Here is a 72,089-nt window from a genome sequence, read left to right as displayed (position 1 = left end):
GAAGCAGATGTTTTTCTGGAATTCCCTTGTAAATTAATTACTATTGGCAAGATGATTGATCTACCTGAGGCTAGATTTCTTCACCTGTGAAACAAATATACCACATGGGATTGATCTGAAGATTAAGTTTTTACATATGTTTTAAAAATACATACATCAAGTTTTTACATATAGCACAGAACTGAATAGTTGATATTAGCTGATAACATGTTTAGAAGATACTTTGTTCTTTTCATTAGCTAAATTTTGTTTAATTTAATCTTTACAACAGCCTTTATGTAACTCTTTTCTTAAAAAAATTTTTATTGAAGTATAATTGATTTACAATATAATTGTTGTGTTAGTTTCAGGTATATATAGTAAAGTGAATCATTTATACATATATCCACTCTTTTTTAGATTCTGTTCCCATATAGATCATTAGAGTATTGAGTAGAGCTCCCTGTGATATACATTAGGTCCTTATTTTGTTATCTATTTTATACACTGTTATCTATTTTATATATATTTTATGTACTGGGTATTTTATACATAGTAGTTTGTATACGTCAGTTTCAATTTCCAATTTATCCCTTCCCCCTTACCCCCTGGTAACCATAAGTTGGTTTTCTACATCTGTAACTCTTATTTCTATTTTCATAAATGAGCATGTAACTGCTTTCTGTTTTGACAAAATAGGAAACTGAGACTTAAAGAATTCAAGTGAAATGCACAAGTCACACTGCAGTAGTAGGTGGTGGTGGTAGTTTAGTCTCTAAGTTGTGTCTGACTCTTGAAACCACATGGACTGTAGCCTTCTAGGCCCTCTGTCCATGGGATTCTCCAAGCAACTCCAGTATTCTTGCCTGCAGAATCCCAGGAGTAGACATCTTGCCTAAAACCAACATTGTGTTTCTCGCAGCACCTCCCTCAGGGCGCAGGGAAACAACCCTAAAATGTGCTATGGAATCTCACACAATCACATATTCTGGTATTTCTTTGCATCTCAGAACCCTGGGGGCAGACTGCATAATGAGTTGCTTGGACTGCTGCGCTGTCCAAACTTCAGTATCCTCAGTGGCCTTGAAGTTTAGACAAGTAAGTTTATGACACGTGGAGCCCTGGATGACACTTCTAAATAAAATGATTTTGTTCTTTAAGCCTAGGTTCCAGCTCCTTTGCAAGTAGCAGTCTTTGTCTTGCTCAGAATGAGCAACACTTCACTACTTCACTAATATCACCACATCCAGAAGGCCTCACCATGAGAGTGAAAGGTCTGAACCAAGCTTCAGAAAAGGTAGGTGAGTGGGGCCCTGAGAGTGGTGGCAGGAAAGTATTAATTCTTTGGAGGGTTCACATGGGTGTTGTCTTCAGAGAGAGATCATTAGGCACGGCTTTTGAGAAGTAAACCATGCCTTCAGCCTCCTTGCACTTTCTCCAGATTCTGAGCTGCTCTCCTGTAATGTCCCTGTAGAGAGAAGCTATTGTTTCATCCGCCCTGACTTTATGTACGTGAAAGTCGATCAGTTGTGTCCAACTCCTTGTGACCCTCATGGACTACACCGTCCATGGAATTCTCTAGGCCAGAATACTGGAGTGGGTAGCCTTTCCCTTCTCCAGGGGATCTTCCCAACCCAGGGATTGAACTCAGGTCTACTGCATTGCAGGTGGATTCTTTACCAGCTGAGCCACAAGGGAAGTCATAGAACAGAGTCATCTGTGTCTGCTTCATTTGAAAGCTGATAAACCTTGACTGTGAGTGCACAAGTAACCTGGCCAGAGACACCCAGTTTGTTAGTGGTAGAACCAGAAATAGAAAAAGTCTGTTCCTATTATAACTGTTACCCACCAGGTTCTATTACAACTTAGTTAAAAACAAGATTTTTTTTAAAAATATATTTATGTATTTGACTGTGCTAGGTCTTAGTTGTGGCATGTGGGATCTAGTTCCCAGGGATTGAACCCATGTCCCCTGAAGAGTCTTAGCCAATGGACAACCAGGGTAGTCCCACAAGTTTTTTTTTTCTTTAATTAATTTATTTTAATTGGAGGCTAGTTACTTTATAATACTCAAGTTTTTAAGTAGACCTTTTCCTCAAGGAATCTCCAGTCCCTTTCTGCAGGGTGATTTCTCTGACTGTAAGGATAGGCAACTCAGGAATATAAGTAAACAAATATCTTGAGTATTTTTCCTACAATATTGATATGAAAAATAATGGTTTGTCTTCTGTATAATATTATTTATTGAATTAGTTCTAAACTGGTTTGAAAAGAAAAGTCAAATTAATAAATCATTAGGGAGTAAACCCAGGGTTAAATTGCTCAGCCAAACTCTATAAATTATCTGTCAGAGTTGCACATGTTAATTCTTCCTCCACATGGTTCTTGCTGACTCCTCAGGGCCCAGAGAAACGTTTTCCCAGAGGGGCTATCAACAAGCTGGTAGGCAGAAATTTTTAGGAAGCTAAGTCTCAAAAATTCATAAAAGCCATATCTCACATGACCCACTCCTGTTTTCTTCTCTCATAGATGTGCATTCAGCCTTTTCTGTATTTTCCCGAAAGGGACAGAAAAAGAATGAGTTTGTTCTAGGGTGAGTTGTTTGTTTATTCATTTCTCACATTGTCTTCCATTGCAAAAATAATTAAAGATTAAAATGATAAAAAATTTTTAAGGAATATATAGAGAGAGTTAACAGATCTAAAACAAGGAAAAGTCAACCTTTAGTTATATGGAGATAATCATAATTGCTTTGTTTGTATGTATATCATACATATAAGTATCATTTTTATAATAATAATTATATGTGGCTTTATCTCTGATACTTTATACAAAAGGAAAACCCTTTTCTTTGACTATAAGAATAAACAAAAATAATTCTTCATGGAACATGAAGACTCCCTAGCTTGAAGTCTGAAAAAAATTTCTTTGCTTAATGAAAGTGAGGTGGTTGACAACCTCACTTAACAAGCCTGAAATGAATGCTGCCTCTCTTTTTCTTTTCTGATTGTTCTTTAGCAGGCACAAAGGGAAGAGAGCCAAAGCATGACTCAGTGGATTTAAGCTGACAATCTCTTCTGTCTGCTTCTTGGTATTCTTCCTGTTGCCTATTAGCAAAGCTTATCCCCAAGCATTCATCCTTGGTCGATTATAATTCTTACCTTAACTATTCCCGACTAATTTCATATCATATGGATTGTTAACTATATCAGAGATTGAGACAACCACTCCACATTTGAAATTCAGAAACTGAATTTTATAAGTGAGACCTATCACTGGCCAGATATATTCTCAATGCAAACTGTTGGTTTTCTATAGAGTTTTTTGCAAAAAGTTACTGTATTAATTCCCTGTGGCTGCTGTAACAAGTTACTGCAAATTAGCCTAGAAAAACAGAAATTTATTGTCTTGCAGTTCTGGATGCTAGAAGTCTAAAGTCAAGGTGTTGTCAGGGCTGCACTCTTGCTAAGGTTCTAGAAGAGACTCTATTCACCATCCCTTTTGGCTTTTGGTGGCTGTTGGGAGAGAGAGAGGAGATAGAATGGAAAGAAAAACCAAGATAAAAAATATATATATCCTTAAACCTGTATCAGTCAGGATTTCCAAAGAAACAGGAACTTACTATCTGTGTGTGTGTGCACCTGTGTGCTCAGTCGCATCCAACTCTTTGCAACCCCATGGGCTGTAGACTGCCAGACTCCTCTGTCCATGGAATTTTCTAGGCAAGAATACTGGAATGGGTTGCCTTTTCTTTCTCCAGGGGAACTTGGAGAAACCAAGGACTGAACCCATGTTTCTTGTGTCCCCTGCATTGGCAGGTGGATTCTTTACCACTCTGCCACCTGGGGAGCTGTTTGTATATATGTATACATATAATACACTAAAAAGCCTCTTGATGAAAGTGAAAGAGGAGAGTGAAAAAGTCAGCTTAAAGCTCAACATTCAGAAAACTAAGATCATGGCATCTGGTCCCATCACTTCATGGGAAGTAGATGGGGAAACAGTGGAAACAGTGTCAGACTTTATTTTGGGGGGCTCCAAAATCACTGCAGATGGTGATTGCAGCTATGAAATTAAAAGACGCTTACTCCTTGGAAGGAAAGTTATGACCAACCTAGATAGCACATTGAAAAGCAGAGATATTACTTTGCCAACAAAGGTCCATCTAGTCAAGAGGCTATGGTTTTTCCAGTGGTCATGTATGGATGTGAGAGTTGGACTGTGAAGAAAGCTGAGCGCTGAGGAATTGATGCTTTTGAACTGTGGTGTTGGAGAAGACTCTTGAGAATCCCTTGGACTGCAAGGAGATCCAACTAGTCCATTCTGAAGATCAGCCCTGGGATTTCTTTGGAAGGAATGATGCTGAAGCTGAAACTCCAGTACTTTGGCCACCTCATGTGAAGAGTTGACTCATTGGAAAAGACCCTGATGCTGGAGGGATTGAGGGTAGGAGGAGAAGGGGATGACAAAGGATGAGATGGCTGAATGGCATCACTGACTCGATGGACATGAGTTTGAGTGAACTTTGGGAGTTGGTGATGGACAGTGAAGCCTGGCGTGCTGTAATTCATGGGGTCGCAAAGAGTTGGACACGACTGAGCAACTGGACTGAACTGAACTGATAATACACATGCACACAACCATATGTATTTGTACATGCATATACTTATTCATTTTAAGGAATTGGTTCATGTGATTGTGGAGGCTGGCAAGTCTAAAATTTGTAGGGCAGAGAATTTGCTGGTGATCCAGTGGTTAAGACTCCAGATTCCCAGTTCCGGGGGCCCAGGTTCCACCTGGTCAGGGGACTAGATCCCTCATGCTGCAACTAAAGAGTCTGCATGTCAGAACTAAAGATCCTGCATGCTGCAGCTAAAGATCCTGCACAGCCAAATAAATAAATACTAAAAAAAAAAATTTGTAGGGCAGATTGTCAAGCTGGAAACTAGAAATGTATGTGTGTGTGCTCAGTCAATTCAGTTGTGTCCGACTCTTTTTGGCCTCATGGCCCGTCAGACCCTTGTCCATGGAATTTTTCAGGCAAGAATACTAGAGTGGATTGCCATTTTCTCCCTCGAGGGGATCTTTCCAACCCAGGGATCAAACCCAAATCTCTTGAATCCGCTACACTGGCAAACAAATTCTTTACTGCTAGTGCCACCTGGGAAACCCCAAAATATAAGTGTATGTGTGCTTAGTTGCTCAGTCATGTCTGACTCTTGTGGATATGGAAGTTTAAAAATAGTAGAGCTCACCAAGTTCCCCTTCACTAAGTTCCTCTGGCTACAGATCTCAAATGTCTCCAGTGGCAGCAAGTATCAACATTCCCACAGTCAGCTATTTCTTCTCAAACTCCATTTATATTCAATTTGAATTTCACATCTAATATAATCACTTTACATTTCTTTACTGCTCTTTCATCTTTGTTGGCCTTGTTGCAGTTAACTGTTCTTGCAAATGTCTTATTGCTGAGAGATAAGGAGGCAATACAACTACGTGCTTTGCTGTCTGTATGATGAATGCATGGCAACAAGTGACTGGCAGACAGTCTTGAAGATGACATGACTGATCATTGTTCATGATGTATGTCTGTTATTTTGTAGTGATTTGTGAACTGAAAAACAAGCAGTGAAGTTTGTACTTTATATAATTACAGTTATCACAATAACTAAAAATCTGACCTGTGTTGTTTGGCTGGTGTTACTCAACTAAACAGTGGTGACTGAAATTCATGCATATCAAAGCCATGCAAAGTTGGACGATCTGTGTAGACATAGATTTTCATACATACCTATTAACACAAATTCATAGATGCTTAAAAGTTTTTCCTGGCAGAGTGGGTCTTCAGATGCTTAGGAGAACTCTTGTGTAAAGGAGTGTTCCCAAGATTACACATTATCTATGCCCTTTCAGTCAGTCTCTCCTGACTTTATGCTATTTGTTAATCCAGTTTCCATCCATACCAGATTCTAAATTTCCTGAGAGTAGAAACAGTGTTTTATGTATTTTATATATCCATAGAAACTAGGATGCTTTTATGCCTACAATGTATTTTATGTTTGTGTGTACTTATATATATGGATATAGTGTAAGGGAGCAAAATTTGCAACCACAAAATGTGTGTACATCCTCTTTTGTCATTTTCTGAAGATGATGTTTAAAGTGAGAGTTTTGAGCCATTTTGGCAAGTTACTTAGTTTTCCTGGGTCTCACCTCTGTATACATTTTATTAAATTTTTGTTTGATTTTCTATTGTTAATCTGTCCCATGTTAATTTATTTTATTTTTATTTAAGTATAATTGATTCACAATATTGTGCTAGTTTCAGGTGTACAGAATAGTGATTCAGTATTTTTGCAGATTATACTCCATTATCAGTTATTACAAGATAATGGCTATAAGTCTTTGTGCTATACAGTATATCCTTGTTACTTATCTGTTTTATGCATAGTACCTTGTATATGATAATCCCATACCCTAATTTGTCTCTCTCCTTTTCCCTCTCCCCTTAGAGGGGAGAATTGTAAACTGGTGCACCCATCATGTAAAACGGTATGGAGTTTCTTCAAAAACCTAAAAATAGAACTACCATACTATCCAGCGATTCTGCACCTGGCTGTATACCCAGAAAAAAATGAAAACACTAGTTCAAAAAAGGTATATGCACCCAGTGTTTATAGCAGCATTATTTTTAATAGCCAAGACATTGAAGCAACCCATGAGCCCAACAGAAGACTGAATTAGGATGTGTGTTATGCAGTCATAGAAAAGAATGAAACTTTGCCATTTGCTACAGTGCAGATGGACCTAGAAAATATTTGGTTAGTGAAATAAGTCAGACAGAGAAAGACAAACATATATGATATCATTTATATGTGGAATCTAAAAAATAATAAAATGATGCATATGCAAAACTGAAATGGACTAACAGATACAGAAAACAAGCTTGACGTAGAGAATATTATCTTTTGTTAATGTGGTGTATCACATTGATTGATTTGCAAATGTTGAACCATTCTTGTGACCCTAGAATAAATCCAACTTGGTCACACTGTATGATCCTTTTTATATATTGTTGGATTTGGTTTGCTAATATTTTGTAGAGGATTTTTACATTTGTATTCATCAAACATACTGGCCTATAATTTTATTTTTTTGTAGTGTCTTTGTCTGGTTTTGCTATCAAAGTAATGGTAGCCTCATAGGATGAATTTAGAAGTGTCTGTCCTCTTCAGTTTATTTATTTTTGATCCTCAAGTTTCTTTTTTTAAAATTTTTTTAGAATTTATTTTCAATTGGAAGAGAATTGTTTACCAATGTTGTGTTGGTTTCTGTCATACAGCAGCATATCATCAACATGAATGATAGATATCATGCAAGTATACATATGTTGTCTCCCTCTGAACCTTCCTCCCATTCCCCTCCCCACCCATCCCTCTAGGCTGTCACAGAGTACCAGGTTGAATTCCCTGTGTTATACAGCAACTTCCCACTAGCTGTCAGTTTTGCATACGTAATCTCTTCAGTTTTTTGAAATAGTTTGAGATAGGTGTATGGTAGAATACCCCTGTGAAGCCTCTTGGTCCTGAACTTTTTGTCCAGGGTGTTTTAAAATTACTTATTCAACTTCACTGCTAGTGATTGTTCTGTTCAAATTGTCTGTTTCTTCTTGACTCAGTCTTGGCAGGCTATATGTTTCTCGAAATGTGTCCATTTCTTCTAGATTTTCCAATTTGTTGGCATATAACTGTTTCATAGTATTCTCTTATAATTTTTTTTATATCTTTGTGATTTCCAAATTGGAGAGGAAGAGGTAAAACTCTCATGTCAATTTAATTCTTAGACCAGTCAGAAGAATCTAGAATGAAAGAGGAAAATTTCTTCCTTCCTGACAACATTAATACATGAATTATTAAATTAATTGGGAATTTTCACTATGTTTTTCTTTCTCTTACCACAAATAACACAAAACGGGTAGTGTAGTAAACATCTTATGTAAACTTTTTCTAATTAGCTCAACAGTGAACTTTGTGAAGAATCAGTTCCTAAATGTCTTTTCTCTATCTTACAATTGTGATTATTTCAGATTAATCAGATAGTTCCTGTTATACGGATCAATTTCATTTGAGGATGCAACTGTGAACTTCACCTGCTCAGAGAGTCTTGTACAGGGACATGATGCTAGAGAACTACAGCATCCTCATCTCACTGGGTAAGCAGAGTAACAGCATCAGGCCTATCCTCTCTTTGTTACCAGAACATATGGATCCTTTGTAGAGTTTAATGATATTTGATTTTGGATACCAGGTATATAAGGTGGCCCAGTGGTAAAGAATTTGCCTGCCAATGCAGGAGATGCAATTTTGATCCCTGAGTCAGGAAGATCCCCTGGAGGAGGAAATGGCAACCAACTCTAGTAGTCTTGCCTGGAAAATCCCATGGACAAAGGAGCCCCCTGGGCTGCTGTCAAAAGTGTCATGAAGAGTCAGACACATCTTAGTGACTGCATGGACCAGGAATATTGTTTGTGTTTTCACCTCCCCATTGAAAGATTTCATTGTGCAGCTCCTGAAGCTGGACCGCAGTTTTTCTTCTAAATTCCTGAAGCCAGACAGCTTTCTCTATGTCCTATATCACTTTCTACTGTCAGGGTATTGCATTACCAAACCAGAGGAGATCATCAAGTTAGAGCAAGAAGCACCATGGATATCAGAGGAAGAATTTACAAGTCAGTGTTACCCAGGTGAGTAATCCAGGGGAAACTAGATTCTTGGTGGTTGTTTTAGGTACAGGCATCTTTGGAGCTTCAACAACAAAAATCTTTGGAGCATTTTCAACAAATCCCTTTAGAAGCTCAATCTATTTGGAAATGACTAAGGATATTTAGCTTACTTGCCTCAGATACCTGAATTCGCCACAAGATATAGTCTCACACATAAATGTTTTCTTTTTGGCTTGGCTTTTTTAGGAGTTTAATCCTTATTACTTATACCTTGAGTTTCATTTCTGTCTCATAAAAAGTATTTTATCTTCATTAGTTCTCTTTCCCCTAGCATTCTCAGTTGCCCACATTCTCTCCTTTCAAGGACTTCTTTTGTTTTCAGGAGTTAATTAATTAACCAATACTAAATTGAGTATTTGATCCATTCCAATCATGTTCTAAGTGAAAGAAATACCACAGTGGAGGAACTAAGTCTTTTGCTATTAGGGAATTTACATATTTGCAGGAAACAGACACAGGAAGGTGACTGCAAAAAATGGTTTAGAAGAGTGGCAAGAGTAGAAGCAAGGAGATCAGTCAGGAAAAGTGATAGTGCCGTGGATCAGGCTGAGGAGGACAGAGTATATATAGTGATGGAGTTCTAGGTATATGGTGACAGTGAGGTTAACAAAATTAGCATGCAGACTCTAATATACCTCCTCTGATAATTTCTTGGAACACTTTCATTCCTCTGATAAATTCTTGGAACAACATCCTTGTCTGCTTGTGCTCCACGTCACATTTACTGCATAATTCTCTGATTGAGCATGTTTTATGGTGAATTCCATTCTTTGTAATTCATCCATTCTTATTCAACCTTTTATTCTCTATTCCTGATGTTTCTTTCACCTCTTCTATCCCTTTTTGAAAGGTATGTATGTGAAAGGCCACATAAATATATGTACATTCATTGCCAACTTCCCTCTCCCCTTTTCCACCCCAAAGTAGCTTTGATTAGTTGGTTCACCCCTTCCCCTCAACTCCTCAGAAGAGTGGAGGAAATGGGAAAGTTTATTTGGGAATTTTATCTCAAAAAGATGGTTCTGAAACCAAAAAGATAAATAAAGTGTATTTGTGTATTAGCCCAATTTAAGAATTATTTTCATTCATAACATATGTTTAATTTTTCTTGTCTTTAGAAGAGTTGAAAGTTGATGGCATGATAAAGAGCAAAGAAAACCAAGATAAACATATATGGCAAGGTACATTTATTATTAACAAAAAAGTAATTACAGAGAAAAAGAATATATTAAGAAAGTCATTTAATTTTTACATAGACTATTCCTTCCAGGAAAATGTGGAATAAATATAGCCTAGAAGAAATCAGTTTAGAAAATAAGTCAGAGTTAACCACTAATAATAGAAACTATTCAAGAAAGAAATCTGGTGATAACAATGGATGTGAGAAATTACTTCCTGAAATTAATCATGAGAAAACTCATATGGGGGAGAAACATAATGAATTTAATAAAAATGGGAGCACTTTCATCTTAATGAGGATTTTATTCAACAAGAGAGAGGCACAGTGTGGAGCAACTATTTGAATATAATTAGTGCATTAAAGCCTTCCAAAGTAATGCTCTTTTCATTACTCAAGAGGGAACTCTTGAGAGAGAAACTCTGTGATTATGATAATTGTGAGAAAACCATCAGGGATGAGTCAAATCGTATGTTACCTCAGATAATTTACTCAAGGAAGACTCACTATAAACAATGCATCTAAGGAAACCTGTGATAAGTCAGTCTTCTAGAGGAAATGTCATACACTTTAGATGGATGAGAAATACCACGAGTGTAACATATGTGGAAAAAGTCTTCTTCCAGAAGCCAGACCTCACAGTACACCAGAGGGCACACACAGGAGAAAAACCCTGTCAATGTAATGAAGTGGGAAATCTTTTTACCATAAGCCAGCCCTCACTGTACATCAAAGAATTCATACAGGAGAAAGACCCTAAGAATGTACTAAGTGTGGGAAAACCTTCTATCAGAACTCAGCCGTCCATCAACATCAAAGAACACACATGGGGAGAGGCCTTATAAATTAGTGAGTGTGGAAAATCTTTCTCCCAAAAGTCAAATTTGACTGTGCATCAGAGGTCTCACAGGAGAGAAAAATCTTATAAATGTGATGAGTGTGAGAAATCCTTAAGTATACGGTCAAAACTCTCAGTACACGAGAGAATACACTCAGGGGAGAAGCCTACAAATGTAGTTAATGTGGGAAAATTTATTATATGAAGTCAACCCTTGGTAAACATCAAAGGCTTCACACAGGGGAGAAAATATATGAATGCGCTGAATGTAGGAAGACCTTCTGTGGGAAGTCAGTTCTTCTTAAACATCAGAGACCTCATACAGGAGAGAAACTTTGTGAATGTGTTGCATGTAGAAAAATCTTTTCTGAGAAGTCAGCCCTTACGAAACATCGGAGGATTCGTTTTGGGGAGAAACCCTATGAATTTAACAAGTGTGGCAAAGCTTTCTGCCAAAAGTCACAACTCTTTCAACATCAGAGGATTCATACAGGGGAGAAACCCTATGAATGTCAAGAATGTGGGAGAACATTTTGCCAGAAGGCATCTCTCTATGTACATCAGAGGACACACACAGGAGAGAAGCCCTTTGATCGTGAAGAGTGTGGAAAATCATTCTATGACAGTTCAACCCACCTTAAACATAAGAAAATTCACTCAGTGGAGAAACCTTATAATGATAATGAGTGTGGGAAGACCTTCAGGTACAAACCAACTCTTGTCACACATCAGAGAATACATGCAGAAGAGATACAATGTAAAGATGGGTATACAAAACATTCCTCCCATAATTCAGAGCCTTTGGTATCATAGAAACTATATCTGGGAAAGAAACTCTATGCATGTAATGAATGTGGGAAGTCCTTGTACCAGAAGTCAGCGTTCAGTTTATATCAGAGAACCACATGGAAGGAATCCTGGCAGTGTTTCTATATGCAAAAATGCATTTCCCTTTGCTGCTGGACACATTGCTCATCTATATTTCTCAGCCTCTCTCACATCCATGTGGGACAATGTGAATGAGATCTGGCAAATGGGATGTGAACATAATGATGTCATTCACTTCCAGGTCTGAGACATAATGGGCTCCATGGCACTCCTTCATGTTCTCTGTTCTCTGTGGGGTAGGAATGTAGTTGACTTCCATTGAGAGGTCTGTACACATTGTATACTGGTAAACTGACACAAGAGTAGGGACTTCTGTCAAAATCCTGAATGTTTAGAAGGCTCATCCATAAATCAAACTAATTTTAACTGGAAAGATCAGAGTCAAAAAATCTATTGGTTACAAACAAATATAGAAAGACTTTACCAAAAGGTGGTATTTTACTGAACCTCAGGTAAATCAGTAGAATAAAATTTTATAAACATTTGGCTTTCTGAAAGTTTTCAGTAAAACATACTTTATCATATTTCAGAGAATTCTTATTGAGGGAAGCAATTTAGAAAAAATAGAGAAAATTTTTAAATGTTTTGGTAACAAAATTCTATAATAAAATATTTCCTATGAATGTGGCCACTGTAGTACATGTGGTTCTGTAAAACATCAAAAACATTTTGAATTAATCAGATATATAGTGTTATGAAAAGCTCTTGAACTGTGGGGGACTTTTATATTAAAGTATATATTATTTTCTGTGTTTAAAATTTTCACTGGCACTCAAGAAAAACTAAAACATCAAGATCCTGAACTTCATGCCCACTATAATGCTGGGCTGGAAGAAGCACAAGCTGGAATCAAGATTGCCGGGAGAACTATCAATAACTTCAGATATGCAGATGACACCACCCTTATGGCAGAAAGTGAAGAGGAATGAAAAAGCCTCTTGATGAAAGTAGAAGAGGAGAGTGAAAAAGTTGGCTTAAAGCTCAACATTCAGAAAACGAAGATCATGGCATCTGGCCCCATCACTTCATGGGAAGTAGATGGGGAAACAGTGGAAACAGTGTCAGACTTTATTTTGGGGGGCTCCAAAATCACTGCAGATAGTGACTGCAGCCATGAAATTAAAAGACGCTTACTCTTTGGAAGGAAAGTTATGACCAACCTAGATAGCGTATTCAAAAGCAGAGACATTACTTTACCAACAAAGGTCCGTCTAGTCAAGGTTATGGTTTTTCCAGTGGTCATGTGTGGATGTGAGAGTTGGACTGTGAAGAAAGCTGGGCACCGAAGAATTGATGCTTTTGAACTGTGGTGTTGGAGAAGACTCTTGAGAGTCCCTTGAACTGCAAGGAGATCCAACAAGTCCATTCTAAAGGAGATCGGTCCTGGATGTTCTTTGGAAGGAATGATGCTAAAGCTGAAACTCCAGTACTTTAGCCACCTCATGCGAAGAGTTGACTCATTGGAAAAGACCCTGATGCTGGGATGGATTTTGGGCAGGAGGAGAAGGGGATGACAGAGGATGAGATGGCTGGATGGCATCACTGACTCGATGGACATGAGTCTGAGTGAACTCCAGGAGTTGGTGATAGACAGGGAGGCCTAGTGTGCTGTGATTCATGGGGTCGCAAAGAGTTGGACACGACTGAGTGACTGAGCTGACTGAACTGATGACATGTTTATCATTGTAAATGTCACTGTAGTCTTTTATATTTTACCACAATATATATTTTATGTGAAATAATGCTTGGCACATTTACATTTGACCCTTGAATGATGGAAGGGTTAGGGATACTGAACCTCTGTGCACTTGAAAATAAGAATATAAATTATTGGCCTCCATATCTTCAGTTCCACAATCACAGATTAAACCAACCATTAATTATGTAGTCCTGTAGTATTTACTACTGAAAGAAAATCATGTGTGAATGGACCCACACAGCTCAAACTTGTATTGTTCAAGGGTCAACTGTACACACATTTTCTCTACTATTTTATGGCATACATTAATAAGTATGAGCATTGTTACTGAACTACCTCTTCAGTAAAGAAATCAACGGTATTTTTGCCAGCCACATGTTTCTCAAATAATTATTTACATATGAAGTAGAGGCGAAGTTAACATTTTTTATCTCTAGCATAAGCCTGATATTAAGAAAGCATCTGTGAACAGTAATGCTCTTTTTGCTTATCACCATAAAATATGCTCAGTGAGAAAATAACCTCCTCTTTCAATATCCTGAAATGTTTAAATGGGGGAAAAGACTCTGATGCTGGGAGGGACTGGGGGCAAGAGGAGAAGGGGATGACAGGATGAGATACCTGGATGGCATCACCGACTCGATGGACATGAGTCTGAGTGAATTCCGGGAGTTGGTGATGGACAGGGAGGCCTGGCATGCTGCAATTCATGGAGTCGCAAAGAGTTGGATACGACTGAGCGACTGAACTGAAGTAGGTTTGAATGTGCCAGCCTAAGTTAGATGTACTTAGGAATTATTTGTACAGTAACATGCTACATACTGTTGTCTTTACTTCCCAGTGTTAGCAGCCATGGATAGTGTGGTGCAGATGTTGACAGACATGTTTTGTAAAAGGTCATATAATAAATATTTTAAACTTACAGGCCACTTTGCTTTCTGTCACTTTTTCTTTTTAACAACCTATAAAAACCATTCTTAGCTCAAGGACCATTGAAAAACAGGCTGTTGGCCAGATCTAGCCTTTGGGCCAGTATACTGATCTCTGGGTAAAACAGTTAAGAGCATGGACTCTGGAACCACAGTTACTAGACTCAAATCCCAGTTCTACTACATATTAGCTGTGTAACCTGGGCCAAATCCCTTAACATTAGGTCTGCAATTTCCTTATCTGCAAAATGATGATGATGATATTACCTACCCCAGTGGAGAGTGGGTAAGTTAGTAAATGTAAACTACTTAGATCCTTGTTTAGAGTATAAGTGTTAGCTTTTCTGTGAGTAATGTAATTTCCTCACAAAAGAATTGTAGGAGCTTTTATAGACTTTAGATGTTCCACAGCTATCTCATTTGTTCCATGACAGCAGAATATTGTGTTTGTTTCATTGTCCATCTTTCCTTCATATGACACAGAAGATAATGATCTAACCTCATTTACTTTCAGTTTTGACATATAATTGACAAAATTATAAGATACAGTTGGCTCTCCATATCCAAGTGTTCCACATCTATGCATTCAACCAACCATGAATTGAAAATATTTGAAAAATAGATTCTGGAAAGTTCCCAAAAGCAAAACTTGAATTTGCTGCATGCCAGTACTATTTACAGACCATTTACATTGTATCTATAGCTATTTACATAGTATTTTCACTGTAGTAGGTAGTATTTAATCTAGAGTTTGTTAAAGTATATGGGAGGGTGTCCATAAGTTATATGCAAGTAATACCCTATTTTATATAAAGGATTTCAGTATCTGACATGGATCCTAGAACCCTTTTAGGACATTTGGTCCTGTCCAAAACATCCATTGAGCCATTTGGTCGATGATTCATTAAATAATGCAAACATTTAACTTCATCAAAAATTTGTTGTTTTTGTTGTAATTCATAATGGATTTTGGATTTCACATTTATTCTTCCTTGTCATAAAGTCTGGCAGGGTTACTCTTAAGTCAATGTTAAATTGCTCTTGAGTATGTATTGAAGTGATTATTGGTTTCGTATTCATTATACCTACTAACAATTTTGGTTATATGAATTTGATTTTGTTAATTTCATTGTGAAGTTGGGGTGGCCATCTTTGAATGTGACCACCAAGAACTGGGTGATAACTTGTTCACTGCTTTGCTATTCATCCTTTAACACTTCAGCAGATCTCCAAATTGAAAGATGATGCACTACCATCCACTTTTGAAATTTGTTATGCCAACCTTCACTATGTTGCTCTGATTACCATTTAGTACTGAGTTATAGACATTCCAAGTTTCTGGTGGAAATCTTGTAGCTTCTGGTGTTCTGCCTCTGCCCTTCTTTCCATGGACATACACTCTCTCAACCTAATCCATTAGGTATCTAATAATTTTCTTTTGCATTCTCCCTAGGAAATGCAAAAGTGTCCTTTACAGCATGGATATACACTTATGTGGTAGTGGTTAGTCACTAAGTCATGTCCAACTCTTGCAACCCCATGGACTGTAGCCTACCAGGCTCCTCTTTCCATGGGATTTTCCAGGCAAGAATACTGGAGTGGATTGCCATTTTCTTCTCCAGGGGATTTTCCCAACCCAGGAATCGAACCTGGGTCTCCTGCATTGCAGGCAGATTTCACCAACTGATCTATGAGGGAAGCCCATACATTTATTCATGTTACTTTCCATTGTCATATACTGTAGCATTAGATCCAAGGCAGATACTTTTCACCACAGTGGTTGTGAAACAAGCATCATTTTACTTGTGCATTTGATAGGGTTAGTTGAATCTTACTGATATTTGCAGTCTTGAAATTCGTTTTGTATAAAGAACAGTTAACACTGAGGTTTCTTTCCCATGCAAAAGCAATATCTTCTCATATATGTATATCTTTAAGTGCCTTCTCACCAATTCATTGTCAGGGCATAAATCAGTGGCATAGTATAACCCAGTACTAGACTGTACACAGTAAATAAGTGAATAATTGAGTAAAAACTGATGATGCTGGGTATAGACTGGAGTAACATCCTGGAGTAGGAAGGGATCCTGCACTCAAGTACAGAATTCCTTCAGGTGTACATGGTGGTAATTAATCTACAGTAACAGGCGGGCAGCAGAGAGCTGCATGGGTGGATGTGGTAGTGGAAATCTTTGGTGGTGGGAGTCTCCACTTCCATTTTCTTCGTGAAGTAGGAAGCAAGAAGGGGGAGGTGGCGGGAAGGATCAAAAAGAGAAGATGAGGTGTGAAATACTCATTTAGAATAATGGCATAGATCAGGCAAAGTTAGAATTATTAAAGTGAGGGCAGTCAGCATGGCTCTGGGTTTTCCTCCAGTTATGTTTATTTGCATTGCTGTAGCATGGAATAGCGGAGAAGGCAATGGCACCCCGCTCCAGTACTCTTGCCTGGAAAATCCATGGACAGAGGAGCCTGGTAGGCTGCAGTCCATGGGGTCACTAAGACTCGGGCACGACTGAGCAACTCCACTTTGACTTTTCACTGTCATGCATTGGAGAAGGAAATGGCAACCCACTCCAGTGTTCTTGCCTGGAGAATCCCATGGGTGGGGAAGTCTGGTGGACTGCCGTCTATGGGGTCGCACAGAGTCGGCCACGACTGAAGCAACTTAGCAGCAGCAGCAGCAGCAGCATGGAATGGATAGGCAATTGGGTTTATCCAGGGCTTTCAATTTACCAAGCAGAAATGCAAGGCTATGGTTTTTCCAGTGGTCATGTATGGATATGAGAGTTGGACTGTGAAGAAAGCTGAGCACTGAAGAATTGATGCTTTTGAACTGTGGTGCTGGAGAAGCCTCTTGCAAGTCCCTTGGACTGCAAGGAGATCCAACCAGTCCATCCTAAAGGAGACCAGTCCTGGGTGTTCATTGGAAGGACTGATGCTGAGACTGAAACTCCAAAACTTTGGCCACCTGATGAGAAGAGTTGACTCATTTGAAAAGACCCTGATGCTGGGACGGATTGGGGGCAGGAGGAGAAGGGGACAGCAGAGGATGAGATGGCTGGATGGCATCACCGATTCGATGCACATGAGTTTGGGTGAACTCCGGGAGTTGGCGATGGGCAGGGAGGACTGGTGTGCTGCGATTCATGGGGTCGCAGAGTCGGACACGACTGAGTGACTGAACTGAACTGAATGATGGGTGACAGGGAGGTGAGGTTGAGGATGCAAGACACTGATTATAATGATTGACCGTGGACTTGAAACTAGTTTGCTGGGGGGGAGAAGCCATACGAGAATAAGTTAGTACTATATGAGTTGGAGCTATGGGTTGGGTCATGAAGTCTTGATTCAGGGCATTAGAGGGAGTAGACTGTAAAGAAAGCAAGTGGTGGTTAGAGTGGGATGCTTCTGGGGTTTCCAGTCCTTAGACAGGACAAAGTCCAGGTAGGGTACAATCTTAGGGAGCATGAAAGCTTGAAGTAAGGCAGAGGATAAAAGTGCCATTCATGGAGCCAAGAGTTCGTTGGAAGGATTATAACGTGTATACTGAAATCTGCAAGAAGTGAGGGGAACAGTGTTGCACGATGTCACAAAATTATAACCTCTTCACAGATGAGGAAACAGTGTGCCCTGTACAGTAGCCTCCGAAGCACAGCACAGAGGATATCGCGTTCAATAAGTGAATACCTGTGCGATGCTGAGGGTGAAAAGCATAGGCGAGCCTAGTTTTAGGAGGTAGAAGAACTGAGCCTCGGGTGCCTTGGCGGGATCATATTGAAACGAAAATCTCCAGGAGTAAAATTCAAATTCTGAAAATATACCTAGCATTGTTGGTGGCTCAGAGGTTAAAGCGTCTGCCTCCAATGCGGGATACCCGGCTTCGATCCCTGGGTCGGGAAGATCCCTTGGAGAAGGAAATGGCAATCCATTCCAGTATTCTTGCCTGGAGAATCCCATGGACGGAGAAGCCTAGTAGGTTACAGTCCATGGGATCGCAAAGAGTCGGACACGACTGAGCGACTTCACCTTCACCTTCATTGTTGGCACTAGAGCATCCCAGATCACCTGAGAGGTGGAAATGGGCAGAGCCCTGGGCGGGGGAGTTGTGCCCCAAGAAAAAGGCAAGAAGACCACCCCCTAGGGAAAAGCTCCGCTTTCAGGAACAGAAAATGGCAAAAGAATTTCATGCTGGATCACAGTATCTTGCTCTTAAAGTCTGTTGGTCTCGGCAAAAGAGGGTCCTAACAGTAAAAGCGACCTCCAGCTCTGTCATCTTTAAGGATGAGCAACCAGTGCACACGGACCAACCAGCGCGACTCCCAGTGGAGCGCTACTCCATTTGGCCAGTTGGAGGATGCAGTACCTGGGGCTTTCAAAGTGGATGGGCTCAGTGACTCCGGTGTGACTAGGACAAATGTGTCATTTCTAGCTTTTGTCCCGAACCAGGGAACGGGTACCATGCCGCACCATCACCACGGCCTCGGGGCGAACCTGGGCGTGTGCGACGCCGGGGGAGCGGGGCGCGGGGGTCCTCCCAGACCCATCGCGAGTGTCTGCAGAACGGGGCTGCAGGGCGGGGCGGGGCGGGGCGGGGCGGGGCGGGGCGGGGCGGGGCGGGGCTGGACTCCGGGTAGAGCGCACAGCGCAGTCGTTGCAACATCCGCCCTCAGCCAATCACAAGCCTTCCTTTTGGCTTTCCTCTGAAAGTCTTCCTCCCACTGCTCTTTTTCTTTTGCCTCCTTGTTTCCCGCCGGCGTGTAGAGTCCTCTGGTAGGTTACATTTCCGCTTCCGGCTCTGTCCATGTGGGCCTGAGGAAGAGAAGCAGTTGTAAACCCGGTAACGGCCGCGGGCTGGGGGAAGCGGCGGCAGTGGGGTCTTCCGGGCTGGGGCTCCAAGAGAGTCGCGAGTCGCGCGCGTGGTAAGGTCCTCCCTCGGTTCTCCTGGACAGTCTGCTCCTGAGGAGCGTCTCTTCCGCGGGCAGACATACTTGGTACCTGCCAGAGAAGTGTTGAATGAAATTCACTCAGAGAGCCAGGACCGGGAGGGAAGGTGACAGGGAGAGCTGAGAGGTCGTTTCATAGCTGGGTAACGACTGAGCGACTGAACTGAACTGAACTGAATCCTAGCAGTGACTTAGACCTGAGCCAGATCTGTTGACTGTAAACTGTGCTTTTCTCATCACCCCCACCTCCACGCCCCCACGCCCCACCCAGCCGTAAGGAGAAAGTCATCAGTACAAGTTCGGAACCAAAATATATTCATAGTAGAGAGGAAAAATAATGTCTGAAATTCTACACCTGTTTAGTCAAAGCGTTCCTAGAACCCAGCTCTCCCAACTCTCGGCTAGTGTTTGTCTGGGTATTTGGGTTTTTGTTTTTTACGTTATGCTAGTATACGTGGCCTTTCTGTTTCCTCTGGTGAGTGTCTGTGGGAAGTCTCTGCCAACAATTGTGCAGACTCCTGAGGCCCCTATTATCACAGAATATGGGTTTGGGTTTCCTCCACTAGTTTAGATCTTAGCTGTAGTCGTCTCCGTGTACAATGCCTAGCTTATTATAGGCCGATGCAAATATTTATTGAACTGAAATAAATTTAGTACCTTAATTGAATTAAGTAACCTCACCCCCCCATCTTTTTTTTCCCCCAAGCAAGCGCCAGATTGTATGCGACCTGATTTCCTAAAAAACTCTCCAGTCTAGTGGTTCCTAATTTATGGGCCATGAATTCCTGGGACTCTCAGAAATCATTGTAAGGGTTTCTGCAAACCCATGTGGTGTTCCGGCATCATCCAGAGTCAGTCACATCTCAGCAGGGAGATATTGCCGTTTTTATATATATATATAAATATATATGTGTGTGTGTGTGTATTAGAACTTAAAAATGTTGCATATTCAACAATTGCTAAAAGTAATACTGCTATTTTGTTGGAAGATTATAAAATGATTTTATTTTTCAAAATAAAATATCTTAAAAATATGTAAGTATGAAAGCCATTTCATTAATCCAGTTGATTTTTAAGGCTGAGTTTATAGGGTAATCACTAGTCACATGTGGCCATTTAAATTTAGAGTTGAATTAAGTAAAGTTAAATAAAATTTAAAATTCAATTTCACTAGTTCTCAATACCTACATGTGCCTGGCAGCTACTGTGTTGAAAAATACAGGATATTTAAGACAAAAGTAACCTAAGCAGAGGTAACCAATTTATAGCAAAATAGAAAAAAGTGAAATTGGGGATAATATTAAGCAGTTCCCACCCCAACCCCCCACCCCCCATTGAGTAACAGGGGTGGGAAATATATATCTCTTCATAAAGATTTAAATGAAATTTACTGTGTTTCTCTGGTTTTTGTTTTTTAATTGTAAAATGCTTCTCTTGCCTTCATCCCACTCAGTGTAGGTTAGAGTTACTTGTGAATTGGTAAAAAGCCACTATGGAGACTAAGGACCAGAAGAAACACAGAAAGAAAAACAGTGGGCCCAAAGCTGAAAAGAAGAAGAAACGGCATCTGCAAGATCTCCAACTTGGTGGTGAGGAAGATGCCCGGAAGAGAAACCCCAAAGCATTTGCAGTCCAGTCTGCTGTGCGGATGGCGAGATCCTTTCACAGGTATGTTTAACTGGAATCTAGTGGTTCTCGCATTTATTCTTTTTAAATAGTAGGAGCCTCTCCAGGTATTTGGGTTCATGAGTCTGTTCCAACTCTAAAGGACATGGAGGTACAAGCTGTGTTTCTTTTACTGAAATGTAAGAGGTCTTTCCTGTGGAAGCCGCTTAGCTTCCAGCATCTGCATACAGATTGGCTTCTTTTGTCCAAGAGAAAAGCTTAAGAATTTATAGAATTTGTAAATTTTAAACAATTTCTATGATAACAGGTACACTTGTGTTACTTTCTGGATATCTTTCATATAATTACAGTGTGTAGTATTAAATAGCTTTCATTAATGAGTCCTTATTATAGGTATATTAAACATTATTGAATTAAATTCTTCTAGTAAAAGGGCCAAATTTAACCCCAAAGCCTCCTCTTTTATTTATTATGGTACACTGCCTCCATGTTTGTCTCTTGTTTTCTTTTTAAACTATTGAAGTCAACTAATAAGGCAAACAGATTTAAGGTGTGTATAGTTTTCAAATCTGTACTATTGAAGTCAGCCTGATATAAATATATTTACTGAGGTGGTTATTTAGATTGGGATCAGAAGTTAACAATGTATAATTGTATTCACTTATTGTCTGTTCTGCTCTCTTTAAAGTCTTTGCTTCTAGGAATAATGCTGTCTATATTGAAAGTGAATTTATTTATTTATTTATTTTACAAAAACAAATAGGACTCAGGATTTGAAGACAAAAAAGCATCACATTCCAGTGGTTGATCGAACTCCACTAGAGCCCCCACCAATAGTGGTGGTAGTGATGGGGCCTCCAAAAGTTGGAAAGAGCACTTTGATTCAGTGCCTCATTCGGAACTTTACCAGACAGAAGCTGACAGAGATCAGAGGCCCAGTAACAATCGTGTCAGGTAAGAGGTGCTGTCACAGACTGGCATGGCAAGTGTCATCTAGGGGACATGCCTGTCTTTGTTACACACTTTCTTGACTGGTAAATGTTAAAGTAATATTGTTGCTTCATGTTACTGCTCTTGTACTTTTATTGTGGCTGTAGCTTCAGAAAAGGATCGATTCCCCAAGGTAATAATAATGTAGATTTATACCTTATTCTGACTGCTATATGGATTTGCAAGCTGTGCTCCTCTGAAAGGCTTGGTGGACCTGGGTGGGCTGGCTTGATCATGGTGAGCACCTTCATTTAACAGATAGTGAGTACCTGCTCTGCACCAGGCACAGCTGCCTGCCCTCATGAAGCCACATTCATGTGGAAGTGAGGGAGTATTTCATTTCTTTTTCCTGGGAACTCATCTGCTCTGAAAAATGGTGACCTTTCTAAAGTCTAAGGGAAGATGAAACAAATTCCCGTATGACAGTGGTAGAATCTGAAGTCTCTTCTTGTAGCAATAATATATTTGCATTAAGGCTTTTCTTTTTCTTTAAGGCATTCCTATGATTATGACTGATTTCTTTTAGTTTAATTTAAAAATAATGATTACTACAGGAAGTTTCTGTTGCATTATGTTTGAGGGTTTTTTCCACTGTTATGAGAACAGGGAAAACTTTGATAGAGATAGAAGTGTTAACCCACTTCTAAATAGCATGATTATGGCCATCGTGAAGCCTACTTATCTGCCCATCCAGTTGGAATTTTACCTGTTTGAGCACTTGATTCATAGGATGAACTTTTGATACTCTTTTAAAGTTAGAGAACATAGCAAGAAAACTAAGATGGAACTTGTTTGATTAGTTTTCTCCCATAAAAATGAATTTCTGATATAATCTTGTGAATGTATAAGGTGCTTTACCAGATACAATTAAAAAATAATAACAATTAGAATTAACAGATTTTTTTCCAAGATTTTTTAAAAGTAAAATTTTCATTTTTTCACTTACAGGTAAAAAGCGCAGACTCACCATTATTGAATGTGGCTGTGACATTAACATGATGATTGACCTGGCTAAAGTAGCAGATTTGGTAAGTCACTGGGGACAGCATGGGTTTCTGATTGGGACTTACAGCAGTGATATAGGTTATTTATCCCATGTTGAAGGAAAGAAAGGTTTAAGATTATAGAAAGAATGATGAGTATCATCAGGAATACAAAAGATGTGTTTGAATTGGTGATGATAATGATAATTGTTATAATAAAAATAGAATGTGCATAATGAAACATATTCTGAAATCTAAAGGCAAACCATAGGTCAGAGAAAATGCTTAATGAACGTAGCTAATAAAAGCACATTGATGGAACTTCCTTGGATGTCTAGTGGCTGAAACTCCCTGCTCCCAGTATAGAGGGTTCAGATTCAATCCCTGGTCAGAGAATTAGATTCCTCCATGCTGCAGCTGAAGATCCTGCGTGTTGCAGCTAAAACCTGGCACAACCAAATAAATAAATATATATATTTTTAAAGCTCGTTAAGATATACATACATACATACATACAAGTTTATAATAATACCATTTCCTGGACCTTTACTAGGCACTCTGCTAACTGCTTCTACAAATTTAGCTCAGCTAATCCCCCAGTATGCCTTTGAAGTAACTAGGTATTAACTCTAGTTTACATATGATGAAATTGAGGCTCCCAGAAAGCAACTTGTCTCAGGATAGAACCTCTGTTCTTGGTTGTGTCAGAAACTCTGTTCTTAAATTATGATCAAATATGGATATTTTTACCATATTGGGTAAAAAAAAAATCTCATGACAACTTCTGAGTATTTACAATAGAAAAATCTGTGCTTTACTTAGCATAGGGAAATTTTATAGCCTTGATTACATTTATAGAAATGTTAATGTCTGTTGATTACCTTTAAAACTAGCAAAAATAAAGCCAAAGAGAAAAAAATTAAACCATATTGATTAGTAAGTATGGGTTGACAGATACCTTTTTTAATTTTTTTTTTTTTTTCGAGATACCTTTTAAAAAAAAAATTTTTTTTTTGTTTAGCACTTCTGAAGAGCTATTTGGGACAAAGAGCTGCAGATTTTATCCTTTAGCCCAGGAACTCTCCTAAAACATAAAAAGTAATTTAATATAGGTGTTATAGTTATGCCATCTTAATATCAGAAAAATAAATACCATTCAAATTTTGAATATGTAATGCTACCATTAATAAAAATAAGTGTTATTGCCAATACAAAATAGTATAAACTTATTAAATCCTGTGCACTTAAAGTGATTGAAATAGTTCAGCATGTCATTAGTTTCTCTTTTATGTAATGTACACCATATACTAATTTTAAAAGCATACACGTATTAAGAAAAATGCCTTTCATATACATATAAGATTTTAAAAGGCACACGTGCCTTTGGTGAGATATTCAAATTGCTACAGGGTATGCACAATGCATGATTTTTGCTTTCCTTTTTCTGACCCCTCATTCTCAGTCCCCCTCCAATATCTTTCCAGATATATATATAAAGACACATACAACCCTTTTAAAACTCACACTATTTATCATACATGCTGTCTGTGCTTTGCTTTTTTCCACTTACTATGTCTTGAACATGTAAAATAAGTACTATAGTTCAACCTCATTCTTTAAGTATGCAATTATGTAGATACTTAAAAGATTTATTGATTTATTTATTCCAGCTTAATTTGATTGCTCTGTTCTGGGTTGTCACAGTGAAGGCACAATGGTATATGGATTTGTGTGCACATTTATGAACATTGGAGGAGTAATAGTGGCTTCACTTATCTTTAGTTTACAAAGGGTAGTGCTCTTCTCTATCATGGTGATTCCCTAAATAATCATTTGATTTAGTCTAGAGCAGGAATTGGCAAGCTTTTTCTATAAAGGACAACATAGTAGATATCTTAGGCTTTGTGGGTCCCAGTTTCTATTCTTGTTACTAAGTTGGCGGTTGTAGTGCAAGTGCAGTATAGACAATATATAAACAAATCAACCTGGCTGCGTTCCAGTAGAACTTCAGTTATAAAACAAGTGATAGGCCAGATTTGGCTCATGAGCCATAGTTTGGTGGTGGTCTATTTTGGGTAGCCTCCTTAAGAAATTGTGTCTTCTGTTTTTAGGTTTTGATGCTTATAGATGCCAGCTTTGGGTTTGAAATGGAAACATTTGAATTTCTAAACATCTGCCAAGTACATGGCTTTCCTAAAATTATGGGTGTTCTCACTCACCTGGATTCCTTCAAGCATAATAAGCAACTGAAGAAAACAAAGAAGCGACTAAAACATAGGTTCTGGACAGAAGTCTACCCGGTAGGAAAAGAATTAATTATTGAATACTAACACTGTAATCCTTTGAAAATAGAATAAGTAGGAGAGATTAACAAACATCTCTACAGGATCACCTCCTTAGTTTCCTTAATATATCTGTTCATAGTCCCTGAAATATTGCCTTTAGATAGTCTTTGTTCTGGACCTCTTTCTGGGTCTCATTTGTCTCTGCATCCCTCCTGCACCAGGCAGTGTCTCGCTTTTAAGTATTTTGAATTTGTGATTTAATAGAATTTATCCAAAGGTTTTCCTTGTTGCAGGACCAGGAACTATAGTGCACACACACTAACCCTCGTTCCTTTCCCCCAGACCACTGTGTCCCATCTGCCATAGAATTTTTTCTGTGCCCAGGAGCCTGTGTTCCTTATGTACCATACTCCAGACACATGATGCCACTCCTTAACTTGAAACTAAATATATTTGCAGTTCTTTCTCTACAAAGCCCTAACAATAGGAATCCTGAAAGAAGCCAGAGAAGTTCTGGAAGCGTTGGCACAGTGGATTGCTAGAAGTCTCCCTTTCTTAGAATTGCTTCTTTAAAAGCCTTTATTTTGGTGCTGTATTGACAAGGATTTGATTTTTTGTTTTTCTTAATATTTAGGGTGCGAAGCTATTTTACCTTTCTGGAATGGTACATGGAGAATACCAAAACCAAGAAATTCACAATCTGGGCCGTTTTATTACAGTTATGAAGTTTAGACCTCTTACGTGGCAAACTTCTCACCCTTATATCCTGGCAGACAGGTAAAAAGTGAATGTAAACTTTTTCCTTCCTGACTCATGTGTTTCAAAGCTAAAAAAGGTTAGCTTTTTTTGTCTTAATTATTGAAAGTATGGAGAGACGTATAGTTGATGGAAAATATCTACTCTTTTTGTACCATTATTTATAGATACTATGGCTTCAGGAGTTAAAAAAAAGTATGAAATGTTCAAAAAAATGTGAGGATTTTGAAGGCTATAGGATGTGAGCCCCATCCTGCTGTTTGAGCCTTAATTCTCAGTGATGCTGTTTTTAGACTGTGGTGCTCTGATCAGTCTGATGTGCCATGTGCTCTCCTTTCTTAATGCTTTTTTCATATTTTTTATCAACCTGGAATACCCGTTCTCCACCTACCAAAATCTAAGCCACACTAAAAAACCCAGATCAAAGCTTATCTTCTCCCTTAAAGGGTTTTTCTGGATTTGTTCTCCACTTTTCCTTAACACCAGGTGCATGTCGTTTCCCATTTCTGGTGTCTCGCTTATGGAATGTGGATCCTATAAAGCCTAAGAGAGATATAGTCAGGTGTTGCTTCTTTTTCTCTGGTAGATGGTGAACTCTGCTCCCTTATTTTCGTATTTTCTATACTTTTCTAAATAATATGTGTAGTGAATTACTGAATGTGAGAATCATTGAAGTGTGAAGGGAGTTATAAGAACTCTGACATTCATTTCTGACATATAATATTGGGTTTGTTTTTCTAGGATGGAAGATTTGACAAACCCAGAAGACATTCGAACAAATACCAAGTGTGACCGGAAGGTGTCTCTTTATGGTTATTTAAGGGGAGCACACTTGAAAAACAAAAGCCAAGTTCACATACCAGGTATCCTTTTGCTGTAAAATATATTTGTAGAACTCTTGGCATGACTTCAGTTCTCAGTTCAGTGGCTCAGTCATGTGCAGCTCTTTGTGACCCCATGGACTACAGCATGCCAGGCCTCCCTGTCCATCACCAACTCCTGGAGCTTGTTCAAACTTATGTCCATTAAGTTGGTGATGCCATCCAACCATGTCATCCTCTGTTGTTCCCTTTTCCTCCTGCCTTTAATCTTTCCCAGCATCAGGGTCTTTTCCAGTGAGTCAGTTCTTCACATCAGGTGGCCAAAATATTATAGCTTCAACTTCAGCATCAGTCCTTCCAATGAATATTCAGGACTGATTTCCTATAGAATAGACTGGTTAGATCTCCTTGCAGTCCAAGGGACTCTCAAGAGTCTTCTCTTTTGAACCACAGTTCAAAAGCATCAGTTCTCAAGAAAATCAGAAAATGGCCAAACAAGATAAAGCCATCTTGCTGAAGTTTTAAGAGTAACTCAGCTCTATATTGGTCGCCAGAGGTGTTGAGTTGACCAGATTTCCTCTACTTTGATGGAGGTGTTTAGCTGGACAGGCACAGTGCTAGTGTCAGGCTTTGCCCTTGTGGTTGAAGCCTTCTGTCTGTGTCATTTCTGCCACCAGTCACTTGTCAGCGAACGCCGACTTTCTGTGTCTGTCTTCCAGGTGTAGGAGATTTTGCTGTGAGTGACGTCAGTTTCCTCCCAGACCCTTGTGCGCTACCTGAACAACAAAAGAAGCGCTGTTTAAATGAGAAGGAGAAGTTGGTGTATGCACCTCTCTCTGGAGTTGGTGGTGTGCTGTATGACAAAGATGCTGTCTATGTGGACCTTGGGGGCAGCCATGGCTTCCAGGAATCGGTGAGAGGGAAGTCATGGGAAGTAATGTAGTCAGCTTTTATTTAACAAAGCTTTTTATCTTTAATCATATCTATGGTAAAGGCCACAGTGCATGTTGTAAATGTTCAGAATATGTAAGTACAACAAGCAGAAAGGGAAAGTCATGTTCTCCATACATCCCTGCTGCTGAGACACACCAGGGATCCCATGTCACCCAGTGTGAGCTTTGGAAGCAGTTTGGTGCCTGTACTTCCCATTTCTCCAGCTCTCTTTGGTCATTCTCTTTTCTTTCTGTTTTTCTCTAAACATATACATATTTACTTAGATTATATTCTAGATGATTATATGCAGATATCATATACATAGTATTTGTGTGTTAGAGACAGAGATAGTATTTGTTATATGCTGACTGTAAATGCTTTTGCAACTTCTGGGAAGCACCTAAGAATATGTGAATCTGTTTTCCCCCATATTTGCTTCAGGCTTTTCATAGCCGTGTTGTATTTCATTGTATAGATAAACTTTGTTTCCTGAACCAATCATTGGAGGACTATGGGGCTCAGTCCCAGTGTCCCCCTAGTTTGAGCAGTTGAGTGCTATAGTGAGTGCCCTCACACATGCAGCTTTGCTCACTGGGAGGGATCTTGTTATGTAGTAAATTCCTTGAAGTGCAGTGTTTGTATCAGAAGATAATACATTTTTTAAAAACTAGACTCCAAATTTTTATTTCTTTGACTGTTCTGAAATGAGATTTTTCTATAATTGCTTTCTGTAGCATTGACAACACAGTATTCAGGTTATCAGATGATTTACTCCATGAACTTTGGAAGAGTTTAATGAGGACAGAGGTCAGTTGTAGGCTTTGTTGTAGAAATTCTTCTTTTTTGTTTGTTTGAGGCAGTAAGAAAGGTTCTCAGAAACTGTGTTTAAGGTAATTTTGAGAAATGATTGAAACCAGTGTGTTTTCTTCAGAATCCTTGTGCGTTCCTCACTTTCCCTTTCTTGGTGACCTTGACAGGAGGAGGTGAGGCCCACTCATGAACTGGTCCAGAGTCTCATTTCTACCCATTCCACTATTGATGCCAAGATGGCTTCAAGTAGAGTGACACTGTTTACTGATTCCAAACCACTGGGGTCAGAAGATATAGACAATCAAGGGTAAGTGTGCTGTTTTTCTATTCTTAATATTAAAAAAGAAAACTTATGTAAGATTATATCATACATCATTTTGCCGTCATAAAACATTTTGGTGGGAATCTTTCCTAGTGGTTTGGTCGTGCTTTGCTTTGTATGTGCTTCTGTTTCTGAGGGCTCTTCACTTATATGACGATACATGGAGATATTTTCTTGAAATTATATGAAGGATTCAGTTTTCACAGACTCAGAATACTTCTCAAACACTACAAAGACTTTTCCATGGGTTGCTTTTATTTCTTAGGAGTCCTGAAGCCACTTGACTTTAATTGGCCAAAATAACAGGCAGAGTTCAGGTCTCTGTCTAGAAACCACATGCCTTGTCTCTAAAATTTTTACTTAGATTGTATTGTAATATCTCCTGTGGGTTGATTTGGAGTAATATCTGACTTATGTGAATTATTTTCAGTCTGGGTTGGGAATTTGTATATATCTATACATAGTGGGTATTTTGGTTGTATATAAGGCAGAAAGTGAAGAGGAACTAAAAAGCCTCTTGATGAAAGTGAAAGAGGAGAGTGAAAAAGTTGGCTTAAAGCTCAACATTCAAAAAACTAAGATCATGGCATCTGGCCCCATCACTTCATGGGATGTAGATGGGGAAACAGGGGAAACAGTGGAAACAGTGTCAGACTTTATTTTGGGGGGCTCCGAAATGGTGATTGCAGCCATGAAATTAAAAGATGCTTACTCCTTGGAAGGAAAGTTATGACCAACCTAGATAACATATTCAAAAGCAGAGATATTACTTTGCCAACAAAGGTCCGTCTAGTCAAGGCTATGGTTTTTCCTGTGGTCATGTATGGATGTGAGAGTTGGACTGTGAAGAAAGCTGAGCGCCGAAGAATTGATTCTTTTGAACTGTGGTGTTGAAGAAGACTCTTGAGAGTCCCTTGGACTGCAAGCAGACCCAACCAGTCCATCCTACAGGAGATCAGCCCTGGGTGTTCATTGGAATGATGGATATTGAGGCTGAAACTCCAATACTTTGGCCACCTCATGCGAAGAGTTGACTCATTGAAAAGACCCTGATGCTGGGAGGGGTTGGGGACAGAAGGAGAAGGGGACGACAGAGGATGAGATGGCTGGATGGCGTCACCGACTCGATGGACATGAGTTTGGGTGAACTCTGGGAGTTGGTGGTGGACAGGGAAGCCTGGCATGCTGCGATTCATGGGGTCGCAAAGAGTTGGACACGACTGAGGAACTGGACTGAACTGAACTGAAGTAATAGTGACTTATGACTGCTAATAAAAATTAGGCTGAAAATGATTGAGATTATCTACTTTATAACTTATTTTATATATATATATATATATATATATATATATATACACAAAAAAAAAAAAACAGGAAAGCATTTTTAGAAAAAGATCATCAGCTGCCCTCTAACTCAGTTCAGTTCAGTCGCTCAGTCGTGTCTGACTCTTTGCAACCCCATGAATCACAGCACATCAGGCCTCCCTGTCCATCACCAACTCCCAGAGTTTACTCAAACTCATGTCCATCGAGTCATCTCATCCTCTGTCATCCCCTTCTCCTCCTGCCCCCATCCCTCCCAGCATCAGAGTCTTTTCAAATGAGTCAACTCTTCGCATGAGGTGGCCAAAGTATTGGAGTTTCAGCTTTAGCATCAGTCCTTCCAGTGAACACCCAGGACTGATCTCCTTTAGGATAGACTGGTTGGATCTCCTTGCAGTCCAAGGGACTCTCAGAGTCTTCTCCAACACCACAGGTATATTGTGGTAGTTAAATTCAGTGAGTCTGCCAGTTTGGGGAAATCAGTCTCCTAATATCTCATAGGAGTTATGATGATTAAACACAACAGTGCTCATGGACCACTTAGCATGGTGCCTGACAGATAAGAAGGATCACTAAAAGATCCCTGTTATTATGATGATGATTATTATCTATTACCATTTTTGAATATTCCTCTGATCATTCTTGTGTACATGGATACTTTAAGATAGTTACAGTTAGTTATAAAACATGTAAAATTCTTGTATCTAATTGTAAGCTTTTGCTTTTTCTACACATTCTGTTTATATAGTCATCATTTTGTTATTTTCCTTTAGTACAATTTTTAATATTTTTCTAATTGATTTTTTTCACAGTTTTATATAATGCTGCTACATTAAATAGTTTGATAGTTTTTTATTTCTTACCCCAGATTCTTCTTTATCAATTATTGTGTTGGTATTTTCAAAATGGCAGTATTTGTCATCTGTTACTGCTTCTATGTTTTTTAGCTGGCATTCTTTGACACAGAACTTTCACCTTTTTATTTTAGTATCACAATTGAATAATGGGGTTTCAAAGGGGAATTTCCCAGCAGTCCAGTGGTTAGGACTCGGTGCTTTTACTGCTGGGGCCTGGGTTTGATCCCTGGTTTGGAAACTTAAGATCCCTCAACCTGTGGGGGCAGTCCCCCAAGAAAAAAATCTACTTGTTATTATGCGATTACTATCATTATTGCTTGTGATGCCTTTATTGTCCCTTCAGTCTGTCTTCTGTATCCTTTTGGCATGTTCCTGTTAGTGCCAGAGCACGTCTTGCTTTCTAATAATAGGATATTTCAGGCTTGCTTGGTACTTTCCCTGCCTTGGACCTGGAGTCAGTTATTTCCCTGAGGATCATCTGTTTCAAGCTTGGAAATAATGGGTTTTCTAAAAGATCTATTAAGCAGCCACTTCCCTTTTGAGCCATTTCTTTATAAAATTAGACTTTTTTTTTTTAATGTTATTTCTCTATTTTCTCTGTAAGTTCTTTTGAAGAGTGCTACTGCATAAATATACACGAATTTGCATATGACTATAACTATTCCAGTATTTATCAAATCATTCCTTTATATGTTGTATCATTAAAACCATTTCTTGACATTTTTTTCTGTTTCTTTGCATGTTTATTGACTTGCTGGCTTAGCTGGTTATTGTACAAATAGAATTATTTTGCATTTTTTTGTTCATATAGGCAGTGGATGCCAAAAGAGGAAAAGCAGGTGGATTTGAAAACTGGTCGAGTGCGTCGGAAAGCCATTTTTGGAGATGAAGAGGAAGATGAGTCTGGAGATAGTGATGATGAAGATGATGAACTGTCTGAAGGTGACAGATTGGAAAATAGCTGTAGTGATGATGAAACAGAAGAGGGGCCAGATGCTGAAGTGACTGATAAACAGTATATGTCTCGTAAAGGAATAAAACGGCAAAAACTTGAGATGGAAGAAGACTTTGAGGTGGATTTGCCAGCGTTTGCTGACAGTGATGATGACCTTGAGAGGAGCTCAGTGGAAGAAGAAGCAGAGGAAGCTGATGAAAGCAGTGAAGAAGAGGATTCCACTGCAGAGGAGGAGAGGGATATTTTAGAATCTAAGGCTGTTAGAGAAGGTGGTAAGCCAGAACTGTTACAAACTGATGATTCAAGTGATAGTTTGAACATGGAGAAGTCTTTGACGAGGAAAAAAGCAACTTTCACCACTTCAGATTCAGGTCATTGCACAGCTGAAGAGGCGTTTGCATCTGAAGATGAACCTGAAGGAAATTCCTCTCTCAGTACAGAGGAGGAGGATTCAGAAAATGAAGAGGCTATTAGGAAAAAGTTTCCAAAACCTTCTCAAGTGGTCAGTAGTCAGAAACTGGGGTCAGGGAACTTAATTGATGAGACCAGTGATATAGAAGACTTACTCAAAGAAGAAGAAGATTATAAGGAAGAAAATAACTATTCCACAGAAACTTCAGGTATGCTTAAATTTATTTAACTGCCCTTGTAAACTTGGCACTGAAAAGGTTCTACAGATAGAATGTCTACATTTGAGTTTCTGCTGTTTTGGAGATTTTGTTATCTGTTCAAATATTATAACTCATAAAAGGTTTTCAGGATGAATGAGCAATGAGCTTGAAGCATAGGGACAGATAAACAGACTTAACTGATGTCTGTGTTGTCTTTTCAGGTGCCCTCAAGTGGAAGGAAGACCTTTCCAGGAAGGCAGCTGAGGCCTTTCTGAGGCAGCAGCAAACAACTCCAAACCTTCGAAAGCTTATTTATGGGACAGGTGAAAGAGCTCATTCTAATTTCTTAAACTGTTTTCTGAAAAGGAGATGAGATTGGTTAGAGGATTTCTGTCATACTTTTGACATCCATAGATATTCCTGGCTGTCATATTTTGTTTGGCAGATGTTTTTAATCTTCAGCTGATGAGGACTGTAAATCAGTTATACAAAGTAGATTTATGGGTTTGCCAGAAAACAAAACTTTTGATAAGAATACTCTTCTGTTATGTCATTTTGTACCCCCTGTAGAAAATCCTTCAAGGGAATTTTTTTTGTAGAATTTAGTATCAGAAAAAATTCTGCCTCTAAAGGTGTTTTTTTCTCTCTGAGAATGAGTGCTCTGTATAACTCATTCTGTTTTTTCCTTTTACCCTTCTCTGATTTTATATTTTACTAATTTGTATGTATGTTCTTTATGGAAAGAGCTTGACTCAGTAATGCAAAAGACAGAGTGGTGAACCTGATATTGCAGTTCCTATTTACTGTATGATTAGAACAAAGCCAAGGAGTATGTGTGACCTAGGAGCTCTGAGTTGGGTTGGTGTTTAAGAATTTCTGTAAAGTTTTGCCTGAGTAATCTTAGTGATTAGAGACTCAACACTCTTAGAGAGAAACTCTTTATGATATTTGAAAGCTCTGTCTTTAAACGTCCCCTCCCTGCCCCCATCAGTATTCTCCCTCCATCCTACATGCTGAGCAGTAGTTTCCTGGCCTTGCTGTGTCTGTGGCTGATGTGCTTAGGGGCATCACCATATCTACTGCAAAGAGGGAGCCTCAGTGCCAGGCCCTCTAGTGGGTAGATTTGTTCTCACCTTTCTATCATGGTGATTTCTTTAGTGACAGAGGATAATGAAGAAGAAGATGGTGATAATGGGGAAGAGCTTGGAGGGTTGTTTCGTGTCAGCCAGCCTGCCAGCGAGTGTAAGCACAAGGCTGACTCTTTGGACTGCTCCAGATTTCATGTAGAGGCGCCCCATGATTGGGATTTAGAGGAGGTAAGGCTGAATATGAATAGCATATTTAACTTATGGGAGAATTCAGGAATTGTTCTAAAAGATTATATAATTTCAAAATTGCCTACCTTTTATTAGGCTTATTTTTATAACATAACAGAGGACATTTCTCCAGATATTGGAATGAGTATTTCATGCATTCTAAGCAAATGGCAACCCACTCCAGTGTTCTTGCCTGGAGAATCCCAGGGACAGGGGAGCCTGGTGGGCTGCCGTCTATGGGGTCTTACAGAGTTGGACATGACTGAAGCGACGTAGTAGTAGTAGTAGTAGTAGTAGTAGTAGTAGTAGTAGTAGTAAGCAATAATATGTTCTGAGTTTAAGTCAGACCATATACATGTATTAATGGAACAAAGGAGAATGGTTAGCTCTTAGTGTGGATAGTATTATTAATCTTTATTTTGAAGTGTTGCATGTAGGTTTTCATACATGTGAGGTATTTTGTGTTTTATAACTAGGAGATATATAATATCCCTGAGTTAACATTTTAGAATTTCTGCTATTTGTCAGGAAACAGATATCCATAACACTGGTAAATTTTCATCTCCCACTCATCACTGTCTAGTCACAGAATTCATTCAGTTCTCAGACTTTCAAGGTTTAATCCCATCTTAGACCTCTTGCCTTCTATTTTCTGTTCTGGAATGTTCTTCTGACCTTTCCACGGCTGGCTTCTTTTGATCATTCAGTTTAGTTGACATGTCAGGGTGGGCCAGTCACTATCAATTATCTGTTTTAATTTATTTTATATAATGCTTTTTTGGAGGGGGGGCAAAATTTAATACAGATTATAGAAAAACCACATAAAGTAATTGTTTGACTTAATGGCTGACTGGGTGAGTACCTCTGTAACCACCATGTGTCCGTCCTAGTCACAGTCCACTCTTCTCTACAGAAGAGGGATAATAAAATGATCTGCGAAGAACCATCCTATGTTGCTACTTATGGCTATTAAGCACTTTAAATGTGGCTACTGAGACAGAAGAGCCAAAATTTTGTTTGTTTTGTTTGATCTTAATTAGAATTTAAATAACCACATGTTATAGCTACCCTCTGGACAACACATCTCAATGTGTTTTTCTTGTTGCTTGTTTGGTATCATATCTAAGAAACCACTGTCAAATCCAGAATCATAAAAATTGACTCCTGTGATTTTGTGTTAGAGTTTTATAGTTTAACTGTTACATTTAAGTCTTTGATACATTTTGAATTAATTTTTGAATTTGGTGTGAGATGAGCCCATCTTCATTCTTTTGCATGTGAATATCTAGCTGTCCTAGCCCCATCTGTTGAAAAGTCTGTTCTCTCCTCCAGTGACTTGTCCTAAAACCCTGGGTGAAAATCACTTGATCTTAGATGCATGGGGTTATTTGTGAATTCTTAATTCTATTCCATTTATCTTTACAGCTATCCTTGTGCTAGTATCATAGTATTTTTTTCATTGTAAGCTTTGAAATTAGGAAGTGAATCTCCTGACTTCATTCTTTTTCAAGAATATTTTTTCTTTACTGCAACCTTTGGATTTTCTGAATGTTAGAATCAACTTTTCCATTTCTACAAAGAAACCAGCTGGAATTCTGATAAGAATTGCTTTCAATCTGTATTTTGGGTAGTATCAATACCTTAACAATATTGTCTTCTAATGTGTTAACATAGGATGCCTTTCCATTTATTTAAATATTTTCTGTCAATAATGTTTTGTAGTTATCAGAGTATCAGCTTTGCACTTCTGTTGAATTTATTCCTAGTGTTCTTTTTTTAAAAAAATATTTATTTATTTGGCTGCATCTGGTCTTAATTATAGCATGTGGGATCTTTGTTGTGGTGTGCAGGCTCTAGAGCACGAGGTCTCAGTGGTTGCAGTGCTGATAGTTTTTCTATGGATTCCTCAGGGTTTTGCATATGTAAGATCATACCACCTGCGAATAGAAATAGTTATTCTTTCTGAACTGGATTCCTTTTATTTAAATTTCTTGCCTAATGGCCCTGACTAGAACATCTAGTACAATGTTGGATAGAAGTGGTGAGAGGAGACATCCTTATCTTACTCCTGATCTTAGAGGGAAAGTTTCCTCAGTCTTTCATTGTTTATATGGTGTTAGCTGTGGATGCCCTTTATCAGATTTAGGAAGTTCCTGTCTAAGTTGTTGCGTGTTTTTTATCATGGAGGGTCTGTTTTTGAAGATTTATTTGATCCCTGGTTTCCATAAGTCAGTTGTTAAGCTTCATGACAGCGAGGATCTTCTTAGAACAGTTTGTCATTCAGTGCCAGCAAAGCTTCTTGGCATAGAACAGATGTTCAGTAGTAATTAGTGAGTGATTGTAGATATGAAGGGATGAGTGAATGCACAGACTTGCTTTTGCAACCATTGTAATCATACTAGCTTTGGGGCTACTTTTTCTTTTTTTTTGGAGGGCACCACTCCATGTGGCACGTGGGATCTTAGTTACTTGATCAAGGATTGAACCTGTACCCCTTGCAGTAGAAGTGCAGAGTCTTGACCACTGAACTACCAGGGAAGTCCCCCAAGGCTCCTCTTAGAGAGTGGGGTTATATATGAAAAACATAAATCATGATCAAAATGTTATGTGAAGATTTGAGCCCTTGACAGTGAGGGACGTGTGCTGTCTTAGGTCAGGTTCCCTAGGAAGCACTCTGAAACACAGAGTTGTGTACAAGTTTTAGTCTGTATTTGAGAAGTGCACCTAGCATCCACTCCATGTGTGTACTGGATGATCTAGCAGATCTGGGACTGGGCGCCTCAGTACTTCTTTGCAGTGTTGTACTCATACAGATATTTTGTCTTTGTTAGAGTATTGGCTAGAGGAATTAAGTTTTCAAACAGCAATGATAAGTACAGATGAATGAATTGTTAAATGTCTGATTGTTTACTTATGAAGTCACTAGGCAGATAGTATTTCCCTATCCACTGTTAATGCTATGATATATATGTTTTTATCTCTGTTATTATACTATCTGTGTCAAAGTTTGGAATGAAAATATCCATAGAATTAAAATGAATATATCTATAGAAGTATCTTGAAAAATATTTAAAGGCAAATTGTCAGCTACTGTTTCTAAAAGTGGTTATTTATTGAATGATTGGAGCCTGTCAACTGAGTGCTGACTTTTCTGTATAAGGTTATGAACAGTATCAGAGATTGCTTCGTGACTGGGAAGTGGGAAGAGGATAAAGATGCAGCCAAGATCTTAGCAGAAGATGGTAAGTAAAGTACTGTATTCTTCAGAGAAGACTGCCTTCTCTATATCTTATTTTCTTCCATATCTTTAATAGTCAAGTTGAAGATGCTAGTAAATTGTGAAATGCTTTGGGCATCTCTTTTGCTTGGTTCTGCCTGGATGCATATTGTGTCTAAGGTGGAAGAGGAGAGTCTCATGGCCAATGGAATTCCCCCTTGCTGATAACCCTTGGGCACCTGGTGTATCACGGTGGAGGAAAGGAGATTCAAGCTCTTTGGGAAAGTGAGCACTTTCCCTCATCACTTACTGTCAGTGGGATTCCTGATTTACCTGGATTGCTATTGAGATCTAGTTCAGTCTGAGGCAAGAATGAGCCTGTCTGGGCTGCCTTCTCTTGCTGCTTGGGAGTTGGGAAACACTGGCATTAAGTTGCTTTCCTGTGGGTTGTGGTATAGGGAGACGCAGGCCACTATGTCATTCCTCTGGTCCTGGGGACCCTTACCAACCCATCTTTGTCTTTCCACCTTTGAGAGTTCTCCTTTGGTTATCCCTTGTGCTCTTGCATCATTTCTGGAGTTGATGGTTATACACAGTCAGGAGGAAATATGTCTATACCATCTTTTTGAGACTAGAAAGCCTTGGTGATTATTTTCATTGTAACTGTGTAAACAAGAGAATTAGAATCTTCATGATACTGAATCTTCCTTTCCAAACACATAGTAGTCTATTTGTTCAGTAGATAATACCTTCTTCGTTGAGCCATGTTGAAGAAGGTAGTTAAGGAACTTAACTTAGAGCAGTGCCTAGTATGTGAAACACTTAAAAGCATCAGCTAAGGTTATTCCATGTGTCCTTTAAAAAGCATATTAAAACTTTTAGCATTTGTAAAATGAAGTTCCAGCACATTTCTTGTTTAGATTAGTCCTAAGTATTTTATCCTTTTTTATTTTTATTACAAATGAAATCTTCCCATCTTTTGTATCTCTTCTGGTCCTTTTGCTTTATGTTACATGAAAATATTTTGATACCTTTCCAAATGATGCCTCCCAAAGTTTAACTTCTCTGTTTCTTTTAAGGGTAGGATCCATAACTAAACTTAGAGCTCTAAAAATGAATAGATGAACACTTCTTCTGGGCTTGATATCCTTTTGGTTACTACTGTTACTCTCAATGCTGTGTTTTATGTAATCTAAGATTTTCCCTGGGCTTCCCTGGTGGTTCAGTGGTGAAGAATCCATCTGCTAATGCAGGAGATTTGGTTTTGATCCCTGAGTTGAGAAGATCTTCTGGAGAAGGAAATGGCAACCCACTCCAGTATTCTTGCCTGGGAAATCCCATGGACAGAAGAGCCTTGCGGGCTACAGTCCATGGGGTCACAGAAGAGTCAGACACAACTTAGTGACTAAACAATAACACAACAACAAGATTTTCCCCAGGCATATCATATGGTTGTACTGTGTTAATCTTACATTGAGACTCTTTCACATGTGTTGTTATCATGACATGGATTTTCAAGTCACTCTTTGAACTTTTGGTTTGGGGACTGATGTACATGGCCATGCTTGTTACCTCTGTATGCTTCTCTACTCCAGAATATCTATCACTAATCCTGGGAAAATAGCTCTTGGCTAAGTGGGATTTTGAAGTAAAATATGGAAAAGTGGATTAAGTTCATTTACTTAACCTAAATAGGTGATGAAATACAAAATTTGACAAGAAAAAGAAGGCTGTGTAAATGCAGGATTCTTTAGGGGTATGTAGCTATAAGAACAATGAAAATGAAGTTTGAGATGCAGAGCATCTCAACTAATCAACACTTAGTGCTAGGTGGTGCTAGAGTGTCACACGCAGGGGAGTCATTTGAATGTTCTTTTCCCAGAGGAACTCTATGGTGACTTTGAAGACCTGGAAACCGGGGACGTGCACAAGGGAAAACCAGGCCCAGATACTCAGGTATGACTTGGCCACGGCTCGCTGTCAGCCACTGGCCCTTCCTTGATCTGTGGTCGGTATGTTCTGTAGGAGGCCTCATATTGAGAAACACAAGTCTTGCTTATCTGTGTAGATTACATACTGGATGAATTTCTTCCTAAAAGTGAAGTGGGTGAGAACAGAGTAAAAAAAGTTGGTTTATTTGTTATCCTTGATTCCTTGAGTTTTTTGAGTGAAACTTATTATCTCTTCTTGTTATGATTCTTCAGTCATTGAAAGTTTTAGCTCCTGGGTCACTGTCATTTGTCATCATTTTCCTCTTCTTACACTAAGTGCTGTTTTTAAAAAAAATAATTCCCTGTTCTCCCTAATATTTTTAGAACAGTTCCTGGGAGCATTTGGGTTGGGGATACTTGCTGTTACTTTTATTCATGTTTGGCATTCCCAGCCATATTAAGGAATTGCAGTTAATTGTAATGTAGTTGTCTAAATGTCTCTTGTTGCAGTGCCTGTTATTTAGAGCCAAAGGCTTTGTTTTATTTTGTTTTCATGATGAGCATAACTATGATTTTTGCAGCTCAAATAGAACTCTTAAAATCTGCCTTAATATTTAATATATAAAGAAAAGGTTTCCACAAATTTTCATGAAATTTACTCTCCTGGAAATTTAAGATTGAAGATGTGGAGGAAGAAATTAAAGAAGAAATTGACCCCAGTGCAGAGGAAAGTGCCAAGAAAAAGCATTTAGAAAAAAAGAGAAAATTGAAGGAGATGTTTGATGCAGAATATGACGAAGGAGAAAGCACATACTTTGATGATCTTAAAGGAGAAATGCAGAAACAAGCACAGGTGAGAAAACTCAGTTCCTATCAGCCTCATTTCAAGGTTGTAGTAGTGATGTGAGTATGTAACTTTGTTTAGGTCTCTGCTCCCTGACCAGCGTCTGAGCCTCTGTTTGCACTCCTAGGTCGAGATGCAGATGAGTGTGTTTATTCATGCAGTCATCTAATTATTTCTTCAGTCAGACACTGACCGGAATTATATTAGTATCTATTTTGTACTAAGCATTATATGTTGAGGAGGCAGAAATGGCTGAGACATGGCCTCCATTTTTGAGGATCTCACAATGTAGTGATTTGAGACAGTGTGTTTATTTACATGCAGGCATTGCCTTAGTATTTTGATTACTGCTTCCTGGAGTGATGATTGAATATTTTGAATGGGCATGTGATTCTTGGCCTTGTGTGGCTTATGCACATACCAGCGCTCTCCAGGGAAGATTTTCTGAAGACCCTCCTTGATCAGAGTTCAAAGGATACTTTGAATGTAAGGTCAGATACAGAAGTAAAGAGAACATGTAGAATGCTGAAAGCGAGATGGTCTTTCTCTGCTGTCTGGGGATGCTGAGCAGGCTGTTTGAGTTGATGAACTCTAAAGTTAGAGACAGAAAGATGTGTACATAGTTGATGGTGAGTGTTTAAGTTATGCTTTGACAGATGGGGCCACCAAGAATCCCTGTAAATTGGAGCACACCTTAATATATCTTAAGCAGATTAAGTATATGATTTATTAGGGATTTTTCTGGTGGTCCAGTGGTTAAAAATCCATCTTCCAGTGCAGGGGTTGCAGGTTTGCTCCCTGGTCAGGAATCAAAAATCCTACATGCCACAGGGGAACTAAGCCTGCATGCTGCAACTAAGACCCAGTGCAGCCATATAAATAAATATTTTTAAAAGTAAGTGATTTCTGAAGATGCACTTGAAGGGTTTGCTCAATCTAGTCCTTTATTTAGTCAAAGAAGTATGGTTAGTCATTAACTAACATAGTGATTCCTAGTGTGTATTCACCTTTGATAGAAGTGACTAGGTAAGTGTAAGGCTGCTGCTGCTAGGTCGCTTCAGTCGTGTCAGACCCTGTGCGACCCCATAGACAGCAGCCCACCAGGCTCCCCTGTCCCTGGGATTCTCCAGGCAAGAACACTGGAGTGGGTTGCCATTTCCTTCTCCAATGCATGAAAGTGAAAAGTCAAAGCGAAGTCGCTCACTCGTGTCCGACTCTTAGCGACCCCATGGACTGCAGCCTACCAGGCTCCTCCATCCATGGAATTCTCCAGGCAAAAGTACTGGAGTGGGGTGCCATTGCCTTCTCCAAAGTGTAAGGCTAGTTCTGTTTAAAATCACCTGGAACATTGTGAGTCATTTATAAAGAACTTTGAATATGAGATGTACAAGGGGAAATAAGGATGACTTACTGTAAGGACTGGGTTGTCATAAGTAAAATAGGAAAGCCTTTCACTGGTGTTAGTCTACCAAGGAAGATGAAGTTGGGATTGGTTAAGTTTGAGATACTTTTTGGACAAGAGGAGTGTCAGGTGGTCAATGAGGAGAGCTGTTGGGGGCCAGGGACTGAGATGTGCTGTCCTCAGCATCTGGTTGCTTTTTAAAGCTATGAGATGGGTGGAGTGACCTGGGGAGTGAGTGTAGGGGCAGGAGAGGAGAAGACTGAGACTGACCCCAGGTACTCTGCGTGGCTGGGCAGAGAGGATGAAGCAGCAGTGGGGACTGAGCAGCACTCAGGAGATAGAAGAACTCTAAGAGGACATGAGGTACACTGGAAACCACTGTATCTGGAAGTGATAAATTGTTTCAGATCCTGCTGATGTATTAATTTTGATGAAGACAGAACTGACCACTAGATTGTGAGGCCTTTAGTGACTTTGACAAGCATTTCAATGGAGTGTTGGTTAAAGTCTAATTTTAGGGCATTTAAGAGGATAGGAGTGGCATAACTGGAACCAGCCTTTAGAACACATCTGTGGCATTTTGCTTCAAAGATAAGTGGAGAGATGGGGCAGTAGTTACAGGAAGTGAAGTCAAAATGCTTTAAGATGAGAGAAATAACAGGCAAGATTTGTTGGAGTAAAGTCCCACAAGAGTACATGATCTAGGGTGCAAGTAAAGGTTGGGATTAAATTGAGGCATGGATAGTCTCTTAACAGCTGCCCACTAGAGCTTCCTGTGATAATGGAATACCACATGTTGATACTGACCACTTGAAATATGGCTACTGTGAATGACTGACCTTAAATTTTATTTAATTTTTATTAATTTCAATTTAAATAGCCATGTGTTCCCACCATATTGAATAGTGCAGAGCTATAAGGCTGAATATGGGTATAAACCCTGGTAGAAGGGCTAGTTGGAAGTTCTTTTAGATTGCTTAAATTTTGAGTGAATTAGGAGACAGTCAACAGTTGAGAATCGGGATGAGGAAGGAGATATTGATTGATGAAACAAGAAGTGTGAAATAATTGGAGAGTGAAAAGAGAATGTGTGGACGGAAAAGTTCAGGGTGTGTGTCAACCAGCATTAAAGGCTTCCTTCAGAGTTGTTAGTATTTGCTGTACTATAGCTTGGAGCACCAGAGAAGAAGACAGTTGGGACATATCCTCAGCAAACTATAAAGATAAAACATATATTATTTTTAACTAGGATAGAGCCTAACTAATTCTGTTCATGATTCCTTTATTTAGAAATTGGCTTTTTTCTAAATGTTAATCTTACATTTAGTAAAAATAACAGCCTTGTGGATTTTTAATTGTTTTCTTTTTCCCCCTCTCATATATATATATAGCTTAACCGGGCAGAATTTGAAGATCAAGATGATGAAGCCAGAGTTCAGTATGAGGGTTTTCGACCTGGGATGTATGTCCGAATTGAGATAGAAAATGTCCCCTGTGAATTTGTGCTTAACTTTGACCCGCATTACCCAATTATTTTGGGTGGTCTGGGCAATAGTGAGGGCAATGTTGGATATGTACAGGTAGGTACCCTTTGCTGCATACTTAACAGCGGGGATTCTTTGGTCATACTTGAGGCAATAATCTTACTGAAATCTCTTCTCCCCTCAGATGCGTCTGAAGAAACATCGTTGGTATAAGAAAATCCTCAAGTCCCGAGATCCAATCATTTTTTCTGTAGGGTGGAGGAGGTTTCAAACCATCCCACTTTATTATATTGAAGACCACAATGGAAGACAGAGGCTTCTAAAATATACCCCACAGCACATGCATTGTGGAGCAACCTTTTGGGGTAAAAACAGATTAGAATAGACTTGTTTATAGGTTAATTTAGACCTTTTAGGATTTATCATTATAGTTTTGCTTTTTTCCTTTCATGAAATCACAATTCATAAGATTTTTCTCTTTTCTGGGGTTGGAGTATATATGTGAAACAGAATCCAGAATGTGTGATTCACTGTATTTTTTATTTTTTTCTGTTTCCTTTAAGGTCCTATCACTCCACAGGGTACTGGGTTCTTGGCAGTACAGTCTGTCAGTGGCAATATGGTAACTATCTTGGATGTTTTATCTTATAGATTGTGTTTGAGAAATAATGTCTTGATTATGAATATGTACCTGAAACTTTAAGTTGAAAATTACTCATTTTTGTTATTTATAGTCTTCAGGGAATGGCAACCCACTCCCAATATTCTTGCTGGAAAATCCCAGACAGCGGAGCCTGGTGGGCTGTAGTCTATGGGGTCACAAAGAGTTGGACATGACTGAGCGACTAACACAGTCTTCTCTTTGCTTTCAATTTTCCTGTGTCTTTTTAATAAGGTGTGGGAGCAGAGAAGAGGGATGTAGAATTGTAATGGTACTGATAATGTTTTATATTTTTATGTTTTTATGGACATATTTTTCTAAAATTACTTAAGCAGTGCTCACCATGAGCTAACCACTCTACTGGGTTCTGACTTCCACTGGATACCAGCTAGACATTAGACTACCCCTAATGATGCTGGTTTAGCAAAGTATGTTCACACAGCCTTCATTTGACCAATCAGAGCAGGTTTTATTGGCCTCATTTAATAGCAAAGAAAACAGAATAATGAGCAAATGTAATCCATCCTAAATGTCCAAAATTTAATTTTTCAGCCATTGTAGCCAAATTTTCATATTCCCTTTCATTTATTCATCTTTGTGAAATTGTGTTACTATGAAATCACCCTCAGTAAAATGCTCAAGATATCATCAGTTTTGGCTTATGTGTATTATAGTTTCAGATAACTTTTGTTAAAATACTGGTTTATATGTTCACATATTCTTTTTCTTAGGTGACTGTAAGTGAATTGCACTTCAGTAATTTATTGCATTACAGAGAAATGTAGTTTTTCTCTTGCTGATATTTTTCCTGTATTCAAATTTTGGGGGTTCCTTTTTAGCCTGATTTCCGGATAGCTGCCACAGGAGTTGTCCTTGATCTGGATAAATCTATAAAAATTGTAAAGAAATTAAAACTAACTGGTTTTCCATATAAAATTTTCAAGAACACTTCATTCATTAAGGTCTGTATATCTCTATATATATTCAAATATTTTTAATGTGTATATTGTTAAAGGAGACATGAAATACTTCTCATTTAAGTCTAAGATATAGTTCTAATGCTTTCAGAAAAGTATTTGAAATCTTCTCTAAACTTGGTTTTTTATATTTTTAGTTTACTCCTTTGTATTATTCTCTGTGTTACTTAAATATTCTCAGAAATCTTAAGGCAAAATAAAATAGACATATTTAGTAGTTAAGGCTATTATTTATTATTTCCCTGTGAGATTGTCACAGAGCCAATATTGAAAATATGTAATCTCATTCACTAGGTTTTGTTTCCTACCTTTTTGGTTTGTGTTGAGAGGGGGGAAAATCTTGAGTTTGTCAAAGAGATCAGTAGAAAAATAGACAAAGCAGTTCTCAAAATACTTTATTGGCAGGGGTATGGAGAAATGGATGTTATGTCAAGCAGTATAACATGGAAGGGTAGTTGGAACAACATTTATTGGAAATTTCATTAGTGGGCTGTTTCCATTAAAAATATAGTTAAGATGATCATAAAATGTTCTTAAGGTAATATACAACCATCAGCATTTATTTGTCTAGCTTTCTTTATTTTTGGAGTGTGTGCACATAAGTAATAGGATATGAGCTGTATAGTCCAGCCCTGTGAGATGACAGCAAAGGCCATCTAGGCTAGTTCAGCCAATAAACATCATTTGTTCCTTTCTTCTCAAAGATAGCAGTAATGAGCATATTTATGAGCTCACAATAGAGTCTTAATTAGTGTTTTTTCAGGAAAAATAAAGTTGTATTCCTGTTGACCTAGTAATTCTACTTTTGAGGGGAAATACATTTTGATTGTTTTATTACCCTTCAATGAATTATTGTCTGTTTTTTAACCAAGGATATATTTATGAAGTAAGAGGTAAAATATCTGACTTTGTGTCTATATACTTTTTAAATATTTATATATATGTATATATCTATAGGGAATGTTTAATTCTGCCTTGGAAGTGGCCAAGTTTGAAGGTGCTGTGATTCGAACGGTCAGTGGAATAAGGGGACAGATCAAGAAGGCGCTCCGGGCTCCAGAAGGAGCTTTCCGGGCCACATTTGAGGATAAATTGCTGATGAGTGGTAAATCTCCTTTGTGGTGTGTTCTTAACAGCATGTTACTGTTCAGTATTGATTTCTAGCCAGTGTGAATTATAGGTGGGAGTTTAGACCTTTAGAAACAGGAGTCGGGACTTTCCTGGTGGTCCAGTGGGTAAGACTTTGCCTTCCAATGCAGTGGGTGTGGGTTCAGTCCCTGGTGGTGCAGCTAAGATCCCACATACCTCATGGCCAAGAAACCAAAACATAAAACAGAAGTAATATTGTATCAAATTCAATTAAGACTTTAAAAATGGTACACATCCAAAGAAAAGAAAAACAGGAGTCAGCTGTAGTTCTCCCCACTTGGAACATCTTGTGCACTGCGCCCAGCAACAACCAGAGAACTTTTATACTATTCAAAAGTAGTTCATTTGGCACAGTTTCTCTTCAAATACTATGCAACCAGCTAGAAAAGTTTGGAGTATTTTGTTTTTTTGTGTGTACTAAGATGGATATGAATCTTCTCCTGAAAATGGTAATGTAAATACACTGTCTTTCCAGATATTGTCTTCATGAGAACTTGGTATCCTGTCTCCGTTCCAGCCTTCTATAACCCAGTAACATCTTTGTTAAAACCAATTGGTGAGAAAGACACCTGGTCAGGAATGCGGACAACTGGTCAACTCCGGCTTGCCCATGGCATCAAACTAAAAGCCAACAAGGATTCTCTATATAAGGTACAGTCGCGCATATGTTCTGTAGATGCGTGTCATTCAGAAGCTTTGTATGTAATGTTCTTTTGTGGTTTGAATTTTCAAGTAGAAAGTCTAACATTAAACTTGAGTGAATCTGTTTATGTTCATAGACTATTTTGGAAGGAACACAGAAAAAGTGGTAAAAGTGGGTTTTCTCTGTATGGGAAAGGAGACTTAAACTTTTCACTGTATATACCTCATTTGAACTATTTTTCTTGGCACTAAACACATATATTACTTTTAAAAACATTAATATACTTATTCTCATTGAAACAATGTAGAAGGTTATTTTTGAAGGTTTTAATAAACTTTTATTGAAGTGTTAACATACGTACAGCTTCCCTGATAGCTCAGCTGGTAAAGAATCCGCCTACAATGCAGAAATCCCTGGTTCAATTCCTGGGTCGACAAGATCCACTGGGGAAGGGATAGGCTACCCACTCCAGTATTCTTGTGCTTCGCTTGTGGCTCAGCTGGTAAAGAATCTGCCTGCAGCGTGGGAGACCTGGCTTCGATCCCTGGGTTGGGAAGATCCCCTGGAGAAGGGAAAGGCTACCCACTCCCATATTCTGGCCTGGAGAATTCCATGGACTATAGTCCTTGGGGTCACAAAGAGTCAGACACGACTGAGTGACTTTCACATTCAACATACATACGGAGAGGAGGTACACAAATAATAAGTGTGTACAGCTCAATGAATTTTTTTTTTTGCTTTTTTTTTTAAATTGGAGGATTACAGTGTTGTGTTGGTTTCTGCTGCACAACATTGTGAATCAACCCTAAGTATACATATGTCTCCTCCTTCTTCAGCCTTCCTCCCATCGCCACCCCATCCTACCCTTTAAATCTTAAGTTCTCAGTCCCTGCCTGAATTCCCATTTTCATTCAGGTTTTAGTCTCTGAGAATGTCCATTATTTTGTTCACAGCTTAACAAGGCATTTGAAAAGATTTGTTTGTGTTAATGGTAGATATTTAATTGTTGTGTAATAAGTGAGTAATTCAGGGTATTGGTTTATCATTCTGCTAGAAACAGTTTTCCAGGCATTAGTTTTTCTGTAAAATAGTTACTAAAATTTGAGTCATGTTGCCATGAATTGCTCTTAAAATATACTTGAGGACATAGTACCTGTTGTCCAGTTTGTGGAGCTTACTTATTTTTGAGAAGGATATTTCTCTGAATTCTTTTCATTCTAAAATATTTTGGTTTTTAAACAGAGAGTATTGAATATTACTGTGGGCGATGTCTTGAACAATAAATTTAAAGATATTGCAGAAATATTCTCTATGTAGTCTACTTTAGTAAAGGTTTAGGGCAAAACTGTCAGCTTACTAACTACTTTTGAAGCAGTTAAGGATTTTGGTCATCTCAGTTTAAGTATAGAATTTGGTTAGCTTGAAAATCGAATGTAGAGAGAGTTTTGCCTTCATTTGTCGTTTAAATCTCGCTTTTTAAAATCAGCCTTTTATCAGAAACAGAATAAACTTCTTAATGAGAATCAGGGGTGGGGGCACTTTGGCTCTTCATTGGAGGAAGAACTATGTCCTTAAATCCAGAGAGCCTGATAGTCAAGATGAAAAGCTAGATTATTCTTGTCAGGCTAGAAAAAGCCATCTCAGCGCTCCAAAGATAATGCCTAAATTTGCCATTGACAGAAAGGTTGGGTCTTTTCATCCAATCTATTAAGATCCCATTGCCCATACTGTAGAAATTTGTACAGTTGATTTCTCGGAAGGATTGTAAATATGTATTCCATATATATTCTATATATTCCTTTGTTTTGCCTGTAGCTGTATATGCTCATTGAAGCGATTTATATTTGATGGATGATTGAGTCCTCATTTCTCATGGTCAGCAAACTAAGGTATTACTGATTTGTGGAAAAATCAATCCATTGAGAAGATTTCATGCAAATTTTAAGTGCGCATAGATCATAATTTAAATATGTCATAGTCTTTGTTTTCTTTTTCTTTTTCAGCCAATTGTGAGGCAAAAGAAACATTTTAATTCACTGCACATTCCAAAAGGCTTGCAGAAGGCCCTACCGTTTAAGAGCAAGCCCAAGACCCAGGCAAAGGCAGGCAAGACTCCAAAGGACAGAGTGAGACCAGCTGTCATACGGGAGCCTCATGAAAGGAAGGTACTGTCAATGGATGGCTTCTAGTACATTGCATTTAGACGTGAAAATCATGCTCTCAGTAACACACTTGGCATTCTTATTGCATTCTCACTTTACATGAGGAAAGGATAAGGGCCAGACTTGCTCAGGGCACTAGATCTGGAAGTTAGAAGAAAGGCCAGAATCCATTTCCCTTCTTTTGTTTAGTCATGCTCTGCCTTATGCATTTTAATGGGGAATAAGAAGCACACAGCTGGCACATCACTCTTATCAGCTGTACAGAGTATCCATAGAGTGATTAACAAAGGTGGTTTTATGGTCAAGGCTATTAAATAAGTATTTTGCTAAGTCAGTATGCTCCTACTTATATTTCAATGCAAATTATAATTCCCTAGTTCAGGATCAGTTTTCACTAGATTAATATGCATTTGGATAATGAATTGATTCTCATTTTGATACAGTCAGCTGCAATGTTTAAGATCCCTGAAACTTAGAACGAAAGCATGCTATAGCTGTAAGAATATTTTGATGCTCAGTGGGTTTTGTCCTTGTCAGATCCTTGCACTGCTGGATGCTCTGAGTACAGTGCACAGTGAGAAGATGAAGAAAGCCAAGGAGCAGCGGCATCTCCACAACAAAGAACACTTCAAAATGAAGCAGAAGGAGGAAGAAGAGAAACTGAAGCGACAGAAGGACCTCAGGAAGAAGCTCTACCGAATTCAGGGTCAGAAAGAAAGAAGAAATCAGAAGTCCAGCCTAAAGGGGCCTGAGGAGCAGTTGAAGTGAGCTACAGACAGATAGACTGTCATTTGAACCCGTAGTGATGAATGTTTTCACATTGTAAGTGACAGGTCAGAGGATTGGACAAGCCTGTTTGTTTGGTGCATTACCCAGACTGTGCCTTCAAGAGGAGAAATGATACTGCTCATAGGACACGTGTTCATTCTCAACATCTAGGTTATGGCAAAGTAAAGCTATATAATTTATGGTTTTCTAGATCCCCTCACATTCCTCTTAACCTGTCTCAGTTTAATTTTGTGCTACGAAAGTATTAAAATATTTTCTTGTTAATTTTGCCTGAGTAGTTTTCATTAAGGAAGAATGCGTAATAATTGCTTTTTCAACCAGCTTCATGATGCGTTTTCCAGGAGGGAAAAAATGTTAACTTGAATCCTCAGCATTAAGGTAAAATTTTAGAGACGGATATGTAATTTTTGTTTTTTTGTCTGTTAGATGTTATGTTCTTTGATCATTGATCCTAATGGACATTTTACGTCTTCACGTTTTGCAGTTAGCATCAGCTGTGCATACTCAGTCACTTCAGCCGTGTCCAGCTCTTTGTGACCCTATGGATAGTAGCCCGCAAGGCTCATCTGTTCGTGGGAATCTCCAGGCAAGAATACTGGAGTGGGTTGCCATACCCTCCTCCAGAGCATCTTCCTGGCTTGTGGATCAAACCCACATCTCTTATGTCTCCTGTATTGGCAGGCAGGTTCTTTACCACTAGTGCCATGTGGGAAGACAGTAATAGCTAGTTAACACTAAATACTCATTTAATGTTTTAGACCAGGGATGATGTATATCTGTGGAGATAATTAGGCATACTGTCTGAAGTTCATATTGGTAAACCCTCTAGGTCTAAAATACATAACTGAGAGACAACAACACCTACCTGGGAGTGGGCAGAATCATCCAGGAATAGGAAAGGATCAAGATGAAACAGCCAGGTCTTAGTGCAGTGTTCCTGCCATTAGTTAAACGTCTCCACATACATCAAAGAACATCATCAAGTCCAATCCCCATGTTCAGGCCAACGGCAAAGAAGCCCAAGTGATCCTGCTAAGACAGCCACTTGTCTAAAAGCTGAACAGGTCCAGCTAAGCAAGGCTGTGCACAGAAGCCAGACACATAACTTACATAAACAAAGAGGGCAGCCTGTCCTTCCCCGTGTCCTAGACTGCTACACGTAGACTTTACCATCACGGTGCTAGATGCAGGGAGGGGCTCGGTGGGGCTCCTGGCTCTGCCGCTGTTTATGGTGTGACTCTGGAAGATGATGCTGTGAAAGTGCTGCACTCAATATACCAGCAAATTTGGAAAACTCAGCAGTGGCCACAAGACTGGAAAAAGTCAGTTTTCATTCCAATCCCAAAGAAGGGCAATGCCAAAGAACGCTCAAACTACTGCACGATTGCAGTCATCTCATACACTAGTAAAGTAATGCTCAAAATCCTCAAAGCCAGGCTTCAATAGTACATGAATTGTGAACTTGCAGATGTTCAAACTGGATTTAGAAAAGGCAGAGGAACCAGAGATCAAATTGCCAACATCCGCTGGATCATCAAAAAAGCAAGAGTTCCAGAAAAACATCTGCTTTATTGACTATACCAAAGCCTTAGACTGTGTGGACCACAATAAACTGGAAAATTCTTTAAGAAATGGGAATCCAGACCACCTGACCTGCCTCTTGAGAAATCTGTATGCAGGTCAGGAAGCAACAGTTACAACTGGACATGGAACAACAGACTGGTTCCAAATAGGAAAAGGAGTACGTCAAGGCTGTATATCATCACCCTGCTTATTTAACTTATATTCAGGGTACATCATGAAAAATGCTGGGCTGGAGGAAGCACAAGCTGGAATCAAGATTGCCAGGAGAAATATCAGTAACCTCAGGTATACAGATGACACCACCTTTATGACAGAAAGTGAAGAAGAACTAAAGAGCCTCTTGATGAAAGTGAAAGAGGAGAGTGAAAAAGTTGGCTTAAAACTCAACATTCAGAAAACTAAGATCATGGCACCAGGTCCCATCACTTCATGGCAAACAGACGGGGAAACAGTGGAAACAGAGACAGACTTTATTTGGGGGGTGCTCCAAAATGACTGCAGCCATGAAATTAAAAGATGCTTGCTCCTTGGAAGAAAAGTTACGACCAACCTAGACAACCTAGTCGAAGCTATGTTTTTTGCAGTAGTCATGTATGGATGTGAGAGTTGGACCATAAAGAAAGCTGAGCGCTAAAAAATTGATGCTTTTGAACTGTGGTGGAGAAGACTCTTGAGAGTCTCCTGGACTGCAGGAAGATCCAACCAGTCCATCCTAAAGGAAATCAGTCCTGAATATTCATTGGAAAGACTGATGCTGAAGCTGAAACTCCAATACTTCGGCCACCTGATGCAAAGAACTGACTCATTTGAAAAGACCCCGAAGCTGGGAAAGATTGAAGGTGGGAGAAGAGGACAACACAGGATGAGACTGTTGGATGGCATCACCAACTGGATGGACATGAGTTTGAGTAAACTCTGGGAGTTGGTGATGGACAGGGAGGCCTGGCATGCTGCAGTCCATGGGGTCACAAAGAGTCAGACACGGCTGAGCGACTAAACTGAACTGGGCAAATTCCCAAGTATCTCGAGTTTCAAGTTTTTTATCTGTAATATGGGGGTGATAAACTAATCTTGCAGTTTGTGAGGCTTTAACGGGACCTAATGCAAAATGACTGGCACAGAACAGATTTTTAAATTTTTTGTTTCTCCTGGTCCCGTTTTAAAGAGTTGTATAGGGTCCAAGAGTTTTAACACTTACATAGATTTTAACACATTATCTATATGTTCATGTAACCACCACCACTGTCAAGATACCAGAGTCCCTTCAGAGCACTTCCTCATGCTATGTAGCCCAAGCCTTCCTCACCTCCAACCCCCATTAACTGCTGCTGAGTTTTCCATCACTACAACTTGTCATTTCAAGAATATACAAGTAAAACAACACAGTGTGTAATCTTTGAAATTGGCATTATGTCTTTGAGACCCATCCCGATTGTCCTGTATATCAGTGGTGTATTATTTTTGTTTACTAAATAGTTACCAGCTGTACAGACAGACCACAGTTGGTTATCCATTCTCCAGTGAAAGGCCTTGTGGTTGTTTCCAGTTTGGGGCAATTATGAATATAGCTGCTATAAATATCTGTATAGAGGTTTTTGTGTGAACATGTTTTCATTACTCCAGGGTAAAAAAAATTACCCAGGAGAAGCACTTCTGGGTCATGGTTGAAAAGAACTGTCAAACTGTTTTCTGGAGGGGTTGTACCATTTTGCATTCCCACCAGCTAATGGATATGTAGTGGTATCTCGCTATGGTTTTAATTTGCATTTCCCTAATGACCAATAATGCGGAGCATCTTTTCATATGCTTATTTGCCTTTCATGTACTGTGTCTGTCCTCTCTGGTGATATGTTTTATTTTCAAGTCTTTTGCCTACTATTTATTTGGATCATTATTGTTGATTTTGAGAGTTCTTTGTATATTTTGGAAGAAGTCCTTTGTCACCTATATGATTTGCTAATACTTTCTTCTAGTCTACTGCTGTTTTTTCATTTTCTTAAGAGTATCTTTCAGAAAATTTAAAAGGTTTGTCAAGCCTAATTTATTTTCTCTTTTATGGATTGTGCATTTGGTGTCCTCACTAAGAATTCTTTTCATAGCCCCAGGTCAAGAAGATATTCTTATATGTTTTCTTCTAAAAGCTTTATAGCTTTATGCTTTTCACTTTGAGTTAATTTTTATATAGATGTGAGATTTAGATTGGAATCTTTTTTTTTTTTTTTACTTAAATTGTTCTAATACCATTTGTTGAAAGGCTAGCCTTTCTCCATTGAAATACCTTTGTGTCTTTGTCAAAAATCAGTTGGGCATATTTATGAGGGTATATTCTGGGCTGTATTGATACATCCATCACTTTGCCACAATATCTTGATTATTGTAGCTTTATATTATGTCTGTAAACTAAGAAGTGTGATTCCTCTATTTTTTCAAAATTGTTGCTGCTGTTCTAGGGCCTTTCCCTTTTGATATAAATTTTAATAAGCTTGCCTACATTTACCAAAGAATCCTGCTGTGATTTTGATGGCTTTTGATCTATAGATCAACTTGGAAAGAACTGAAATCAATATAGAGTCCTACAGTCCATGGCATATCTCTCTGTTTATTTAGGGCTTTTTTTGGTTGCAAATTGTTTGCTGCTAGTTTTTAGAAAGATGAGTGGTTTTTGTGTGTCGAACTTACATTCTGTCACTGTAATGCACCCATTTAGTCTAGATCTTTTTGTGGGGAGGAGAGCAGATTTCTTGGGATTTTATACTTAAACTATCATGTTTTCTGCAAGTAGAGAGGGTTTTTATTCCTTCCTTTATAACTGTGAAACTGATGTGTTGCGGTGGCTAGGACTTTCAGGATAATGTGAAATTGAAGTATTGAAGGTGAACATTCTTGTAGATACACTTTCTCAGTTTGAGGAAATTCCTTTCTATGCCTGGTTAGCTGGGAATCATGAATGAATGTTATAAGGGATATGGTTCTGTAGAGTCCTTATGTCTATTTGATTATGGTATCAGGGTAATGCTGGCCTTATAAGATGATTTGGGAAATGTTCCCTCTCCTTTTATATTCTTGAATTGAGGGTAGAATTGTTTTTTCTTCTTTAAATGCTTGGTAGAATTTGTCAGTGAGGGAATTCCTTAGTGATCCAGTAGTTAAGACTCCATGCTACCAAGGCAGGGGAAATGGGTTCAATACCTGGTTGAAGAACTAAGATCCTGCAAGCCGTGAATTGTAACCAGAAAGATTTTTTTTAATGTTTATTTAACAATGAATTTAATATATTTAATAGTCACAGGACTACTCAGATTATTTCATCCTAAGTGAATTTTCATAGGTTATGAAATGGAATTGATTTATTTCACCTAAATTGTCAAATTTATGGGTATCGAGTTATTTGTGTGTCCCTTGTGTGTGTGTATGCTCATTAGGTTGTGTCTGACTTTGTGACCCAAAGGACTGTAGCCCACCAGACTCCTCTGTCCATGGAATTCTCCAGGCAAGAATACTGGAGTGGGTTGCCATTTCCTTCTCCAGGGGATCTCCCCTATCCAAGGATCACCTCCTGCACTGGCAGGTGGATTCTTTACCACAGGTCCACCTGGGAAGCCCCCCGTGTGAATCTCTTACTATCCTATTACTATCTTTTGGGTCTGTAGTGACATCACCTCTCTCATTCCTAATATTGGTAATTTGTGTCTTCTCTACTTTTGTTCTTTGTCAGTATTCCTAGAAGTTTGTTAATTTTTATTTCAAAGAATGAGCTTCTGGTTTCATTGATTTTTCTCTATTCTCTTCCTGTTTTTAATTTCATTGGTTTCTGCTCTTTATTATTTCTTTTCTTATGCTTGCTTTGATTTTATTATGTTCTTTTTTCCTAATGTCTGAAGATTGAAGCTTAGATTAATGAGTTGAGACTTTTCTTTTTCCCTAAAGTAAGCATTTAATGTCATGCATGTCCTCGTAAGCACTCGGCAGCTGCAGAGTGCTACAGCCTTCTATGGGTTGTGGCCACAATGTCACTTCCATTTACAGACAAAGCCCTTGCAGTCTTATTTGGGTCAGTCTCACATGTGCGTTACCCGTAGCCTGTGTGGGCCTGGGACATTGATCTATTTCTTTGGCCCATTCTCAGAGTCAATGATAAGCTGCTTAGAGTCAGATCTATGCGTGCACAGCTCAGGAGGGAGCCCAGGAGCTCATTAACAGCTTTGCGGGGGTCACTGTCCTGAACTCTTCCCACTCCATGACTTCCTGGTACTTTCCCTGTTTCCTTTTTAGCCCTCAGTCAACACTGCAGCTTCCATACCACGTCTGTGCCCACATTCAGAGTCAAGCAAAGGACCAAGAGAGTAAGAAAACAATGGTTAAAACAATACCCACAACAAAACTCCTTCAAACCTGGATCAAAAAAGGGCATGCTTATGGGCTGCAGGGGGCTGGGCTGGAGAAAATGGAGTAGAGAAGACGAGAGATTTCTTGCACTCTCTCTGGGTTTTAGGAGACTCTTGCTCCTCAGCCTGAAGGCTTTCTTGAGCAGTCTCTGTTTGCACCTATATCCACCTCGAGGTTTAGGCTGCCTTGCTCGGGTGAGGATAGCTGTGAGGTACCAGGAAAGGGAAAATGGTAAAACTCACCACCAGCTCAGTGTTACTTTAAAGTATGGTCTCCTGTCCCAGTTCTCCTGCTGTTGTTTTATTTAACTTTAAAAATCCTCAAATAGCTCCTCTATGCATTCTATTCAAATTTTTACACTTGCATTTCAGTGGAAGAGTGAAATGTACTTCAGTTCAGTTCAGTTCAGTCGCTCAGTCATGTCCGACTCTTTGAATTGCAGCACGCCAGGCCTCCCTGTCCATCACTAACTCCCGGAGTTCACTCAGATTCATGTCCATTGAGTCAGTGATGCCATCCAGCCATCTCATCCTCGGTCGTCCCCTTCTCCTCCCGCCCTCAATCCCTCCCAGCATCAAAGTCTTTTCCAATGAGTCAACTCTTCTCATGAGGTGGTCAAAGTACTGGAGTTTCAGCTTTAGCATCATTCCTTCCAAAGAAATCCCAGGGCTGATCTCCTTCAGAATGGACTGGTTGGATCTCCTTGCAGTCCAAGGGACTCTCAAGAGTCTTCTCCAACACCACAGTTCAAAAGCATCAGTTCTTCGACGCTCAGCCTTCCTCACAGTCCAACTTTCACATCCATACATGACCACAGGAAAAACCATAGCCTGGACTAGACGGACCTTAGTTGGCAAAGTAAATGTACTTACTGAATGTTTTTTTCCTGATCTGAAGTCCCCTTTTTTTTTCCCTTTAAAACAAATTCCTATAAATAAGATTCTGAGGCAGCTTTTTAAAAATTGCTTTTTATTTTGAAACAATTATAGATTCACAGGAATTTGCCCAAAATTTTACAGGGAGTTTTCTTTGGGGCATTTACCCCGCTTCTTCCAGTGCTAACATCTGGCAGAACTGTAGTACAATATCAAAATCAGGAAAATTGACCTTGGTACAAATCCACAGAGCTTTTCAGATCTCATGAGTCATTTATGTACAAATTTATGTGTGTTATTCTGTGTGATAGCATGTGTGTAGCTTTAATGATCACAATCATACATAACTGTGACATCACTGGAAGGCTTCCTCATGCTACCACTTTGAAGTTACATAACCCTCACCCATCCCTAACCTCTAACAACTATTAATCTGTTTTCTATCTCTATAGTTATGTTACTTCACAACTTTATGGAATCATATAATATGTGTCCTTTTAAAATCAGCTTATTTCACTCAGCATAATTTCCTTGAGTTCATGCAAGTTGTTGCAAGTGTCAATAGTCTCTTCCTTTAAATTTTTTTAAATTATTTATTTTTGGCTGTGCTGGGTCTTTACTGCTGCCGGGACTTTTCTGTAGCTGCAGCGAGCGGGGGCTGCTCTCTAGTTGCAATATGTGGGCTGCTCATTGCAGTCACTTCTCATTGCAGAGCACGGGTTCCAGGCATGCGGGCTCAGTAGTTGCAGTGCGTGGGCTCAGTTGCTCCACAGCATGTGGAATCTTTCCAGACCAGGGATCAAACCCACGTCTCCTGCATTAGCAGGCCGATTCTTTAACACCGAGCCCCAGGGAAGTTCAGTCTCTTCCTTCTTAATGCTGCATGGTATTTCATAATATTTATTATGTCCTACAGTTTGTTCAGCATTCCACATTGAAGGACATGTGCAGAGTGTCTGAAAAGTAAAAGTGAAAGTTCAAGTCACTCAGTCAGGTCCGACTCTTTGCGACCCCTTGGACTTTAGAGTCCATGAAATTGTCCAGGCCAGAATACTGGAGTGGGTAGCCTTTCCCTTCTCCAGGGGATTTTCCCAACCCAGGGATTGAACCCAGATCTGCTGCATTGCAGGTGGATTCTTTACCAACTGAGCTATTAGGGAATCCCTAGTTTTTTACTATTACAAATAAAACCACTCTGAACATACATGTATAAGATTCTATATAAAAATAAGTTTTCATTTCTCCAGTAAAATGCCCAACATTGCATTTTCTGGGCCAAATGATAAGTCCGTTTTTAGTTTTCAAAGGAACTTCCAAACTATTTTCCAGAGTGGTGGTACCATTTTATAGTCTCACCAGCAATGTATGAACACTCTGGCTCTCTGCATTCTTGCAAGCATTTAGTGTTAGTGCTTTTTAAAAGCGATTCTAATAGGTGCGTAGTCATAATTCATTGTGGTTCTAATTTGCTCTTCCCTAATGACTAATGATGTTGCCCATGTTTTCATGTGTTTATTTGCCATCTATATAGCCTCTTTGGTCAAATAAATATCTGTTCAAATCTTTAGTACATTTTCAATTTTGTTTAATGTTGACTTATGAGAATTTTTTAAAATAAATTCTAGACATCTTAAGTTCTTTGTTAGGTATGCAATTTGCAAGTATTTTATCCCATCTGTAATTTTCTTTTCATCATCTGAACAGGATGTTTTGCAGAGCAAAGAAAATTTTTAATTCTGATGAAGTGTGCCCAATGTTTCAAGTGTTTGGAATGTGTTCCACTCAATGTCTGTCCCTTGGGACAGCTGTAACAGTTCATAACCCCACCAGTAATGTTTGCATGCATCCATTTGCTTCATCCATGCAAAAACATCTGATGTTGAAATCTTGTTTTTAACTTTTGCTTCTTGTTCCTATATTAGGAACACCTATATTAGATGATTAATTAATATGGGCTGCTAACTCTAGTCTATGAACCCAAACCTGGGAGAAATCACAAATGAAATAACTGATAGAACCCAGAACAAAGGTGAAAATGCAAGACAGATCCAGAGGAGGCAGAGCCAAGTGGGGTAAGGGCGGGGAGGGGAGACATTCCAGTTTGGAAGCTGCTGCTCAGCTGCCTAGGACCAGGCCAGAGCAGCATCTCTCCTACTTGTACCACCCTGGGGTCCCTGCCTGCCCAGCATTGCTCTTGTGAGGAGCAGATTCTGTGCCAGACACAGGCAAGACCAGAGCAGCCTGGAACCTACCTGGAGTGAGTGCCACCTGACCTGGGCAGATAAGCTGGCTATCCCATGGCACCTCCCCATCCCCAGGTACAATGCAGGTTGACAGCCCCAGGACAAAGACAACAACCAGGCTAGAAGAGAAGGAGGTTCCCTAAGGCCAGAGTGGCCTTGCAGGGAGGCTGAGCCAGCCCATCTCACCCTGTGCTCTGCCCTTAGAGCATCCTGCCCGCCTTCCCTAACTGACCTGGAAGGTGCCTGGGGCGAAGGCTGCCAGCTCCTCCTCCCAAGTGTACTCAACCGGCTAAGTTGGCTGACCTTCATCAGGGAAAGTGAGTGGCTTGGGCTTCCGTGGTGGACCAGTGGTTAAGATGCCATGCCTGCACTGCAAGAGCAGTGGTTAAGGGAGCATGAGTTCAATCCCTGTCAGGAAACTAAGACCCTACATGTCTTGTGGTGTAGCCAAAAACAAACAAAAAAACCCAACCAAACAAGTGAGACAAAAAACAGAAATAAAAGAGAAAAAAAAATGCTGTAGGGAAAAGTGAGACATGTGAAGAGAGTAAACACCAAGAGGAAAAGATCACAAACTGAATACCAGAGGGAGCAAATAGACAGACAAGACAGGAAAAGCATTTACATGTGAATAATAAATACCCTCAGTAGGGTACTGGAAATACAAGGTTAGATGAGGCAGTTATGAAGAAGAGCCAGCTGGTGATGAAGGGTGTAAGCAGGAACGAGATGATGAACTCAATGGGAAGGTTCAAGGGAAGAAGAGCAAATGAATGAACGGGGAGGAACCAGCGAGATGGAGAGTTAAGAGAGGGTGCAGGTGAGAAGGGAAAGTGTTCCTATTTATCTATTAATAATATGAGTGCCAGAGGGAGAGGAAAAGATCAACAGATAAGAGGAAATATTTGAAAAATAACAGAATTTTCCCATTTCCGATTCCTGCCAGTGACACTTGTGCTCAATGCTTTTAATTTTTGCCAGTCTGGTGGGTACAAGAAATATTTCATTATCATTTAAATTTGCATTTTTATTAGATATCTAGAGGGCCTTAGCATCTCGTCAAGTGTTTATCAGCCATTCTCATGTCTTCTGTAATTTGTGCATATTCCTTGCTTGTTTTTCTGTTGGTCCATATTGACTTTGTAAAAGCTCCTAAGGTATTCTGGATATAAACCATGTGGCTGTTTATAAATCTTATAAATATTTTTTCTCCAGGATAACACTTGTCTTTTGATGAGTCCATGATGCCCTTTTCCTTGTATAGAGGTTTTAAATGTTGGTGTGATCAAATCTGATGTTTTCCTTTTTGGCTTTGAGGTTTTGTGTCCTGTCTGGGTGAGTCATTCTTAACCTCTTTAATTACAAAAATGACCCTCTATTTTAAATATCCTCTTTGCCATTCTCCCAAATGACCCAGAGAGATGGTATGGGGAGGAAGGTGGGAGAGGGGTTCAGGATTGGGAACACGTGTACACCCGTGGCGGATTCATGTTGATGTATGGCAAAACCAATACAGTATTGTAAAGTAAAATTAAATAAATATCCTCTTATTTTTTAAAAAAATCTTTCTGTATGTTTTCTAAATTTTTAATTTTTATTCTTTAGCTTACAATATTAATATTATTAAAGTATTTTTCTTTTCAATTTCATATTTTTCAGGTGATTATTGGTTTTCTTTATTTTGACTAATTTATTTACATTTAGTTTAATTATTTTGAATAATATATGAACATAGATTGTAAACATCCCAACAGTATAGGAATAGCATAAAAAGAATGGTTTTCTCTTTAACTTCCTTCCAAACTCTCTGCCTCGCAGTTAACCATGTACTCTGTCTGATATGTATCTTCCTGATCTCTAATTTTAGACACTTATATCCATGTATATTTATTTTCTTCCATGGAAGCTCTCTATTTTCACTACTGTATGCGTCTGGAGGCTTTTTTATATCATTGCAGCCTGTGTGCGCATGTGTGTGCATGTGTGATCCTTGTTCAGTCTGTTAATCCTGTAGAGAGAACTGGGAGCTTCCCATTCTCTCCTGTGTTATGGTTACATCCATAACAGCAATCCCTTGTCTCTGGAGGTTGAGGGAGCCCTCCTTCTTTACCTTTTCAGTTATGTTTATTGTTCTTTTCAGGCTTCCCAGGTGGCCCTACTGGTAATAAACCTACCTGCCAATGCAGGAGATAATAAGAGACACTGGTTTGATCTCTGGGTTGGGATATCCCCTGGAGAAGGAAATGGCAACCCACTCCAGTGTCCTTGCCTGGAGAATCCCATGGACAGAGGAGCCTTTTGGGCTACAGTTCATAGGGTCTCATAGAATCGAACATGATTGAACCAACTAGCATGCACACACATCCACTTTGTTCTTTTCAGGTTTTCTGCCTCTTGTGAGGCCTATTTTGGTGATTTATATATTTCAGGAAAATCTTCCACTTGAAACCAATCAGAGTGAAGCTGTGCCTACCATCTTCTTGTGGTTTAAAACATCTCCTTCATATCTGCAGTTGTGTCCCTTTTTTTAACCTCTTATTTTCAGCTTCATACTTTTTCCCCTTTTTTTTGATTTTCCAGAGGTCTGCCTATTTTAATGGTCTTTTCAAAGAACTGGTTTTACTTAACAAATCTACTTTTATTGTTGTTTTAAAATTAAATTAGTTTATTTCTTATTTCATCCTTTTTTTTAAGCTCTCTTTCCTATATTTAAGAATACCCATCGATACTCAGGGCTTACCCAGTGGCTCAGCAGTAAAGAATCTGCCTGCAATGCAGAAGTTGCCGGAGATGCGGGTTTGATCCTTGGATAGGGAAGATCACCTGGAGGAGGGCATGGAAACCCACTCCAGTATTCTTGTCTGGAGAATCCCATGGACAAAGGAGTCTGGCAGGCAACAGTCCATAGAGTCACAAAGAGTCGAACACGACTGAAGTGACTTAGCAGGCAAGCATCTATACTCAAAGCTAAGAAATGTCCCCTTATTTGTACATATACTATAGGTTTTGATAGATCATGCTCTTATTGTACTGATCTTTCTTCACTTACAATGGGGTTACATCCTGATAAACCCATTGTAAGTAGAAAATATCATAAGTTGAAAACGCATTTAATACACATAATCTACCAAACATCGTAGCTTAGCCTGGCCTACCTTAAATGTGCTCAGGACACTCAGATTAGTTATAGCTGGGCAAATCCATCTAATACAAAGCATATTTTATAAGAAAGTTGTTGATAGCTCATGTAATTTACTGAAAGTAAAAACAGAACAGTTGTCTGGGTACAGAATGGTTCTAAGTTATCAGTCGTTTATCCTTGTGATCATGTGCCTGACTGGGAGCCGCAGTTCCACATCAGGAGACAATACTCTACCACATTTTCCTAGCCCAGGAAAAGATCAAAACTCAAAAACTGAAGTACGGTTCTACTGAATGCATATCACTTTCACCATATTATGAAGTTGAAAAATCGTTAAAACATTTTTAGTCAGGGACCATCTGTAAAGAGTTTTTCATTTTAGCTCTTATTTTCTCTTCAACATAAGCTGCCTTTCTCTTACCCCCCTTTTATTCTGTTTACTACAGATTCATTTGGGGATATGGATTTCTTTCTACTTCACAATTTTTTTGAACTCCATATTTTATATAAATATCTTATGGCTATTGAGATCCAACACTTTATAATTCCCGTTGCGGAAATTAATTGGGGTTCCAAAATGCATTTCTAATGTTCTTATTGTCCCTGATTGTACTGCACCCTGGTGACAGAATGTGATCTGTGAGAGACGCTGACGGGTCCATCGAGCACAGCATCAGTGTTTCCAAATGCTCTACAGGAGCTTGACAAGAACATATGTTCTCTGTTGGGTTCAAATCTTTCTGTAAAAGCACATTAGGGATATTCCAATCTGTTCTCTTGTTTTGTAATAGCCTCATTTGTTTTGTTTGCTGAAATCTCTCAAGCTAGTGAGACTTTCAATGTATCCAGGATGTTTCTCTGCTTAAGCTGAAGGGGTAGAGTAGAGAGGGGCCAGATGCCTGTCGTCCAAGACTGGCACCTTTTCATTTGCTCTTGTTGCATCTTGCCAGGTAAGCACTCCCCTGTCTCAGAACGTAGTGAGCACAGTGACAGGGTGGGGTGCATTTCCCTTGGGTTGGGGCAAGTCCCACCTGAGCTGTTGCAGCTGAGACACTGCCCACTCCCCTGCCTCATGATAGATCTTGGTCGGCTGGCTCCCACCTGGCCTGGGATCCTGGCCAGCCCACAGTGTGGACATGGTCCCAGCAGGGATGGAGAAGAACTTAGGTTCCCTTAAGAGAACCAGGGTCTCCCCAGGCTGCTGCTGCTCTGATATCAGGATGTCTGGGAAGCCCCATACCTCTTCCCCAGTGGGCGGTCCTCGTCCTGTGGTGGTTTTCAGGGTGTCCCTCTCGCAGCCTGTCTCTCTTGTACTCTGTCTTACCCTGCTCTTTCACTGCTTATCCTCTGCTCTCCCAAACTGATTCACATCTTCCATGAGGGTTATGAAAACCAACTCTCACACGGTGCTCTAGCAGGTGCTAAGAGTGCGTAGTTCCTTGCAGCAGGGACTCAAACAGATATTTGCACATCCGTGTTCTCAGCAGCATTATTCCCAATAACCAAAACTTAGAAGAAACCTAATTGTCCATCAGTGTATGAATGGATGAACAAAATGTGGTACATCCATGCAATGTAATATTATTCAGCCTTAAAAAATGAAGGAAATTCCAATATATGTTACAAGGTGGATGAACCTTGAAGATATTATACTTAGTAAAACAAGCCAGACACAAAGGGGCAAATATTGTTATTCCACTTATATGAGATATCCAGAAAAGACAAAATCGAAGGGATAAAAAATAGGACAGTGGTTGCCAGGGGCTAGGGGAAGGGAGGACCCGGAGTTGTTTCATGGGTTGGAAGTTTCACTTCGGGAAGATGAAAAAGTTCTGGAGATGGTGGTGACATTTGCACAACATTGTGAATGTACTTAATACCACTGAACTGGACACTTAAAAATGGTTAAAATGCAAATTTTATGTTACGCAGATTTTATCACATTTCTTTTTTTAAGGCCTGGATTTTGGAACCTGTCTGCCTGCCTTGGCTGTTAAGTCACTGGGTCTTAGGCAGGTTACTAAACCTCTTTGTTCCTCAGTCCTCATCTGTAAAATGGAAATCCTAGTATTTTAAGCATGATTCTGGGGATAACACTGGCAGAGTTGTTCTATCGGCCCCGCCCAGTGTTAGCAACGGCCACTGCCACCTTCCCTGGGTGCCTCCTTGGGGGTGGGGATTGCAAGAAGAAACTCATTTTATCATCTCGTTTATTCCCAGTCTTCTTCCAGGAGAGCTTAGCCAGGTTTCCCCTCCCGCCCAATCCTCAGCACCGCTCCTCATCCTGCCCTTACTGGTTCCTTGACCTCTAATAACATCTGCTCATGCTCAGCTCTAGAGAGGCCGCCACAAGCCCCTGCCCACTGACGTCCGGGTTCTCGGTGAGCTCAGCGCAGGCGTTCGTGTGATGTCTCCTAACACTTCATTGCATGTTTGTTGAGACAACTGCTTCTGCCACAGAATGTTAAGATCCTGGACAAGGTCCTCAGCTGTGACTGACCGAGACCGCGGGGCCCTCCTGGGGCCTCCGCTACCACAGTCAGCTTGCCGGGCTCGGCGTTGCAGGCCCCACGTGGGAACTGACCACGACGTTACGTTCTTTGCTGCCCTAACATCAGGCCCTGCAGCCCGTCAGCAAATGCTGTGGGGCTGGACTGGACTCAGTGCGTCCTCTTCTGGGGCCTCACTTTCCCCATCTGTGACATGAACCAACAGGCTGTCATAGCACAGATACTGTGTGCCTGCCTTCCTGATGGTGAGCTGTGTCTAACCGGTGTAAGCTGAGCAGAGCCATCCGGGTGCAAAAGATTATGCACACGTGTCCGTGCGTGTGCGTGCATGTGTGTCACGTGTACGTGCGGCTAAGCGTGCACAGGTGTGTGTTCAGACAGAGGACGGCCCGAGCTGCCAGCAGAGCGGAAGACTTTCTTTCTCTTCAGACCCCGGAGGATAAGAGGAGGAGGACTGTTTCCGACTTCTTGGGTGAGTAAATTCGCCGCTCGCGGGGCTTGGGCTCCGCTCCCCCGCGCTCGTCCAGGGAACTACACGCAGAGGCCAGGAGGGGGCGCCGCCGACAAGCAAATGCAGAGCGACGGCGGATGGCGAGGGAGCGGGCAGCGCGTGACTCTGATCCTGGCCTACCGCTGATGGTGAGAGTAATCATTATGACTGTTCAGGACAGTTAGTGCTAATTTAGCGCTTATGCTCCCAGGCACTGGGCTGACCGCATAATGTGCATTGTCTCATTTTATTTCGCCAAAATTTGGAACTCTGTATTTTTGTAAATCTGATGTTAACCCCGCTCGGGATTGAGCTAAAAGTATAGAGACCTGAGTTCTGCCACTCAGTAGTTGTGTGACTTTGGACACATCTTTGAGCCTGAGGTTCTTCTACATGAAATAGATTTTTTTTTTTAGCCTGTGTGTGATCATACATAGGTGTGCAGGTGTGTGTAAGAGTGTGCACGCACACTTGTGTTTTCATGGATGTGTCTGTGTGACTGTGTGCTTGCACGTATACATTAAGGCTGTCTGAGCTGGATTTGGAGAAGCCAAGAGGCAAAGCCAGGAAGGCAGTTAACGCGGGGCAGTTGGTGCCCAGGAGAGAGGCGGTGGTCCAGATGCATCCCCGGTGTCGTGTTTGGGGGAGAGGCTCAGAAGCTGCTTACAGGAAGAAAAGAGGAGTGCTGGTGACTGGATCAGGACAGTCCCTGCTTCAGGGGAGGTGAAGAGAGAGTGACTGAGAAGATGGAGACAGGCCTCTGTCAGCCTGTCTGGAGAAGGGAGTGGAAAGAGGGGGCACTGAGAAGTGCACATGCTGCCAGGAGGGCATCCTGGCCCCTGGGCTGAGGCTGTCCCTTGGGAAGGAGGCTGCAGAAGGGACTGTGCTCACAGCTTGGAATAGAAGCCCTCGAAGGAGGCCCACAGAGTGTGCACAAGTGGGCATAAGGTGAAGGCACCACTGAAGCAGGAGAGAGACGGGTTAATCTACAAAAGTAGTTGAGACAGGTAAGTTAATCCATTAAAAAAAAAAAACTCATAAACTCACTCCTTACACTATGGTTTAACAAAGATTCCAGATGGTTTAAACCTTTAAATGTAAAAAAGAGAGGAAAATTCAAACAGAAGACTTGTGAGCGGGTGGTTAATTCGAAGATGAGTGAGGGAGTGGAGAGGAGAAGGGATAGAGGAGATGCTGACCTTGGGCCTCTGAGGCTGACAGCTTGGTGGCGGGGTTGGGGTGGGGTGAGAGGTTTGGGCAGTGTGGGGGTGGGACTCCTCCTGCCACTGCTCCCTCGGGAGCTCCTCCAAGGTCTGGATGCCTCTCACATACAGGCTCCCTGAGTCAGGAAAGACAGGTGCTGGGGAAGACACAGTATTTGACATCACAGGGTCCACCGAGACCTTCCGGGGCACAAGCAGGACCTGCTTCCACAGGTTTGGGAAAGAGAAAACCCCTGACCCGCCAAGACCATGGCCCGAGGAACTACTTGTACTTGCTTAGACCCTTCCATGCTTTTTTCCAGGTCTGCATATATTTCCATGGTTGCAGTCAGGGACTGGTGCACTACTAAGCAGTCTGGACTTACGCACTCAGCTTTATTTATTTTTATTATTCATTTAGTTGGCCATGCAACTTTGGGGTTCTAGTTCCTCGATCAGGGATTGAACCCGGGCCCTTGGCAGTGAGAGCTCAGAGTCTTAGCTACTGGACCGCCAGGGAATTCCCAATCTACTTAATATGAGTACTTGGATCTCTGTCCTGATATTGCCATTGCTGAGACCTCCCCCGTGGCTGGACACTCAGCTTGCTGCCATCATTCTGCTCTTCCCATTATAAGAGTTCTGCCCTGGGCCTCTGTGGAGTTGGCTGGCATGGACTTTCCAAGGTGGACCACAATGTGAACTGCATTGTTATTTCCATCCTCACCATCCTTGTCAGCATTGATGGAGAACTTTCTATGCACAAAAGCCCAGTTTCAGGTGCTTTATAGGAATTCAGTCTCAGCTCTTACCTGAGAAGCAGAGGCACAGTTGTCACCAGATTTACTGATGAGGTGCTGGAGCTTGCAAAGGCTAAGTAACAAGACCGGAGGCACCACCGTTTCCATCTGCTTTGTCCCCAGACCAGCCCTTTTCCCTCTGCCTACTCCCTTTCCCGGCATAACAGAGACACCACCAGGAGTCTTGCTGGCTCCACCCAGCTGGCTCAAGGGGTTTCGCCAGCCCCTCGGCCCCTGGGCTTCCCTGAGATATGGAGCTGACCAGGCTCTCCCAGCTCTGGGAAGGTGGACTGCAGCGTGTATCTTGCCATCAGAGCCTCCGCAGGGCCTAGCACAGGATCCTGGAGAGAGATCTTGTTCTATGAGCCTCACAGAACTCCAAGCCCCTGCATGTGTGCACACACGTGTACACCTGTATGCACACACACACACCCATGTCCTCTTGTCTCCGAACCTTGAATTATACCCTCCCTGGCCCATCCCTGCCTGTCCTTTAAAGCCATACTCCAAACCCGTCTCAGCCATATCTGGCCCTGTTTTCTTCCCTTCCTCTTAGAAGTGATGCTCTCCTCCGCCACTGAACATTCACTGGGTGCTTAGCGAATGTCAGGGCCTCCCCTGTTAGGTGCAGCTACCGAGTGCAATCTATGTGCCAAGTCCGAGATCCTCTGAGAGGCCCATGATGGCCACCCCTGTGCTCGTCAGTAGGCCTGTGTCCTGGTTTCTAGGTGTTGTTCCTTCATCCCTGTATTTGTCTGTTTGTCCAGCAAATCAATGTGGAGAAACTCTCATGTGTACTTTCTCCTCATGGTCAGGACATCGGACTATAGCTGACCTGAGAACTATTATAAAAAGTATTCTTAGAGAAGAAACCAAGAGGCATCGTTGTAAGACATTGGCCTTGGGTGTATCCCTTGGGTGTGGTTGGGTTAGTAGGAGTTGGGTCTCTAGGGTACTGGACCTGCAAAATGAAGAAGCAGGCTTTGAGATCATCCCCCCATCCCCACCGCAGCCACTAATTCCAGTGGGAATGGTCCTGTCTTTTCTTTCTAATAACAATCAACTTAACAGCCACTTGGAGCTTCCCTGGTGGCTCTCAAGGTAAAGAATCCACCTGCAATGTAGGAGACCCCAGTTCGATCCCTGGGTCAGTAAGAAGGGAATGGCAATCCACTCCAATATTCTTAACTGGAGATTTCCATGGACAGAGGAGCCTGGTGGGCTGTAGTCCATGAGGTTACAAAGAGTCGGACATGACTGAGCGTCTAACACCTAACATCCACTATCATATACTGGGTATTTTCTCTGGGTCAGGCTCTGTGTTTAGTGCTTTACATACATTCTGTTATTTGGAATCTCAAAACAACCCTATACTTACCCCATTTCGGATAAGGATAATGAGCCTTAGTGAGGTTAAGTCCCTTAGCCAGTAGGTGGCAGCACTGCAGTTGGCCTCACCCCTGGAGCTCTTAGGCTGACATCCAGAGCCCTGCATGGTATAATCTCTTTTTGCAGTCTTGACAAGCAGCTGTGATTGGTCCTGCCCTACTGAGGTTCAGGCAGGCTGGAGCGAGGACCATCGAGCTGAAAGACCTGGAAAGAGAGTTCAGAGCTCATGCCCTTGAGCAGGGGGCCCTGGTGTGAGCCAGTGAACTCAGATCCGCACCCACCTGCTGCACACAGGTTTCTTAGGCAGCCCTCCTTACCTGTAAAACTAGGCAGACCTGTGATGTGGGGCCGCTGGGCAGGTAACTGAGCCTTCCAATGCCAGGTGTCTGCATACGTGGTCACGGGAAAGGCTGCCTCCTGGGGCTTGGCATCCAGCGCTGCTGACTGGCCCTGTGATATCCTTGATCCCCAGTCAGGTGGCCCCCCAGGCTCCCCACCCTGGGTCCCAAAGCCCTGGCCTTCCTCTCTCCTGCTCTGTCTGGCCCTGGTTACCCTAAATTGGCCACGTGTGAGCAGTAGCCCTTCTGGAAGCCACGTCCTCCAGAGAGATTTGATTATGTCCTGGTGGTGCCACCTCGCTAATGTAATCAGGAAGTTTCCTCAAGACTTCAGCTGCTTTGCTGGCAGCTGGGCCTGGCTCTCTGGATGACTGTGCTGCTCCTTGGCTCACGGCTTCTCTCCAGGCTGAAGGGGCCTCAGGGACCCTCCACCATCCATGCCTGTGCCCACAGGGAGAGGCTGGCTCTGGGGCGCAGCCTCGCCAGAGAGTCTTCATGTTGCCTTCTTCTCTCCTCCCTCCTTTTGAGGTCCTTGGCTCTGGTGTTACTCAGAATCATTGAGACTTTGTTTTATCTGCTTAGAAAAAGCACTTAGCATTGAAGAATCAGTACTTTGGGCATTCCAGACAATGGCCATTTTCCATCAAGGTTAGGCTCTTAATTGAAAAATTTTAGGAAGAGAGGAAAATTGGGGTGAGTCCAGAAATTCTCTCCATTAAAAACTGTAATCAGAATGAAAGAGTTGTGTTAATTCCCGAGGGTTCTCTCCTGGGAATTGTCCAGAATGCGGCTTCAACAGACACTGGCAGTCAGGGTGAGACAGAACTGAAGGAGTCAAACATTCCAGGAAGCAGATACAGGCACAACTGGGGTGCAGCTTGCTCCTTGGTTTTTCTGCACACCCACCTCCTCACTCCAGCCTGCACCCAGCACTGACCTCAGAGGCAACTTGATGTCGTGCAGTCTGAGAATGTGGGGACTGGCCCTCGAAGGGACGAGTTTGAGTTGTAGCTCCATGAGCAGGGGGCACTGGGGGCCGTGCAGGGTGTGTGGTGGTCAGGGTTTGGGGCTGAATTTAGGGTCTGGGTTTTCCCAGCCACGCAGGGACTAGAGATTGAAAGTGAGGTTGACGTGGAGGTTTGGGGGTGGGGTCCCTTTGGGTCCCCGTTTCCCAGGACGTGGCCCAAAGAACCACTTCTCCAGGTGCATCTGGCCTGGCTCACTGGCACAGCCCCCAGTCTCTCTCTTTATTTTATTTTTTAAAATACTTACTTATTTGGTTGCGCCAGGTCTTAAAAGTGCGTAAAGGATCGTCAATCTTTGCTCTGACATGTAGGATCTTTAGTTATGGCGTATGAACTCTTAGTTGCAGCGTGTGGCATCTTGTTCCCTGACCAGAGATTGAACCCTGGGCCCCCTGCTTTGGGAACTCGAGTCTTAGCCACTGGACCACCAGGGAAGTCCCTCTCTCTTTATTGAATAAGACTGTTCCTCAATTTTTGTACATTTTCCTCCCATTATTGCTGATTGTGGGACATCTTTTCTGGAAGGAGGTCAGGCATAAAGAGTGAGTAAGAAAGAATAGGAGATGACTGTCTGTGAAGGGCTCTCTGCCCTGGATGGGTTATGGCTGTGGGCTGGAAAGGAGTAAGACTGATAGCCTCAAGGACTAGGTATCAAGGAACACACACCTACAGGGACATCATGGCACATCGTGTGACATAGACTCTAGAAATACACAGAAGTGTTGCACATGAACATGGCCGAACCTCCCTGTGCACAGGAGTGAAAACCAGATCACTGTCCGTGCCCCTTACCCAGTTGTCACACTTTCGTATTTCTTGGCTGTCTTGGCGTGCACCTGCGGCAGCTCTGTGTGTGTTTGTGTTGTGCTTTGCCCACTGACCTCATGCCAGAGAGAGAAGCCTCAGGCTTTACGTGAGCTTGTGTCTGACAGTGGCCTGCCTGCCTCTTGCTGAGATCCAGGTTGTCCGTTTTTCTGCCCCCTGATGAAGATAGTGTACAGTGAGCCTATGAGTGCACAGACTGTTTGCCTTCTCTTCAGTCGTTTCTGAGGGTAATAAATGTGGAATTAGTGCACCTGAGGAGGAGCATTTGCATGCAGGTTGTGTGTGGGGCCAGCTCAAAGCACGGCGCCAGTTGCCGGGCCACTGCCCCAGACACTTGCTCCTACGCCCAGACTTGTCACTTCTGGGTTTGGCATTAAGACATTAATTGGGTGTAGCACTCAATCTGAATTTCTTTGACTGCTATGTAGTTGGACAGATTGCTCTACTTTTTGTTCTTGTGTTTTGTTTTGCTTTGCTATTTGTATTTCATTCTCTGAAACTATTTGTTCAGACCCATTACAACTTTATCAAGGACTTGCTGAGTTCATTAAAACTTGAGTGAATTTTTTATGTATTGTAAAACTAGCCATAGGTCAGTCATATCTGGTTTTTTGAAACATGTTTCATTTACTGGCTGCACCACAAGGCTTGTGGGATATTAGTTTCCCGACCAGGGACTGAACCACACTCCTTGTAGTGGAAGGTTGAAGTCTTAACCAGTGGACCACCAGGCTAGTCCCTGGCCAGTTTTATTTAATAGAAGTATTTTCTAGTTTGTATTTCCTTCTGGAGAAGGAAATGGCTAACCACTTCAGTTGGAGAAGGAAATGGCAACCCACTCCAGTATTCTTGCCTGGAGAATCCTGTGGACAGTGGAGTCTGGCAGGCCATGGTCTATAAGGTTGCAGAGAGTTGGACAAGACTGAAGCAGCTAAGCATGAAACCACTCCACTATTCTTGCCTGGGAAATCCCATGGACAGAGGAGCCCAGCGGGCTATAGTCTAGGGGGTTGCAAATGAGCCAGACACGACTTGGAGACTGACCAAAGAGCAACAATGACAGATGTCCTTCTAATTTTAATTTTTTTTTTCCTTAGAAATTCAGATTGTTTTCTACCCATGTCATGGGAAGAATGTTCATGTCATAGCTAGAATATTCATTGGAAAGACTGATGCTGGAGCTGAAACTCCAATACTATGGCCACCTGATGCAAAGAACTGACTCATTGGAAAAGACTCTGATGTTGGGAAAGATTGAAGGTGGGAGAAGGGGACGACAGAGGATGAGATGGTTGGATGGCACAACTCAGGCGACATGAGTCTGAGTAAGCTCCGGGAGTTGGTGATGGACAGGGAAGCCTGGCGTGCTGCAGTCCATGGGGTCGCAGAGTTGGACATGACTGAGCAACTGAACTGATTGAACCCATGTCATGGCCCTGAGTTTTCTGGGGACCACCCCTGTCCCAGTGCAGTTCCCCACCCCGATCTGGGGATTAATGGAGCCTGGCTGGGAGTGTTCTTGAGGTCCTGCACACCACATCATGCTGTATTCCTATTCAGGAGTAAAGGCCCGGGAGCTGGGGAAGGGCACACACCTGGACGAGGGCTAGGGGCACACAGTGCCTCCTGGGATAGGAAGGACCAGGTGGGTGAGCTCCCCACTTGGCCCTGGGAGGGCAGCCACAAAGGAGTTCTTACTCAGGCTGTGTGGCTCTTCAAGGCTCGCCCAAATGAGAAGGAGAGTCCCAAGGACACGGCCCTCAGGGGCCTCACAGTCCTCCACATTAGTCCCGCACGGAATGGGCCCTGGAAGTTGCTCTGGGGATGGGGTAGGAGCACACTCAGGGGAGGGTTTTGTGCTACAGAGTCAGAGTTAGGGAGGATCTGAGCCACACGTGCTGAGCGAGAACCCGCCCCAACCCCCCAGCGCTTCCCATTCTGCAGAGCCAGCATCTCCTCAGCCTCTTGCCCACTGTGTCCTCCCCTCGGGGTGCCTTGGTGGCAGTCAGTCCTGCTGATCATGCACCATTCCCTCCTCATGAGCCTTCCCTTGCTGGCTGCTGCAGTTGATCCCCAGGCCTCTGCACAGCACTTTCTTGGTGCTGCATCCTGGAGGACTTCCTGGTAGAGGTGTTTCTATTGGCTGTGTACCTGGCCCACAGCTAGGTGTGGAAGATGGCTGTCAGGCTAATGTG

General features: G+C 40.7%; 1 protein-coding gene across 1 annotated transcript; it reads left to right on the top strand.

Moving 5' to 3' along the window:
• Positions 1 to 19,107: 19,107 nt before the first annotated feature.
• Positions 19,108 to 49,282, top strand: BMS1 (BMS1 ribosome biogenesis factor). Its single transcript, XM_068982312.1, has 23 exons — positions 19,108 to 19,214; positions 20,692 to 20,906; positions 21,628 to 21,818; positions 22,803 to 22,882; positions 24,949 to 25,137; positions 25,757 to 25,899; positions 26,620 to 26,741; positions 27,419 to 27,612; positions 28,616 to 28,749; positions 31,756 to 32,519; positions 32,732 to 32,833; positions 33,669 to 33,826; positions 36,987 to 37,068; positions 38,926 to 38,999; positions 39,651 to 39,827; positions 42,612 to 42,800; positions 42,889 to 43,069; positions 43,268 to 43,326; positions 44,205 to 44,327; positions 45,300 to 45,447; positions 45,967 to 46,142; positions 48,138 to 48,299; positions 48,834 to 49,282. Exons 2-23 carry the CDS (start codon positions 20,731 to 20,733, stop codon positions 49,062 to 49,064), a joined length of 3,855 nt encoding a protein of 1,284 aa, XP_068838413.1. The 5' UTR covers positions 19,108 to 19,214; positions 20,692 to 20,730; the 3' UTR covers positions 49,065 to 49,282.
• Positions 49,283 to 72,089: the final 22,807 nt, after the last annotated feature.

Source organism: Capricornis sumatraensis, chromosome 10 (genome assembly GCF_032405125.1).
Source record: "Capricornis sumatraensis isolate serow.1 chromosome 10, serow.2, whole genome shotgun sequence".
NCBI lineage: Eukaryota > Metazoa > Chordata > Mammalia > Artiodactyla > Bovidae > Capricornis > Capricornis sumatraensis.
Note: the sequence above shows the minus strand (reverse complement) of the source record. Positions and strands in the feature narration are given on the sequence as shown.

Excerpts from the sequence above, each read along its gene's own strand:
- BMS1 (XM_068982312.1), top strand. The coding sequence starts at position 20,731 with ATGGAGACTAAGGACCAGAAGAAACACAGAAAGAAAAACAGTGGGCCC. Across the intron at positions 32,520-32,731 it reads CTATTCCACAGAAACTTCAG|GTGCCCTCAAGTGGAAGGAA; the intron begins GTATGCTTAAAT and ends TTGTCTTTTCAG. Across the intron at positions 37,069-38,925 it reads CAAGATCTTAGCAGAAGATG|AGGAACTCTATGGTGACTTT; the intron begins GTAAGTAAAGTA and ends TTCTTTTCCCAG.